Source organism: Pinus tabuliformis, chromosome 8 (assembly GCF_031772625.1).
Source record: "Pinus tabuliformis cultivar Carrire ecotype Pingquan chromosome 8, CPIR1, whole genome shotgun sequence".
In the NCBI taxonomy this organism is placed as follows: domain Eukaryota; kingdom Viridiplantae; phylum Streptophyta; class Pinopsida; order Pinales; family Pinaceae; genus Pinus; species Pinus tabuliformis.
In genome coordinates, this window is record NC_142294.1 from 1,558,751,610 (window position 1) to 1,558,823,698 (window position 72,089).

The 72,089-nt window shown below is 37.1% G+C and overlaps 1 pseudogene; it reads right to left on the reverse strand.

The window, feature by feature from the left end:
• Positions 1-3,139: 3,139 nt before the first annotated feature.
• LOC149241911 (uncharacterized) lies at positions 3,140-33,139 on the reverse strand (annotated as a pseudogene).
• Between the last annotated feature and the right edge of the window lie 38,950 nt (positions 33,140-72,089).

The following is a 72,089-nucleotide window of genomic DNA, read 5'->3' on the forward strand; positions in this document are numbered from 1 at the left end:
ATATAGTTAAATTAATATATTTTTGTTCTAATTTAATTAGTTAAATATATCATGTCTCTTAAATAAGTTATATGATTATACAATAAGTCATATGAATGCATTTGAAATATTTTATAGGATAACATTTATAAAGAATTTTAGGGAAACAAACATCCATACAAATTAACAACATCATTATACTTATTAAATCTCCATCAAAATAGAATCTACAACATCGAGTATATATAAAATAACAATATAATTATTGTAATATGATCATCATTTATAATTAAAAAAAAGTGAGTCAAATATCTACAGTTTAAGTGAATTTGAAAACATCTATCATGAGCAGTAATTCAAAACCTTCATATGTAATACATATGCATCCAAATCATCAACCACTTCCACTATATAAAAATTGACGAGTCAACACTGATAAGGTCAGCATCATATATAACTAAAACAAGTGAAATTCACATATACTAGTAGATCAATAACATGTGAAAATGATACATTTCCAACAGTCAACATAAGTCAAAATGATACATCATGTGCAAATGATAAATTATGTATGACAAAATGATACAAGTCAATATGATACATCATGTATAAATGATATAAGTCAAAATGATACATGTAAAAAAGATACAACTCAATAATATGATACTGGAAGTAGTGAAAATGATACATATGATAGTCATGGAAAATTTTAAGAACCTCCCTAAATTTATATGTATAATAAATGGGCGAATCCCCATGATACATAGTAAAAATGGAAGGCGATTTTATTAATAATATAATATGTATATAATTGTTTTGGCGAATCTAATACAAAATTATTTTATCTTGTAAAACCATGGCAAATCACTATTACAAAATGGTAAATCATTAAGAAATCCAAGGGTTGTTGTAGTTGCTTGGAACCAAGAGGGTATTCAAGAAGAAACTGTAAAAGAACTTGACTACATTACTGCCAAATCAGAAGAGCTTGACTAGTTACCATAAAGCGCACCACTCTAGTGACTAAATCATACAAATTTGGAACCAGCGGCTGCTGCCTAACAATTGCTTTCAAAATTGATGGTGTAATGATAGTTGAGATACTCTCTAAATTGATAAAGAGTGGACATTGGCAAAGCATCTTTAGTGGATCATTTGAGATGGTTGTATTTGCATGTCTCAAAAGCGTAACAAATAAATTAACAGAAGACTGCATTAAGGAACTATCACTCTTTCCCGATGTTAGGACCATATTAAAAACTAAGAAGGTAATATTGCTATTGTGAATATCAATAGATGGAAGGGGAAGTCTCAATAGACAAGCTAGACATTTCACAGAATGTGATATAACTCCTTCATACTTAGATTTCAGACAATTCCCTAGTAGTTCTATAAAAGGGTCTAACATTGTTATTAAATATTAATCACTCTTATCTACTTTGAGTTTTTTCATATGGTTCTCAAGAAGTCTCAGTGAAAACACTGAAATTAGATTCCTATTGGGTGTATCTACCTTATCATCTGTAGGTCCCTCCATTGAATTTTTATGAGTCCAATGATCTTGAAGATGCTAGGACATGTTTAATAAACAAAGTAGTCTTCCTACCCATCTTTTCCTCCTCCCTACTATCCTCAATCAATCCATATACAAAAACAAACAAATTTGTTTGAATTAATGATGCATTAGCCCGAAGACTGGTTGCTAAATATCGTAGCATGAATTCGATATTAAAATTTCTATTTTAGTGTAAGTGTTCTATGAAGATTGCATCTACTAGGTATCAACAATGTACTAGCATGCATAGATAAAGTAATACTCTGAGCAATTAATTGCAAAAATTCAAAAGATTTGGTACTCCTTGTCTCCTTTGTTTTGAAGGCAATTTTTTCGACTTTTTTTTCTTTAGTAACTTCTCTCATGATATCATTTTATGCAAATTCTAGAAGTTGTTGCACACAATAATCAATATCTCCAATGTCCAGGGCAGATGAAACTTTCGATAGGATGAAATTAATAGTATAGCCTAAAGTATGCAATTCATAACCCCTTGTTAATATTGTATATAACGTTTTTACAATGAACTGCAAATAATGCGCTCCTAATTCCTTTGCACATGCAACTAAGAGAGCCCTAGCCTCATCCATTACAAAATGAGGGGGACTCTTCAACATATTTGAAATATGTTGTATAATATGAGGAAGCTCTAATTCCATTGTTTCCAAAGGCATAAGTTTCAATAACTTCAGTGCAGAATGACTAACTAAAATATTAACCAAATTTGAGTGAGATATCATCAACTTATTTATCTTAGTTAGAACATGCTTTTGCAGACGTTCTTCTATTTTAGGAGAGATGATATTTTTGTTACCAATATTCCTCCTTAATTCCATATTGGTTGTATCAAATGTTATTTCACCAATCTCAATTTGATGATCATGTTTTTCTGGTTCTACAGTTGAGGACATTCCATCAATAAAATGAAACTTATCTAGTATAGAACAAATCAACCGTATAAGTATATTGCTATTATCTTCCTCAGGGAAGCCATCATTTGAAATGCTCTCATTAATAAACTGAATTAGTATTCCCATCTGATATGACTAACAATACAAGCAAGGGTTTCTAACCAAGAATTCACAATATTTCCCTCCCTGTCACCTTTGGCCTCAAACAACAAACTGAAAAAGAGTCGACAATTGCATGATATTGTTTTGTTTTGATGGGTTCATGAAAAATAACATCAGTGGAGCAATCCAAATACTCTAAGAAAATTAAAAATATGTGAATTGATAGTTTTTTCTCAACAAATAAGTTGGATATAACATCTTTTTAGCATGGAAAAGCTCAGTGGTCATGTGTAATTCTGTGCTTATTAGGCACACATATTTTCACAAGAAGAAGCTTGTGAGCTTTGCAATGCCCTTATTTTTCCCCAACTAGTTCCGGGATGATTTTTTTTTATAGAATCCCATCCACAATAATAGAAAACAGTCATAATTTTAGCAAAATAAATGGAATATACCTAAATCTAATATAACTTTGATATTTATTTCCAGATGCTTCAATTAAATGCAGCTAAAGAATGAGTTATTTCCGAGTTAAATTCATACATAGTAAAAGAAAAGTTAATGTACATAGAAATAATTGTTTTATTTAACATCAATATTGAAATTTCAGAGGAACAAAATTGTGTCTCAATATAAGATACTCGCTAATTGAGTTACTTCTGAACTCATGTTGCAGGGGGCACTCTGAAAGAACCTGCAAGGTTAGAAATAGTGAAAAAAACAATTGCGATGAGAAACAGTTTGACCAATAGTTCCTTGTTCCAAAAGCAATTTTTCCTTCTTCAAGCATGATCCTGACACAATGACAAGTAGTTGGAATGTGCCATGCTATCCGACCTGCTCATTTTTTTCATATGGAGTGCATCACTAGTCAGGTCATGTTGTGGTGATGAGCATCCATCAAAAGATGACATAGAGCTGAATGATTTCTCTTGTTGGAGAGAAGAATCAAAAGATGACATAGAAATGAATGAATTCTCTTAAGGGGTGTATCAATAAGACATGTAAAATAGACTAATAAAACTCGATATTAATATTATAGAGCTTATTAATACCTTCAATTGCGCTTTTCCATAAATATTTCCAAGGATTCTTTATGTGCTAGTGGTATCGCTGACATAAAAAAAATATCAAATAAGATAGCAATAAATGAATGCAATTCTATTAACCTCTATTCATACATATTATCATTCATTTCCCACTTAATGCCCAATGCCAAGAGGCAGGCCCTCACATTCTTATATCTACATTAGTCCACATATACTATAACCCCCCATCAGGGTTATAACAAATTCTGATACCTTGAGCTAAGTCTGATATCCTAGGAATATAGAGCTAAGTAATTAGCCTTCTGTATCATTGTTACCTCTTGGTACGACAACATTGGGTGTTGATGTCAGGACAATTTATTTTGCACATTCTTGTTGGTTGCTACCAGCCCCATTGTTTTGATTTGATTCTAATTCCCCATTACTTGAGGATACTCCAATAGACTGGTCGGGCTTGGAACATAATTGGGTCTTTTGGGGATGAACTTGTGGAATAGGCATAAGGGGCTTCTGAGGTGGACCATGTGGAGTCATTGAAGTCAGTGCATTTTTCCGGCTAGAGCAAATATTAGGTGTGGTTGGTCTACTGTGACTATTTGTTGGCACTGGTGTTGACATTACAAAATTTTGTAGACATTGAACTTCCATTTTTAGTCGCTAGCATGATTGCATGTGCCTGCAATGAAAACCAAGAATTTTATATTAAATTCAGTAGAGGCTTTTATAGAGAGTCCAAGTGACCAGATGGCAGAAACTACCTAAATAGTAAATAGCCAGAAAGATGAACAAACATCTCAAATATCCACAAATAGAGTTCTAGGTCCCTACTCTTTATTATTAGCATATAATACAACCAAAGAGTAGAAAGTCCAAGTGACTAGAAGGAAGAAACTATCTAAATAGAAAATACTCATAAAGATGAACAAACATCTCAAAGACACATAGATAGAGTTCCAGGTCCCTACTTTATTATTAGCATATAACAAAGCCAAAGAGTTGGGTATGCCAACAGGATGTGATTTCTGGCAATAGAAATGTTTTAAAACACCAAGTGTTTTAATTCATGCTAACTGTATTTTAGTGCACTTAGGCCATACTGTGATGGATACCCCTTGTTCATTGCAGGATCAACCAGTGGGAATTCAACAAAGGCCTCTGCACCTCCTCCAAGATCAAATATTTTATAGGACTTTTATAGAATGTTATGCTTTTCCATCGTTCTCCCAAATGGTACACTACAACGAACAATGGAAACGAAACTTGCTGAAAATGATTCACTTATCTTTATATTCATAGTAAGCTCCAACAATCACCACCTTTTTATCAGATTCCATGAAATATATCACTGAACAAACTTGATATTTTCCTTGTTTATTTTTTGATTCAAATGTTATATCCATCTTAATTAAAAAACCTATATTTTGTGTAAGAGATTATGAGTAAATGAATATTAGGGACTTGAGAATGTTATCACTAATTGCCAATCACCCCACACAAAGCACTAGACCAAATCTACTTTAATAATCAAATTTGAACGAGTTTAATTTGATTAACTTTCCTAATCTTGTTATAGCTTCTAGGCCCCAAAGAATGCATACCTTGTCTGGAGGAATGTTATCATACACATTTACTGTGCCAACATAGAATATAGTTAGTTGAGCATTAGCCAATTTTCTAGGTAAATTAGAATCGACCCTGCAAGTACAAGTTAAGAAGAATGTCTCATATTTTAGAATAAAGGAAAACCTAGAAAAGAGAAATAAGAAACAAAGCCAAACCAGCCTGAAGTCTGTTTATTTATGATAATGATTTTGCAAACCCACTCAAGCATAACATTACATTGAACCTGCCTTTGCATGGATAAGTTGTATTACCTCATCGGTGTGGTACCAACTGAAGAGGAAACAACACCACACAAGACAAAAGGTTGTCTCGTAAAGGGAATGCTTGAAATAAGTTTTCCACCCAAAGCAATTGTTGGATCTTGTCCCTTAAAAGAAGCAGGAGAGCTGAAATGCTCCCTAAAATTAGTTGGAGAGAGGGAGGCCTTTTCTCTAGGAAAAGCACCAGCTTGTTCAATAGAAGGATTAGAAAATCTTTGATCATTAAAGAATTTTACTGAAAAGGATGAAGGAGGCACTTCAAAATGTTGATTTGGAACACAATTTTCTCTAGAATAACTGTTTTTGAACTCTGTATTATCCTTCGATATGTGACTGAAATTGTAGGATTTCTGTCATAATAAATGAAAAACAATCAAGATGCCAATTCTCACAGGGGGAAATCAAAAGCTAATTGTCCTTGAATATTGAATTTTATTTTGCTATGGATTTGCATGTAAATTTGAAATGCATACCGACCAACTTGAGTTTTAGTTAAAAGAACTAATTCACAAAATGATAATGATTTCAGGGGAATACAACTATAAATCTCAACATGCATTGACTCTGACATCCAATTCCAATAGAAAACTATAGTGATCCACATCTTCTGAAAATTACAGTGTAAAATCTTTGTGTCCTTCTAACAATAATATTAAAGATGTTGGAGTAACTTCTTAGTAACAATAGAATTGGGAAAGAATTTTCTAAAGACAATAAATCGAATGGTGGAAATTTCGTTCTGGAAAAATTGTAAATTGCCAACATTAAATAGACTAACAAAGTATAAGTCAAACTTCTCATGATCTAGATATCTTGAAGTAAAGAAACCTACTGAAAACAGGTTGATCCCCCACATTTTCTCTTTGGAGACAAGCATGGCATTAAATTCCCAAAATGGAGGGACCCTACCCATCTTTACTTGTCATAAGGTTAACCTTGGATTGAAAATCATGTAGGAAACACTTAAACACAATGCTAGAAGGAGCACCATGATGACATGGAAATGACAGATCTAAAGATGGAAATGCAAATTCAGAGTAAATGTATAGGTTAGTTCCAAGCAAACATGTTCCATATGCCATGGTATTATTGTACATATCTTTTAAAGCTTGAAATGCAAATTCAGAGTATATGCATAGGTTAATTCCAAGCAAACATGTTCCATATGACATGGTACTATTATTAATAGTGAACAGTAAGGATCAACATAGCTGTAGTTAACTTGAGTCAAAAAAATTACCTGAGACACAAATGTACTTCTATGATTTGATTTGAAAGTATCTATAGTTGCCACTGGCTGAAGACCTGAGGTAACAAGATGGTTGAACTTCCTTTTCTCATATCTCTCATCCTGCGAATTTTTTAAAGACATGAACTGCTACAACGCAACAAGTTTGGTCCAATTAGTCCATTACATATTTATATTTGGCACGGATTTTGCAAGAGGAAGATCACATTTATCATTTATGTCATTTTTTAGAGTATAAACATCAATTCAAATTAACTTGGTTTGATGAATTATCCATTATAAATATAAATTGATATTCATTAGATATTCATTAGTAGATTGAAAACATAAGCATTCTTGAAAACTATCTGATTCTACTTTGTTTTTTAAGGAAAAACATTATTTATATTAACTTAACTTTTATGTTTTTTTTTAAAACATTGTTTATATTAACGTATGCTAATATGTTGGTTAAATTGTTGCAGCATGAAAGGTGTTTATCTACAATCAAAGACTTGCACATGGCTAATTTGCATGAGGGTTTTGAACCCGTAATTCAAACCTCTCAATTTCAGTTTGCTTGCAATTTTAATATATGGGCAAGGCTATAGCTTCCCCACTTTTAGAATTGATTGTTATGTAACACAACAAAAATTAAAATGGTGTTTTCCTTCCCATGTAATTGTGAATTTTACCTCTAGGAAAATTAAAATATTGTTTTCCTCCCTATGTAATTGTGAATATTTCCCTCTAGGAGTGCTTTGCGAGTGATTGCAATGTAAAGTGACAATATTGTTTTCTTCCTACTTAATGGTGAAACTCTTCTTGATTTTCGATTGATTGTTAAATGCACTATATGATCATTCTCATCTGGATATGATAAAAGTCATTTTGTTATTGCTTCACAAGGGATTTTTTCAGAGGCTAAAATTCTCAATTATAGATTTCAAGCACATGCTTTGTCACTTTTTGTCAATGGCCTCTAATCTTGAATTTTTGATACATGGTTGTTGCCTGGAATAAAGGTATGCTAACTTGCAGGATACTATCACCAAGATTGTGCAAAGCTTAATCAAGCCTATACACTTCTTGAAACTTTTTTATTCCTTAGGGGGATTTCACCCTCAACCCCTTCCTATAAAATTTTAACCAGTGATGGGGACTAAATGCCACATAAACCAACTCTAGTCCTCACAAGTCTTCTCACATTTATGCACTTATTGCAGCCTTTAGAATTCAAAATTAATTTTCTTTTGCTTTGTAGAGCTAAATCCACTTAGAAGTGGAATTATAGATAATAATCCATAAAGCATCTCAAGATCTTTATGAAAATGCTTTCTGATTTTTTAATTTTTAATTTTATTTTTTACATTTACTGTGTACTTCCAAACGAATTTCATGTAAGCCTCGTGATACAAGTTGTCACCAACATTCTGTATCAATATTATTGGAAAGGATTTATCTTCATGCTTTATGGTAAAGTGCCCTTATTTTCAAAACATCGTATTCAACTCAATTTGTTTTTCTCTCTACTGTAATGGTCCATTTTTAAAACATCAACAACTTTGATTTAATTCGACGTTAAATGACCTTTAGTAATTTAAAGACAATATCTGAATTAGTGAGGTGATTTATACCTTCAAAAGTGACTTTAATATCGACTCGTCAAGGAAACTTTGGAAGGACCCTCCATCAACATTGAATTGTTTTCAAGAGGGCTTGGGTAAAAAAAAGTATAGGAAAAGCTTTCAAAAGGAACATATATCAAAGGTACAATGCAACTAGATTTACCTTGATAATGGAGGAATGACCTGTTATAGAGTTTTATGAACCCAACGTTTTGGACTACCAAGTGAGTCCATCAGCAGGAGATATCATCTTGTTCAATTATCATAGTAAATTGAGTTATTACATAGCAAAAATTTCAGCCACTCTATGGTCGTATTCATCCCTTAGCATGGCAACTTCTTCGACATGTTTTCACTTGAAACACTAGTAAGGTTAAGAAATATTTTGTTATGGTGGTGAATGAAAGCAAGATGGCCAGTAAAAATTTGGATAACAAACTTGATATTACAAAGGAGAGCAATATTCATACTATCAGATTGGTAACATCTCTTTAATCAAGTGTTGAACATGTTGTCTATAATGTTTGAATTGATTCTCCTTGACTCTCAGTTCTATGATAACTCATTATAATGCACTTTATTAACAATATTTCATGGATCACACTACTTCCTACATGATTTAAGGTTGATAACTTCCAGTATAATAGTAACACTATAAATCAAGTTTACATACAGTTTCAAAGTTGGCTCACTATTAGAATCAAAATATGATTTCATTGGTTTTCCTCGGGTGGTAAGCCAAAAGTGAGGGAAAGAATATAAGATTCTGAATCAAAAAATCATCTTAGCACTTAAAGACAAACCACATTAAACTAAGTTTCCATAGGGAAAAATAAATGCAAATCAATTAACTTAAATCAAACTGAGAAATGCATATTGTGCATCCTTTATTGAGAAAAAAGAATGTAAAAAATATCAGCTCATTCATAGCTATTGTTAACAAATTTAGAGGCATTTTGCCGTCACTCATAATCTATCTGGCAAATAATGTTTTTCCATACCATACATTTCATTAAAAGTACATCAATACAACTTCCCTTTAGGAAATCACCTGCATTCTCTTCCAATTTCATTAAAGCATGTTATGACTTGCCATCGACCCTGACAGTGTTGCTTTATACCTTCATCTCCAAGAACTTTCCACACCAAAAATAGATATATTGACACTAGAAGTCCTACAAAAAGAAGAAAAATGACAGTAACTACCTCAAAACAAAATGAATTTTGTGGAAAAAAAATAGGAAGTAAAGGAAACAACTCTACTAAGAGGGGTAGCGGTATTCTCTCTTGGAACATTTATGAGATACCATGGTAGTAGTTTCCAAGGCTATTTCCTGAAATATTGAGATATGTTGGAGAATAACAAACATTTTGTCTAAACAACCAACCTATTATAGGGCCTCAAACATACGCTGAAAATACATGATTATGGAGTGTACCTGGCATGCACCAACAACATGATTTGAAGTGTGATTTATTTCTTGTCCGCTCAATACAAGAAAATGGTTAGCCACGTTGCATTTTGGTCACTTAGGTTGAGAATTTTTATAATTATTCCACATTTCATGGCTATAAATTTTGTGAGATTATAAAACCAAGACAACCAACACCATTATCATTCAACACAACATCCGACATACTCCAACTCTCATCTAACTATAAAAAACTTTTAAAGCCATGCAACACTAGAACAATGAAAAATACCAACTTCAGTTGTCAATATGCACATATATTATCATGAATCAAGCAAATTCTACCATCCAAATCTCTACAAAGCACTTCTATGTTTCATGCTAACACATAGACCCATTTCTATTAAAAACTCCAACTATTATAACAAAAAAATAAAATCATCCCATTCCATAAACATTATCTAGAAAAGTGGTTGCATGCATGCATGCATGCATGCATACATGATAACTGCAATATTGTTGCTATGTTAAGAGTGCATATTATTCCTTATATCATCTACATCATTTCTAAGTGTATCTGTTTCAGGTTGAAGTTGTGTGCTAAAGGATGCTAACATGGAATCCCAAGCACAATGCAAGGCCATACAACGAGATCAATTAGTTCTTTTTCACATCAATGAATATTTTGTGGTCTTCACAACATATTATAAATCATTTTGATCAAAATATTGTTCAATGCAATCCTAGGGAAAAGCTAGTTATACCAACATTTTAAAGAAGATCCAAGCACTAATTTCTGTGGCCAATGATATTGTGGTCAAGAAGTTGTCCTATAGTGAAATGATGGGCAAGAATTTATGGCCCTCGAGGATTTAAATTGATAGATAAATTGAAAAATATGTGACCTATGACAAGCAAAACAACCGAGTGACCACTAAACCACTAGGAACTCGAGATGACATTTGAATTCTATTTTGCAAAATGATGAGTTGCAGTGCAAGTAGCCCTTCACCCAAAAGAATGGCGATGCCTGTCAGATTCTACCCACATTCCTTCCTAAAATGTTAAAATAGATAAGAAACTCCCCAAACATAATTCTATCTTTTCCACAAAGAAATCATTTTCCAAACAAGAAATCACTATTTTTAACTCCATAGTCTTTGATAGTCCTAAGAAGCAACAATTGAATCTGATGGACATACTATTGCAAGGAAAAACCAAAAAGATGGCAACCTAAAATATTACAAAAGGAAAATGGGGCCTCAGTGCACTGGTGTAGCCTTGGAGTGTTAAGCCATCCACCGAGGTTCTATTCTTGGTGTGCTATACCCCACCAAATGACATGTCCCGATAAAGAGATGAGGTCAGGTCCAACTCCAACAATTTTGACAGAAAATTTACCCCTCACACCTGATTCCTAAGACAAACGATAATTTCCCCTCACACCTAGCTCCTAAGACAAAGGACAGTTTCCCCTCACACCTGGCTCCTAAGCCAAAGGAACTTTGTATTGTACAGTGCAACTCTCCACCTTCTTAAAGTAGATTCCAAAAAAGAAAAACTCCAAAAAGTTGAGACAACCTCTTCTATAAATTCCCAACTCGATTCAATGCATCCTCCCATCTCCGCCCAAGCAAACTATATCTCAACACCTTACTGTTATGTATTATTATCTATAATTATTCCCACAAATAATGGTTATTCATAAGAGCTTCGATATTATCTTCATACCAAAAATATATCTGTAATAATAGCTAATAAGGAAACCTTAACACAACTCATAAAAAAAGCAATCTCCCTTCAAAAATTGAATATGGCTACCATTCATTTGAAAAGTGAAAATTCATAGTCTCTTTTGACTCAGAAAAAATCTTCATATGGGTAAACTTCTCTATCCAGGTATTCTGAGTTGATCCATTCCACAGACCTTGATGAACAAAGTCCTTTGTCTAAACCAATTATATGAATAAAATAAAAACCAATGAAATAACTCTAGGAAGCATCTGAATCAATACTTACCCTTAACAGATCCCCAAAATGATATATTGAATTCAATTATCTTTGATACTCAAAATCCTAGGGTGTCCTAAATAGGGTATTGTGCTTCTCTGAATTAAAATCAATTCTTGCAGCTAAGGCCCTCTTCATTGCCCATTAAAACCATGTGGGTATTTCACACAGATTCTGCAGAGCACCACAACTAGAGAACAAGTCACAAGAGGACCAATCTCGAAACAAAATCAATGCATAAACCATAGTCTTCGAAGCAATACGAGGACAACTTCCAAAACTAGCACTCGACATAGGGAGAAAAACAACGAGGCTGAAAAAACTGTAACTGTAATAGATGGATCATCTCGTCCTTCTAAAACCCTCTTCGAGCACAGTTTTTCATTGATTGTCAAGACCCCTATTTATTGGCAGCTCAATAATGAGGAAGAATGTATACAAATTTATACAACCAAATCAAACCGCAAACCTCTAAAATCTAGAGCGAATTCAACCCTAGCCTTGATTTCCAGGAATTGTAGAGGGCCAAAGAGCCCCTAACCAGTGCCATTCCTAGAAATCGAGGGTGATTTGAAGCTAATATGACATGCGAACCAGGCCAATGGGACCTTGGAATGTTTATGAGGCTTATATTTTTTATGGATTTATTTTTAAATAATTTTTGGGTAACTATAGAAAATGGGTGTATTATAAAAAATTCACTCCTCCAAAATATAAAACCCCTTAAATTTTCCCCATGTGCTAAAATTCGCCCCTAAAATTTTCTATGATGATAATAACCATGAAAATCGACATTATAACAATATATAAAAAATGATCCATGATGAAGTGTATATGATCATGAATGTCACTGGCTGCTACCAACAACTGCCTCATCATCATCGTCATTTATATTGGGATCGACCTCATTGTCATCTGTATCTGTGTCATCATGAGCATGATCTACCATCTCATCATCATACCCAACATAATCTGGATCTACGTGATAGGGATCATTCGAATCTTCTGGAAGATATTTGTTTTGCAAAAAAAAACATTTAGAATGAAAAGTTATTATTTATTTCATGCAATAATTAATTTCTCTATTATATATCTAATATTACAACATATGAAATGAAACGATAATCATATTACATCATATCAAAGTGCACATACGATAATAAAATTTCAAATAAGTTACAACTAAGATGTCATTCCAATGATGTAAAACATTCAACAATTCTAATAAACGTTAGTAAAAATTCCAACTTAGTGAGTTGGATAGAACAACACTAGAATCCATTGCTAGGATATACACTACATTTCCACACTCAAGTGAAGGGATGGTCAATGTTTCATTTTAATGTTGAGTAGCTAGATGTAGTAAAGGTGTTGAAGATGAAATGGTTATGGGGCTTGTTGCCACACAAAATGTGGTGAAAAAGAAGGGACGATGCTGAGCAACACTAGTCGTTATCTGTCTATAAATGGTTGTTATTAAACTATAACCTGATGCATGCACACTCAATCATTTTTAAGATACCTTATCTTTCCCTTTTTATTTTCGTTGTATCAATTTTGAGGTCGTAAAGGAATGTGTAGTTTATGCAGTGATTTGAGCGCGTGAAGTTAAGACAAAATCCTTGGTTTTAGAATACGATGTATCACCGTCGCTAGAGGTGTGGCTTTGCAACACCATTAAACCAAGGCACGACAAAGTACCCTGCTCTTTGAATACAATTGATACCCTTTCTTCCGATTTGTGTATTTGGGTTGCAAATTCTAGTAAACGAGGGAAGAAGGAAATCAAAATTCGTATGAGGAGAGAAGAATAGAGTTCAAATCGAATGTAGAGACCAAGATAGAGTGGTTTACGATTGGTGAAATCCAAGATTGTATGGTAGGTAATCATTCATAAATTTATGGTGTAGTTTGAATGGTTGGGTAAGTTTTTTCATGCCTATATTTTAGCTTAAAGGGCCAAGTTTAGAACCTAAGGTGGTACCGATTTTAAGGGTAGATTCATATTACACAAAATTTCATAAAAGACAGTGAAAAATTGTGAAGCAAATTTTTGAGCGGTCCTGTGGATTCAAGCAGAACAAAATTAGATTCCACGCAGAGGATTCACACAAAAGAATTAGGAGCAGAGCCAAGAAGGTTGACAGAGAAGGCATTGCAGGTTTGATTTGATCAAGGGTGTAAAAGGGTCTTGTTGTGAGAGCGTAAGAATTGTAGCCCTATGGAGGGAATTGAATTTCATGAATATGACTAGATTGTTGAGCATTGAAGGTTCTTTTAAATAACAGTGTAAACTTTGAAACGAGAACTGATACTATTCCCTGTTTCATAGGGATAGTAAAAAAGTGACCTGATTTTGAAAAGGGGTGATGTAGAACACACATGTTTTTTTTAAAGCATAGTTTTTGGCACTTTAATTTTTTTTATGTACATTACGTTTTAGAATGGTAGTGATTTTCATGCTGATTTAAAAAAGTGAGTATTCTGCATCACACCCTTTTTTTAAAAGACCTATTTTTTGACTTTAAATTTTCTAATGTATGAAATGTAAATAATTATTTTCTAAATTTGATAGTTTTTGAAGTGGCCGTTTTTTTCATATTTTCATATTTTTTGTTTTAATTTTAATTTTTTTTCTAGTGAGGTTTTTATTGTTTTGCATTTTTAAATTAGAAAGTCGATATTTTGAATTTTCGATAATCTACATATTTATACATCCTTAATTAATTTTTCAATCCACATGAAATAATTGTTTTTAAAAAACAATATTTTTTAACAATGGACATAAAAATAACAATTTTTAACATAAATATAATAAAAAAATACACGCCTTGATAATTTTTTGCTAGAATTGACACATCAAAATCACAATTTTTATACGAAAATTTTAACTAAAAATGGTTAAATAATAGTTTTTTTTTTTTTTTTTTTTTTTTTTTTTTTTTTTTTTATGAATTTCATGTCAAAAAAATAATAATAATCACTTTTTTTTTCAAAAAATAATGATTAACTTAAAAATCAATGTGAAAATCACATATTACAAATATTGAACGCATAACAACCTTAATTGATTGATTATTCTTCTCATAAAATGTCAAAGTCAAAACATTGCAAAGCTTGATTTCCAAGCATAACTTAAATTTAATCAACAATGTCACGTAATCCAAACTCTTTGTCCTCTAGAGTTTCATCATTGTCTTCTTCCACAATATTTTCAGCTTCCTTTTGCTCATTTTCCTCTTCTAATGGATCTTTGATGTTTGCGAATCTGCCAACGTATGTCTTTCCAAACATTCCATGTAATGGTGGTTGGGGTTCCTTTGCCTTTTTTGCCACACGTGATTCACTAAAGTCCCTTTTCTTCAACCCAATTTCTTGCATTGCATCAGGAAAAAATTGAAGAGCATTAATTATTTGCTGAATGAAATTGCACTATAATGGATCTTTCTCAATTGTAATGCAATTCCTTCCTTTTTGAAGGCAACATGCTAGTGTTGTACCTAATTATCAAGCACAAAAGAAATAATTAAGTAAATTAGTACAGTGACATATTAATTAAAAAATAACATATTGAAATTCAATTCCATATAATAAAACTTACCTGAGCCAAAAAATAAATCCAGAACCCAATCTCCTTCATTTGGACATATGTCTATAAGATAGTTAATCAATAATTGTGGTTTTTGATAAATGTTAACTATCTCTCCTTTTGTTTCTGTCTTCATATGTCAATTTTCTCACAACAGCATCATAAGTCAATATTTAGCTATGACTCTTTCCGTCCACCCAATTAACAATCATAGACATATGGCTATCATCTTTTGCCCAACTATCAATATGAATGAACTCACAGTCATTTATAAATTGTTGATCTTCATTGTTAAGAAGATTTGACTTTTGCCTATAACATGAAATAGTAAAAGTTCAATTAACTTGTACATAAATGAAGTTTTCAACATTAATCAAATATACATTTTAAACGTCTTACCATGTAAGCTGCATCCTTGAATTTGTTTTCCCCTTGAAGCTTGACAATATCATTGCCAATTGTGTGTCTGAATGGAATGTCACAAATCTCCATAATGGTGATGATGTCACTTCTACAAATCCCGCAACCACTTTATTAAAAGCTTGATAAGTATAAGGGTCACTATCATAGTAAATGTTTGGAATATTGAAACCATGGGGAATATTTGTAATAACTAGGGCATAATCCCTTTTTGGTACGAGTTTAGCAATGTCTTCACAGTCGCCTTGTATTACTTGATATTGAATAGTGTCTAGCCCATTCCAAATGAAATGATTAAGAGTTGGATCAAGTTCAACATTCTTAATATGTTGCTTCTTTAGTCTTTCGATCTTTATTTTTTCAATAAAAGTCTTGAAACTGTCTGGTGCTCCATTATCTTCCTTTCTCATCTTTTATAAAATAAACAAATATATGTGTAAGTTATAAATTAAAAATAGTACACAGATGAATAAAAATGAATGTATAAATCAAGATACATTTTTTAAATGCAAGATAAAAAGCTTTTAATGTTGATGTAGAACTTGAATCTAGATAGTTGCGTACAACATCATCCCAACTATCTTCATTCGTTCTTGAATTTTAATGTAAACTTTCTGACTACATAGATAAAGTAAGAAAAAGTTAATATAATGATATGTATAACAAATACTACCAAGAACAACATGTTTTATTAAAAGATAACTATAATCTAGAAATAAATAAAAATAATTCAGCAAACTTACTTTTGAAATTCGCCAGACATTTCCTCCAATGATAATTCCCCTGACCTCACACGAGATAATATTGTTTTGACAATTTTTTCATCTTTCACTCCTTGCGTCGCCCTCCAAGGCGTGATAGTCATATCATCTGGAAGTTGTTTCAGTTCAGGAGTTGATTTACTGTTGCTACATATCAATGGCTTAGACTCTTTGACCCTCTGGTTTTTAATGCCATTGTCTTCCCACATGCTAAAAATCTCATCAATCAACTTCCAAACATCTCCAGTTATAAATGCCAATTGGAAAATGTTATCAACACCTCTGAATAAATCACTATTTTTGTTGCCTTTTCCACCTTTTGAATTGGTTTTTTCTTCAATTTGATAGCCTATTTCCATACAACATTCCTTTTGGAAATGTGCAGTAACATTTATCCCATCCCCACCACATTTTTCTTGAAATTCACTATGAATAAATCTAACCCTTTGGATGAAAGTCATATACATCCTATATTCATTATCTGAATTATGATCCCATGCCACTAACTTTGCTTCTGTTTCATTTAAACCAACATAAATGATACATTTCATTGTTTCAAAACGTGGGTTATTAGGATATTCCTCCATAAATTGTCTTTGAGCTTCTACAGAATGGTTCCCCCCAAGCACATAATAATTGTATTCAAAACATTTTGACTTATCAAATGCTTTTTTGTTGGGAACTTGAAGTGGATCAACAAGAAGCACATAACTAACCACATGAGCATATGGATTGTACCTCATCAATGTCTTCAAGTTGTGAACATGCAGATGATGTGGCTTTCTGACTTGATATTGAAATTGTCCTTCACTTGCCTTATAGGTTTGTCTGCCATTAAGCTGAAATGTACGACCACCATCAATTAAGTTTCTCTTTGTCAAATTCTATTGAATGGCATTTTGTTTTGTTTTGATAATTCCATCATCTAAATCAGCTCCCGATGTAATGATTTCTTTGCTTTCTTTTGAAATTTCACTAGGTTCTTGACTGCTGGAAATGACTACTTCAAAATCTTCAACTTTACTTTTCTTCGTCATAACATTCTCAACAGATTTATTCTTGGGCATTGTTACTTTAGTTCCAATGTCATCTTCAGTAATGGCAACATATGCTTCACTGTCAGTTTCAACTTCATCGTCCTCAAAAGTAACTTGTTTACCCTTGCTAGATTTATCCACCAAAGGCCTTTTTTTCTGATTCTTTGGATGTAGTTTTGTAGCATCATCAATTACTACATTTTGCTTGTTTTCCATATCTTCTTCTGACACTGAGTAAAAACTGCTGACAACTTTCATGATATCATGCTCTATGAAATGAATGCCTCCCAACCTAATTGAACAACTTTCAACAAAATTCTGCCAAACAAAATATCATATGTCAATAAAAACAAAGTTAAAAAAATATAGCAAGACACTTTCAAGAACGCAAAATACAAATATAAATAACAATACTTACGATGTTTTGTGTCATCTCATTTACGATTTGTTTACACAACTTTGTAGATACCTCTCTCGTGTCATACAATGAATATGATAGTCAGTATTTAATCCTTTCATGTGACTTGGGAGCTTTTGTAAGTACGTAAACAACTTCAGTGTTCGGTACCAAACACATATCTATGACTCTTCCCATCACCTCAAAATTTCCATTATCATTCGGTATATCAATATATAGATATATATTCATATTTGTGCTTTCTTTTTCTTTCACATACTAGACTCTTGATGGAAATTTCACCTCTTTTGAATTCTTCCAGTCTGAAATTATCTTCTTATCACTTGAGGCACTTGAAAGATTTGTAGCCATGAGCTCAGGTGGAGTTCATTCACCAATGTTTTTTGAAGATGCACCTTTAAGAGTCTTTGGTCCAGAAAGATTCACAGAAATTTTCTTTGATGCCATTTTCCTGAAAAATAGAAACACATAAATCAGTGAATAACAAAAACATATTAACTTAAATTAACAATGAAGATATATCATAATTTTTTTATTTGTATAATCAGAGTCACCCAGCCACCCCTAACGGGCGGGCGGGTGGGTGGGAGGTCGGGCGAGGGATAGCGGGGCAGGGTGGACAGCCAAGCGGGGTCGACGGGCAGGCCAGGTGGGTGTGGGCGAGAGGGGTGCGCGGGTGTGGGAAGGGCTGAGCGTGTGGGGGTGCCGCACCCAGCCCCCTTCCACCCCTACGCACCCACGTCGATCCTCTTCCCTCACACCCACCCACGTCTCCCCCATCCCTCTTGCGCCCCCTCACCTGCACATGCCCCTCGCCACCCTCTCCACCCACGTGCCCCCACCTCCCCCCAAATGCGCGCTCCCCTCACCCACCCCCTCGCACCCTACCCCTCCCTCTCACCGCCCCCTCACCCACACCCACCATCACCCCCACCCCCGCGCCCTCCTCCCCCTCTCCACCGACAGCCTGCCTCTACCCCCCCAAACACTCCCCCTTCCCACCACCAAAAAAACACTCCCGCCACCACCCCCCCCCCCCCCCCGCCCACGACCCTTCCCCCCTCCCCCCACACCCCCCTCACACTCCCCACCCACACCCTACCCCTGCCCACGACCCCTCCTCACCCCTTACCCCCCCCCCCCCCCCCTCACACTCCCGACCCTGACCCTGACCCCCCCTCGCCCACGACCCTTCTCCTCCCCGTACTCCCCCCACCCCCCCCAAAACACTCCCCCGTACCCTACCTCCCCAAAAAAACACTCCCACCCCCCGCAACGACCCTTCCCCACTCCCCCCATCACACTCCCCACCCCAACCGCCCCCGCCCACGACCCTTCCCCTCCCCCCACGACCCCCCTCACACTCCCCACCCACATCCTACCCCCGCCCACGACGCCTCCCCACCCCGACTCCCCGCCTCACACTCCCCACCTCGACCCCCCCCTCGCCCACGACCCTTCCCCCCCCCCCCCCCCCTCACACTTCCCCCACGCCCCCCCCACACTCTCCACCCCCCTCCACCCACACCCTCCCCCTGCCCACGACCCCTCCCCACTCGCTGCCCCCTTGTCACACTCCCCCCCGCCTCGCCCCACTCCCGACCCCCTCTCCCCCCTCTCCTCTCTACCCTCCCACGACCTCCCCCGCCCCTCCCTCACACTCCTCACCCCTACCCCCCCTCACTCCCCACCCCGACCCCCCCCTCGCCCACGACCCTTCCCTTCCCCCCCACTCACACTCCCCACGCCCTCTCCCCCCTCCACCCACACCCTCCCCCCACCCACGACCCCTTCCCCCCCTGCCCCCCCCTCACACTCCCCCCTTGTCCCCCCTCATGCTCCCCCTCCCTTGCCTCGCCCCACTCCCCACCCCCTCTCCCCCCTCTGCTCCGCTCCGCTCCCCTCCCTCCCCTCCCACGACCTCCCCCGCCCCTCCCTCCCCCCGCCGCCCACGGTCCCTCCCCACCCCCTCTCCCGCCTCCCCTCTCGCCCTCGGCCCCTCCGCACCCCCTCTCCCCCCTCCCCCACCGCCCACGGCCCCTCCCCTCCCCCTCTCCACAACCCCCCTCCGCCACGGCCTCCCCCGCCCTCGCCGGCGACCGGGGGTTGGCGGGAATCGCTCGGCCGCCGGCGAGGGTGGGGGAGGCCGTGGGAGGGGGGGGCGAAGAGGGGGTGGGGAGGGGAGGGGGCGTGGGTGGGGGGGGAGGGAGGGGAGAGTGGGGTGCGGGGAGGGGAGCAAAGGGGGGAGAGGGGGTAGGGAGGGAGGTGAGGGAGGGGGAGTGTTAGTGGGGGGTGGGGGAGTGTGAGGGGGGGAGGGGTGGTGAGTGAGGGGTCGTGGGTGAGCGGGGGGGGGGGGGGAGTGTGAGGGGGGGCGTGGGGGGTAGGGGGAGGGGAGGGAGTGTGCGGGGGGTAGGGGCAGCGGGGGGGGGGTGGGGGGGTCGTGGATGTGGGGGGGTGGAGGGGCGAGAGGGGGTGGGTAGTGTGAGGGGGGGTGGTGGGGGAGGAGTGTGGGGGGTCGTAGGCGGGGGTGGTAAGGGGAGAGTATGGGTGGAGAGGGGGAGGGCAGGGGTCATGGGCGGGCGGGGGGAGGTGGTAGGGGGAGGGTGTGGGTGGAGAGGGGGAGGGAGGCGGGCCCTGCGGAGAGGGGTGTGGGGAGGCCATGGGAGGGGGTAAGGAGTGGGCTGGGAGTGGTGGAGGGTTGGCGCGGGGGGAAGGGGTGGGGTGAGGAGAGCGGGGGCGGGGGGGGGGGGGGGGGAGTGGGAGGGTGGGTGAGGTGGGCGGGAGGGCGAGTGTGAGGGGGTGGGGAGGGTGGCCGCGTGGGGAGGGCGCGTGAGGTGAGGGGGTGGATGACGGGGAGGGCGTGCGGGTGAGGGGGCAGGTGCGGGTAGGGATGGGAGTGTTGACGAGTCATGTGGGGATGTGGAGGGGGGGTAAGGAGGCAGGGGCACGGGGTGTGGTTGAAGGGGGTCAGAGTGTCGAGAGTGGGGGGTTGGTGATAGGGGGCGAGTCGGGCTGTGGCGTCCACCCCGGCAGCTCGCCCGCCCACTGCAGGGGTTGGGCGATTCTGAGAATCACCCAACCCCCGTGACAGGCGGGCGAGCCGCTGGGGTGGGCGCCGCAGCCCTCACACCCCACCCCCCCGCGCCCTCACACCCTGCCTGACCTCCCCGCCCACCGCGCGACACCATGGCGGCCCACCCACGGCTATTGGGTGATTGAGTTTGATCAGGCCCACCATGCTCACGATGGACGTAATTGTTATTTTGGCTTAGAAAAATTATTAATTTAAAAAAAAAATCTTCTTCATTAAATTAATTTAATATGAAAATTTTCAAGGAAAAAAATTTAACTTACCTTTCAATTGTGAGAATTCTTCGTTGAATATGTTGTTGATAGCAATATAGCTGCTCCACAAATTCACGAGTCTTTCAACGAACTTCAGAAAACCTAGATGTGATGTGAGTAATAGTGATAATGAAATTTAATATATAAGTGAAATTACGGAGATGTTTTACCGTACGGTTAATGTGGGATAATTTGTTTTAAAATATTATAAAGCGAATATTGTAGAATTGTTTTACAATGGGTTGAATGTGGGATTAATTTGTTTTAGAATATATTATAAAAAAAATCAATTGTTTAGTAAATATTATATACTTTAACTATTAAAAATAATTAATGTAGAAGTTGTAAATTTTAATTTTGGTGATTTATTTCATAAAAAAAATTTAGTTTACATTTTTCAATAAATTGTAGAATAAAATAATGAAGGTAAATAAATCTAACAAACTTTTTGGATGGAAATATTTTCGCAAAATTTTTTGGAGGGAAATATTTTCGCGAAACTTTTTGGAGGGAAAATTTCATTCTTTAAGCTATATAATATCCTTAGGAGACTCTCCATTTGTATCATTCAACATATTCTATTTGAAAGGGATGGATTGTTCTGATAGTGAAGTTTTGATTTATACACCATCAACATCTTCATCGCGTAACAACTCTATTCATATTGATGAATATAGCGGGAATTCTTCCACTATGAATAGAAAGTCAATTCTTCCACTTAGTCCTGATTCTAAGGACTATGAGAGAAGCACTGATGAAAGAGGGGATGGAGAATTTCAAATAAATAAAGAGTCACAGATTCCACTTAGTCCTAATTCTAAGGACTATGAAAGCAGCGGTGATGAAGAGCATGATGGTGAAGTTCAAAAGAATGGAGTGTCACGATGTCCACTTAGTCTTAATTCCGAGGACTATGAGAGTAGCAGTTTTGAAGAGCATGATGGTGAAGTTAAAATGAATGGAGTGTCATGGTGTCCACTTAGTCCGAATTCTGAGGACTATGAGAGCAGTAGTTTTGAAGAGCATGATGGCGAATTTCAAAAGAATGGAGTGTCACGGTGTCCACTTAGTCCTAATTCTAAGGACTATGAGAGCAACAATGATGAAGAGTGTGATAAAGAATTTCAAAAGAATGGAGTGTCAAAGTGTCCACTTAGTCCTAATTCTAAGGACTATGAGAGCAGCAGTGATGAAGAGCACGATGATGAATTTCAAAAGTATGGAGTGTCATGGTGTCCAGTTAGTCCTAATTCTAAGGACTATGAGAGCAGCAGTGATGAAGAGCGGGATGATGAATTTCAAAAGATTGGAGTGTCACCGTGTCCAATTAGTCCTAATTCTAAGGACTATGAGAGAAACAATTATGAAGAGGGTGATGATGAATTTCAAAAGAATGGAGTGTCACAGTGTCCTCTTAGTCCTAATTCTAAGGACTATGAGAGCAGCAGTGATGAAGGACATGATGATGCACTTAGTTTTAATTCTAATGAGTATAAAGGTAGCAGTGACAAAGGACAGGATGTAGCATCTTCAATAAGTAAACAGTCACATTTTTGACGTAGTCCTAATTCTATGGACTATGAGAGTAGCACTGACAATGCACATGAGGAAGAACATCCATTAAACATTGAGTCAAATTTTCCATTCAGTCCGAATTCTAAGGACTATGACAGTAGCACTGAAGAATATCCTCCAAGTCAATATTTGAAAAGCAGAGCTGATCATAGTGTGGATAACATTCCTCTTAATGATGATGAAAATCATTATACAAATGATGATCCAATGACGAAGCTGTTGCCAAGAAATATTGTATCGAGGAGTAGGGGCAGACCTTTTCGTATCAATGCAAGTTGTTCTAGTTATACAAGGGGTAGAGCAGAATATCTGACGAGAAGAAGTTCTATCAGCGCTCTCATTTCAAGTGAATGTTGCCAAAAAAATTGCTTGAAACATATGGATTTCACATTTGCATTAGAAAGCAGGAAGAGATATTTGTCAATGAATAAAAGCATGCAAAATTCATATTTAGTTGGGTGCATGCAATCTACATTGTCAGGTTATGATTATCATATTAGGAATTTATTTATGTGTAGAAAAGCTTTCAAAATGTTTCATTCGATTGGGAATTTTCATCTCTCAAGAATTCAAGAAAATTTGGAAAAGGATCCCACATTTTATTCAGAAGTACGTCATAAAAGATAGTTTGGGCCATTATCAAATATTGCAATGTCATGGATGAAAGATTTCTTTTCAAAGCATGGAGAGTGTATGCCAAATAGAGAGACAATACATATTCCAGATAATTTTTCAAGACGAGAAATCTACAACTTATACAAAGAATATGCAGAAGGTGCTGAGGGACATGGCCGGTTTATTACATATCAATATTTTGTGAAGGTATGGAAGAAAGAATTCAACAATGTCCGTATTCCTAAGAAGACAAGGATGGGGATTTGTAGTACATGTGCTTCTCTTAAATAAAAAAGGGACAAATGTGAAGGCTCAGAAAGAGGTAAGCATTCATAACTTTAACTTTTAAAATTATATAGTCATCAACTATGAAAACATATTTCTTAATGAATTTATTTTATGTTGTGTAGATTTAATTGTCAAAGAACTTCAGGAGCATCGCGAACAACAAACAAATGAAAGGAATAAGTTGTAAAAGCTTCGAAAGAAGTGTTATGATAATCCGAATAAATATTTGGGTTTGATAATTGATGGTATGGACCAGAAGAAAACACTTACCACATTTTGTTCGCACACCCAAAAATTTACAGGAGGAAAATTTTATTCAGTTTCACTTGGTCAGTTGTATGGTCTTCAATGGGAAAATGTTGCCAAGGGTGTACTTCACAGCTCCAAATATTCATAATGATGAAAATCTGACCATAACCATAATTCATGATGTGATTTCTCATTGGTCTCATAATCTTCCTGAAGTTTTTTATCTACAATTGGACAACACTTGCCGTGAAAACAAAAATCAGGTTGTTTTTGGATATCTAAACATGCTTGTTGAATTGAGAATTTCAAAAGGTAAAGGTTGGTTTCCTTCTTGTTGGGCACACTCATGACCATATTGGTCAGATGTTCAGTCGTTTTTCAGTCACATTGAGGAGGAAGGAAGTTGGGAGCTTGCCATCACTAATTGAATGTATTAAGAAATCATACATGTCAGAGCCTACTTTTGATGTGTTGGAAGAAACTGTTGACATGCGAAGGTTTATTCTGGGATCATATGGTGAGGGGAAATGCATTGAACAACTTAATGACATTAGCTTCCAACATCAATTTCGTATCAAAAAAATTGAAGGGCAAAACACTAATATGGGGCAAGAAGTATTCAATTACTACAGAATGGGCACCGTAATCAGGTTTGCAATTTTTGAAGTTCATTCCAGATCATGCAATATTTGCATCAAAAATATTGTTATTACAATCAGTTGGTGAAGTTCAGAATGCACGCAGACAGAATAGAGATATAAATTATTCTGATTCCCTGGAAGAAATTAAAAAATGTACTAGATATACATATGAGTACTTTGACATTGCTGATTCAGTTTGGTGGGAGTCATTTTTCAATAATCAAAGTGATATCATTTCAACAACAACAAATGAAGATATACCTTTGAAAAATCCATTTATTTGGCCACAAAATGTGTCGAATGAACATGAGGAAGTAAACATTGTTGAACAACAACAATCTCAAGGTATTATTAATTCTTCACAGATAGCGGAAAGAGAGATGTATATTGGTTCCAGAAGATCTCGTGCATAATGTGAAGCCATGGAAGACCTTTATAGGGGTTCAGTATAGGATATTAAGGAGGGTTGCATGATTGCAGTGTTAGCAGATGGAGATCCCAATGGTTATCCATTTTGGGTTGCTAAAGTTATAAAGGTCTTTACAGAAAATGAGGATGTTACAAGTGTTAAAGTACATTGGTATGCCACAAATACACACCCATTCAATGCTGTGTATAAGCCATAGATGGTAGTTAACAAAAAAAATGGCGGAAAGAGAAAAAGAAAGGGTACAAATATAAATCGCCGCCGCACAGACATATTAAAATTGGAGGATGTTGACATACTTGTTTATGACTTCAATTTAACAAAGAGAGGAACTCTTCGCTTCAAGACGATAGAGATTTTGAAAAGGTTGTTACCAGAAGGAACAGTGTTGACATGGGAGTCTGCTGAAACCAATCATAGATATAGAATAATTTTGAAACCTAAAATGTTGGGCATGCATCTGGACTCAGATGGGGCACTAGTTGATGAAAGAGAAGAATATGGAACATCTTAGTTAGCATCCAGTCACTCATCTGAAGATGTGAATTTTGATGGTGTGCAAGAAAATATGAGTGATTATGAATAATTGTTTAAGACAATTTATATAACTGATGTATGCATCGTATCTTCAAATAAAATTAATGTTTTCCATATGGTGTTAAATGAGAAGTTTAGGCATTTTTATGTTGTTGGATTATATGTCTTAATTATGATAAATTTTATTGTTTAAAATATCTACAATGCAATATTAAATTAGAGATATAATGTATGTTTTCTTCAATATACAAATAATGACTTTTGAATTCATTTAGTGATGTAATTTGTTCATAATTTCATGGTTTTTTAAATTTATAGTTGAAAAAATTTCAATTTCTTTTGCATCTAGCATGTTATGGTTGAAAACATGTTGAATTTATACTTAGGAAAGAAAAATGATATTCTATCAAAAACATAAGTGTGTTTTTTTCCTCATAAACAAATTTGTTTGACACATAAAAATTTGCTTTTACTAGCATTTTTTTAAAATTTTGAAAATTGACCCTAAAAAAAAATTCATTGTTCCAGTATCATCACTTTCGTTTTGAAGCTATATTTTGCACGAAAATTTCATAGTAAATTTCGTAGTCACTGCCATTTTTAAAACATGTTCAAAATTGACGCCTAAAAAATAAAAACATCATTCCAGTATATACACTTTTCGTTTTTAGCACTGTTTTTGATGTTTTTTTGGGGTTTTTTGGCCAGAGTTCCCGTTTTGAGTTTATAGTTCCCGTTTCAAAGTTTACATTGTTAAATCCATTTGATGTAGACAAAGACCATATCGAGAAGGTGCTGCCAAATCTTTTGACAGTGTAATAGAAGCAATGGTTTGAGAAAGCGTTGCCAAATCAATTGGAAACATATGAGTGCATAGATTTTGAGAAGCGTTGCCAAATAAATTGGCAGCATAGAAGACAAAAAAAGTTTATAGAACACTGCCAAATTATTTGACAGAGATGAGAGAGGTACATTGCAGGTGAGTCTTCGTGATTCACCCTACATCATTTTTGGTATTAGAGATTCGTAACATATTCAATAAATCTCTTCTTTTTCCTTTTCAACTCTCACTATATCGCTCTTCAGAATTTGAAGGATTGTGTCTTGGAGTAGTCGCATGTGTGGATTGAAATGAATTTGAATGTGTGTTCCTGTAATGATTCAAGTGTCGTTACAAAGTGCAATGGATTGAAGAAACAATGTATTTGCAAATTCACCCTTTTTTGGTTGATGCTAACTAAGACGGAGACAAAACACCCCATTTCCTTGAATCTATTCGACTCTTGTTGTATCGCTCTGCAGAACCATGAAGGAATGTGTCAGCATGGTCTGATTGAAGTTTCCATAGTTAAATTGTGGTTCGACTTATGCATTGTCGATCCTTTTAAAACTTGGTACACCTCATATTTGCCTTCGATTTTCATTGTATCGATTCAAAGCCATGAGTGGATGTATCATTGAGTTCTACATAAAGCTATCTATGTGAGTTTGTAGTGACTACGCATTTTGGTGTTTTGCATATGTGGGGTTTTTCCCTTTTTATACTTTGAATATACCTTTCAATTTTCGCTAGATTGTTGGTCAAAGTATGAAGGAATGCGACCATGTCTTGGAGTAGTCAAAGTTGAGGTTTTGTGTGGTTTTAGAATGACATTCAAGCCGAGATGTACCCCCTATTCTAGAATGCGATCAACACCTTTCGAATGGACACATTTGAAGTGGGTTTGGAAATTCCATTGAATGAACAATGAGAATCAGTTTTAGAAGGGAAAATATTTTAAGAGAGTGCTGCCAAATTTTTTGGAAGCGCAAGAGCTCAAAAGTTTGTAAAAGGCACTGTCAATTCCTTGGGTAGTGTAAGAGCATAGTGATCCTAAAAGAAGTGCTACCAAATATTTTGACAACGTAATAGAAGTAGTGGTTTCAGAAAGCGCTGCCAAATCAATTGGCAACATAGGAGTGCTAAATTTTTGAGAAGCACTGCCAAATCAATTGACATCGCAGAAGATAGAGAAAGGATATCAAAGCTTCAGATCAATTCCAGGAAGACCTATTACGGATCTATGATATCCTTGCCATTATTTGTCCAATAATTTATAATGTCCTACCCAACATTTCAGTTAAGTTCCATTCCAGACCCTTGACAATATATTCTCTGAAACAATATTTAACTATGGGTAAAAACATAGTTTCCTTGACTGCAAGTCTCTATTTTAGTTGCACATTTTATTTTCAGCAACATATAGGTTCATTTTTTGTGCTCTAATGGCTAGTTTGTCTAACATAGCATAAAAGGATAACCAAAAGTTTACCATTTTTTAGCACAGGCATTTGGATCAGCTTGTGTTGGGTAAAGAAACACGACCAACAACTGTCTAAAATAATCAAACCAAGTTTGATGGGAAGAATAAAAAAGTGAAATGCTCGCCAAAGTGCAGGCCAAAGGTGATACTGCAAATATTTGGAAGCAATTGAAGGATTTACATGAAACTTCAAAGAAAGGTAGAGCCCTCTCCCTTAAAAATTTATTGTTTTCAAGAAGAATGGATGAAAGTGCATCTTTACAACATCATTTGTTGAAGACAAAAGTCCTTGGAGAATAGTGGAATGTCATGGGACATAAAATGGAAGAATATATGGAAGTAATCACTCTCAAGAGTTTAACAACCTCATTTGAGTATTTTATTGAAACCCTTAATAATACTTTTACAAATGTTGAGCTGAAGTTTGATGATTTGAACACTAAACTCTAGCAACAAGACAAATGGAAAAATAAGTTTTGAAATAGTTGTGGGAATGAAGGTTTAGAAATGGATTTCACAGGGAACTTCAAGTCCAAGGAAATATTGTTAAGCATAATAACATAAGCAAGACCGGTGGCTTAATTGATCACTAAGACTTGTAAGTGTCCTTATTGTGGAAAAGTGGGCCATAAGAAAAATTTGAAAAAAATATTATATGATGAGAAGAATATGCAAGCACAAGTCAAGAAGGACAATGTTCCAAAACATAAGAGGAAGACCTCATTGTTTCTATAGAATGGGATAGTACATGTTATCACATTCAAAGTTTTGAGGTCAGCTCAATTGGGGTCCTAAAGTCTAGGTTCTACCAAATTTTTATGAACATTACCTTTTAATTTGGTAGCGCTAATTCTAACACTATAAGATGAAGGCGCTGCCAAAATAGAAGGCAATGAATGATATGTAAGATGATAAGGGAGGAACTACCAAATCAGCAGACAACATGTGAGACATGTCATTCAACAGGTGGCGCTACCAAAATAAAAGCCATAAGTTATAATGATTTCAATAGATCAAATTAAAACTGCCAACAAAGAGTATTGAAAACTGAATTTGAAGTGGGGCATGAAGAATGCGTGAGGGAATATATTCATTTTGTGCTTCTAATTTTCACATAAAAAATTGATATTATTACGACCAAGGAGTGGTCGGTGATTGTGAATTGAAATAGAAAAATGCTGCCAGAATTTTTCTATAGCACCCTATTTTTTCCCTGTTTTAGTTATTGTCTTCAAGTGGAGTTTCCAAACAACTAGAAATGAATTTTTGAAAATAAAAAGATTTTTTTTTTTTGGGAATGAGATAATTTAAAGAAAAACTCTCTCAGGTTTTACACAACTATCACAGTTTGGGAGATACAAAGGAATCTTTGCAGCCTATTTTTCCAGATTTAAATATTAAATGATTTCGTGTTTTAATCATTAACTTCGAGTGCGGTTTTTGAGAAGATGAAAATTATTTTTTCAAATATGAAAGAGAATTTTTTCAGGAACGAGCTGATTTACAAAAACCTCTTTCATATTTTCAACATGTGTCATGGTTTGGAATATTCAAATGTCTCTTTAAATCATATTTTTCAAGAATTCGCCATATTTTTTTCTAGTTTTACAATCTTTCCCATATTTTAATGCAACACTTGAAGGGTAGTTGACATATTCTTCGCCACCAAATTATCTCCATATCCACAATAAATTAGATCCAAAATTCAAGGATTGTTTTATTATTGTGATAATTAAATTTCGCATCCAACGAGGACTTGTGCTCGAAATTTGAGTCAAACCTTAGGGAGAAAAGTTGAAAATACGTGTTGAAAAAATAGTTTTTATTTTATTTTAATCTTTTTACTTTTTTACTCCAAAAATGGTGAATCATCCCACATGGTTGACATCATCATCTTGAATCCTATTGGTTTCTTTGTTATTGTGATAGGATTCAAGACGACGATGTCAACCATGGGGGGGTGATTCACCATTTTTGGAGTAAAAAAATTAAAAAATAATAAAATAATAAAACTACTTTTTTCAACTTATCTCCCTAATGTTTTACTCAAACTTCGAGCGGGAGTACTTGTTGGATGCAAAATGTAATTACTCATCTAAGGAGTACCCATGTTGCATACTTTCGATGGACCCTGCTACACGAAAAATGATAAATCAATGAAAAGCGTGATTGCCATTTTTTCATGTATTTCTCATTTTTCATGTAGCAGGTTCCATAAAAAGTATGAAACATGGGTACTACTTGGATGAGGAATCAATTTTTTCATCCAATGAGTGTTGCCACTCGAAATTTGAGTAAACCCATAGGGAGATAAGTTGAAAATATGAGTTGAAAAAATAGTTTTTAATTTTTCCCTCTAAAATTTGATGATGTAATCTAATCTTATTTTATTATTTCCACTATTATTTGATCATTTCCTTAGGAGGCCCATTTTAGACCTCAAAATTCCCCTAATGATAGGTGATGTTACAGGCTTATGAATTCAAAACATGATCATTGAGTTTTAACTGAGCTTCACAAAGAAACCATGTTGCACATGGATGTTCACCCACTACCTTGTTGCTATTTGCTACCATATCTCTTTATTTATATTATGACCATGGAACCTTTATGGCCAACCCTCAACTCAGACTTGAGGAACTTTGGCTCCAAAGTCAGCTCTCTGCAAACAGTTGCAAAGTGTAGATTATATTAAGCGTTGGAGTAATAGACCACTATCATATCTAGTTGATGTTTTGAGTAATAGTTGGTGGCCACTTCCATTCATGTTCCCAGTACCAAGTGCACTTGATGGTTCAATGTTTTCTTTGGGATCAGTGCCCTATCTATTTGAATTCTTTCTCTTTCCTAAAACTGAAAAAACAAAATAAATCAAAATAGAATAACAACTCAAAAATTCAAGTGATATAAAACAGGAACTGAGCTAAACTGCAGTTTTCTAAGTTTGAAACAATAGAAATTTGAAGGTGGAAAAACTAGAAACAAACTAAGATTGGTGCATGCATGCCTTCACCATGCATGTGCCCTTTACTCCTCTTAATTATGCCTCGTTGAAACTTTATTGCACTATGGAACATGAGTCACATATATGTTGTTGTGTTGATTTGATAATGGTCTCCCATGTATCACATAAATCTATGCAACAAAATTCCACGCCCATGCATCTGTGATGCAACAAGCAATCATCCACGACCATGGATTTGTTATGCCAGAATCAAGAATGACAAGAATAATTTTCCCACTAATAAGAGTGCAAATTGAATATGGATATGAGGGTAGATTTTCTCATATGTATACCCACATAATTGTAAGAATCCATGCATGATTCACAAGCATATATTTGAAACATGGTTTGCAGTGCCAGGTCTGCAACATGATTGACTTTGAGGCCATTTCATTGTTGGAATGACAATGGTGTCCTATTGGAATATGCATCCATAATGGAGAGTGATGAGGGTGAGATTACTTTGGTGATGAAAATCCAAGGCCATAGGTCTATCAAAGCCACCAAGAGCGTGTTCCAATCTGCAAGGAAGAGCCTATGCACCATGGTCTATCACAAACAAATTTAACCAACTATGTAGTAGAGGCAACGATACAAGCCACAGCCCAATTTTTTTTTGGTATCCACAGGTCAGGAAGAGTCCATAGTTGAAAGTGAATTATGCCACTGTCATAAAGCTAAGGTAAGTATCTGTTAAAGCATTCTTCAAACAATATTCTCATGGGAAGAAAAGTATGTCTTTAATAGAAATCAAAAGGTTCATTTTTACTTCAAAAATTATAAATGAGAGATGGGTGCAAAGTAGAGATTCCAAGTCAAAGTTTTTTTTTTCTAAATAAGACTGAGCTAAAATATATTACAGCGAGAGCCAAATTACATTATCAGTATTACACCAGGGCCGCGGCCCTGTAAAACTGGTCCTGGGACCGACTGTAAACACGAGAATGTTCATATCAGGATTACAAAAGCTGGAACCAGAGTGACGCTTTTGTAGCCGGCACATGGACTGAGACAACATAGACACATAACCGACACGTAGACACCATAGACACGATAGACACATAGACACCATTACAGAAGTAACAGATAACCGACACCATAACAGAGATGAACAGAAGTACAAAAAGACTGAGTGAAGATACATATGTGGTCGCAAAGAGAGCTGACAGAGAGAAAAATCATGCAGAGAAACCTGGAGCGCGAACTAGCCTTCATCCGTAGTCTGTGGCTCATCCTCCATCTTGCAGCAGGGAGGCTGGAGAATAGCCTTACCCTTACCGACATTGCGCTGCACAGGCTCGCTTGGACCAACTCCAGGATCATGAACAGGCCTCAGCATATCAACGGCCGGAAATTCCATGTCCACAGTCGGGACAACCCCAAGATTCCGCGGAGGGTCAGCGCGAGGAGCATCATCATCTCCCCACTGATTTTGGCAATGTTCAACTGAAACAGTGACGAAGAAGGTAGAATTGGACAGAGTGCAGGGAAGGCGATATCTAACCATTGGATGCTCAGTATGCCCGCACTCCATTCGCTCCGGAGGTTCCGCAACTCTTCCTCTGCCCGGAGGCCTTCCTCTTGGTCTTCTATGCTCAGAGGAATCTTCAATGGAGGAGGAGGGAGAAGGGGCTCTTCCACTGAAACTGCCCCGTCGACTGGTACCCCGAAGCCGTTCACGCTGCATTCTGAAGGTGTGCGGATGGCGGGCGTGTACACACAGATTATTCCCCTGAACCAGACTCCCAATTCCCCAGCAAGACTGCGGATGGAAGGTATGCAGCACCTCCAAACGACCAGGTTCACGACTGAACTGCCGGGAAGCTTTCCAATTGCTCCGGTCTATAGCACCTGAACCGTCGCAATCGCTCTCAGAGCCTGACAGAGAGCCGAAGCATTGAGCCTCCGCCACTTCCTTCAAGATCAGAATCGGTGCAGGCGAGAAATGCGGGAGAATGTCCGAGAGCTTCCGGCTATGAAGAGCCATGGTTAGCGTTTCAATGCTCGCAGTGAATGCCGAGGGGACGGCTCTGCAACCAGAATTAACTACCCTCCTTGAATGCTGCATGCCTGTGTGTTTAAGGCTTGTCCTTTGGGTGTACGTGGCTTGTCCGGGTGGACACCTGCCCTGCTGACAAGCCATGGGCCCTGTATTGCTAACAACCACCCGCATTCGGGGGATTCCAAGTCAAAGTTGGGCTTATATAATCCATCAATTAAAAACAAATAATGAAACTAAATTGTCAAGGTTGAATTAGAACATTATATATACCATTATTATTATTGAGGATTGATAAGAGCAAAGTGCAAAGCTCTATCAATACCTTTTTCAATGCACCTATAAGTGGGTCAAGGCCAAGCCCCTGTGGTTCTTTTTAAAGTGGAGAGTGAAGTGCTTAACATGGTGTTTGTAGTATCTCTCACGTGGTGCATCTAATGGTTAGCTCATCAATGTAATTGGTGTAAAAAATCATCTTTAATTTGGTAAGCAAGCAAACACACAAATTCAAATGGTCATGTCCTCAATATTTGAATAAATGACAATGACGCATGCAACAATTACTTTTTTTTGAAGTTATCTCAAATTTGTAATATTTGTAAGTCTGGAAACAACTTCATACCCAAATGCCCAAATTCTAATAAATAACATTTTATGCAGACCAAACTATGAGTATGTATGCCAAGTGCGAAAATTTATACTTTTGCAAGCCAATTGTTTGACAAGGCACTAGAACGAGACATATTTCAATGGAATACAATTATTAGAGCGGGTACCGTGAGTGGATATAGGATGAACTCCTATCACTCCATAACCAAATGAAATTGGCATGTAGGCAACTTGACAATTGTACATTTCCTTGCACCTTGAGGGCATGCAGTCAACCACCACCTCTACAGGATGGAAAGAGAATCCATTGTCACATAATAAGGTTATGCTCATAATGGATGTGTTAGTAAGGCATTGGAACCATTTTCTCCAATGGAATTTTTTGGTAAAAAGTTAAATGTGGTAACAGTTACAAGTGTCCTTCCAGCATGTGCTCACCTAGAAGCCTTGCAGCAAGGAAAAGATATCCATGCCACATAAAAAGAAAAGGGGTTTGAATCTGATGTATTTGTGAATAATTCTTTTATAGGGATGCATTCAAAGTGTTCTTAAATGTCAAATGCACATATAATTCTAGAACAATTGTTGAAGGAGATATATTTCATGGACAACTAACATTTTAGGATTTGCATAGAATGTAAATGGTAAGGAATCCCTAATGTTGTTTTTACAAATGAAATTTGTAGTCACGAGCCTAGATACATTCATTTTTTCTAGTGTTCTTAAAGCATGTCTCAACCTAACAATTGAAATATAGGTCCTTTGTTTTGTTATCCAAAGTGAGCTTGATTCATATAACCTTATTGGAAATGCAATTGTTGACATGTATGTAAAGTCTGGAAGTTTGGGAAATGCATGAGAAGTATTTGATGGAAAATATGAATGTGATGTTTCCTTATAGAATTCCATGGTGGGTATGCTCAAAATGAAGCATCTCTAAACTCTAGAACATGAATACTACATCTAGACAAGTGGAGGTGATATAAAGGGTACTACTCCTAGCTGCGAACTTCCAGAAGCAATAGTGACCAGATTCAAGCATAAAATACAAAGTAAATTTCACACATGGACATCATACACCTACATGCAAGGTGATGTTAAGCGAGTTTTCTAATGGATTTCAACACTTGGTATGATAGTGGCTCAATATGAGTTGCATAGATTTGGGTAAGAAAAGTTGTGTGATGAAATTTGAATATATAAATCACTTGGTATAGGAGGGATACCAAAAGAACTTGAAGAGTAAAGAGTTCCTTTCAATCCATATAATTTTCATCATTTCTTATAAGACCTTTTTAGGAAAGATGATGCAAGCAATGATCTATATTTTGTTGACAATCATATTTTCTATAACACTCTGTTTTTTCCCTGTTTTAGTTACTGTCTTCAAGTAGAGTTTCCAAACAACTGGAAATGAATTTTTGAAAACCAAAAGAGGGTTTTTTTGGAAATGGACTCATTTAAAAAACCCTCTCTAAGTTTTTACGCAACTATCACATATTGGGAGATACAAAGGAATCTTTGCAGCCCATTTTTCCATATTTAAATATTAAATGATTTCCTGTTTTAGTCATTAACTTTGAGTGCGATTTTAGAGAAGATGAAAATTATTTTTTCAAATTTGAAAGAGGCTTTTGTCAGGAAAAAGATCATTTACAAAAAAAAATTTCATTTTTTCAATGAGTGTCATGGTTTGGAAGATTCAAATGGATCTTTAAAGCTTATTTTTCAGGAATTTGCCAGATTTAATTTTTTCTATTTTTACAATCTTTCCTAGATTTTAAGGCAACACTTGAAGGGAAGTTGACATATTATTTGGCACCAAATAAGCTCCATATCAGCAATAGATCAGATCCAAAATTCAAGGGTAGAAAAATTAGAAAAATAGGAAGCAGAGAAGAAAATACAATCTTGTTAATGATAGTGATAATTGAAACTTGATACTGTTGTTGGTTTCCAAAATGTGAAAATCCACATATGGTGTTATTGAAGGCTTTAATGCAAGAGCTTCTAACATTACAACACATAGATTAGAACAAATGTAAACAAAATCATCCTGCACATCATTCATATGATGTAAGTATCATATTAAAAGGATAAAGTATCCTATTAATGTCACACCTAGTTTGGTTGGTAGGAGATGATATGTCCTTTTGATGATGGAGGAAAACCAAGTTCCTAAACTCAAAAACCTTCCCTCTCTCATAAACACATGCTCTACACCTGCCAGGTTTGAAACAAATACATGTATGCAATGTGAAGCCTTGATCATAGACATATATATCATCCAACTAACTTTGGTACATATAGAAAAGGTAAGATAATAAATGAGAGTAGCATGATGGAAATATTGATTCCATTAGAATGGGGCTCATTATCTCAAAAATACATCAGACAAAATCCTTTTGAATAATACCACAAGAAATAAAAATTGGGAAAAAGGTGGAAAAATTCCCCATTCCTGCTACAATAAATCATCAAACGCACAAATACTTCTATCTCAGACCTTCATATATGGAAAACATCATCTTACCCAATTTCATATAAAACCCAACTTCACTCCAAAAAAAGAGAGGGGGCGATCATAATTTACATGCAATATTCTAAGAGAAGATACGATAGAAGAGACTGGGGAGCATATTTTCCTTTACTCTCAGTTGGGAATGCAGGTATAACATCTCTCCTGCTCGCCATGACTAGAAACCCCAACTAGAACAAAGAGGAAAAATCTAGCTCAGAAGGTCAACCAGTATGGTAGAAATGGCGACTGGATAACGAATTTGGCCTAGGGGTTGGCTTAAATATGTTGATTTCAGGTTTCAATTGAATTCGCTGAGTCTCCAGATGATGAGACGTTTTTTTTTGGCTCTCAGCCCACTGATTGAAGCTCTCACATTCAAAGCAAGTGGGTATGCTCCAACCACTCTTGCCTCCAATTATGAAATCAATCCTCGCTACCATTTCAAACCCCAGCAGAAAACACAAATCCAAGGTGCACAAAGCCTCTCCACTACTAAATCTTCTGCTAAAGAAACCCATTTCTGCTACTGTTGCATCAAGGGGTCCATTGGATCGCTAGGAACACCAGAAACAAAGGCGGATTCCAAGCACAAAACCAAAAAAAAAATATGAAGGCAGTGAAGACATTTAGGACATCGTCCATTGGAATGATGAATAGGAAAAAATTCCAATGCACAAATTCAACTTTTATTTAAATGTAATTTGAATTTAACTAGATTGTTGACAAATACTCAAGCTCTTCCTCCCTAGAAATGCACTTTCTTGAGCTTCTACATTGGCTAGGGATGAATATTTGGGAAAGTGACATATCATTTTTTTTTAAACAATGCAAAACCTATCACATATAATTATGTGTTCTTTCAAAATTGCACTATTTCATATTTTTTAAAAATTTTACATTTTTTTTACACGTGATTTATTAATTTGTAATATTAACTTGTAAATAAGGTGGTTTGTGTGGAGTTTACTTTTTATCAATTCTTTAATTCAAATCTCATGGGAAGGTTGATGTGGGAGCCAATTACGGGAGTTATAGTCTCAAGGGGTGTCAAGGCTTGATTAGATTTTACACAATATTAGTGACACCATTCCACGTTTGGGTAGATTGTTTTTCCATCCAATATTTGAGTGCCCCGCCCTAAGCACAACCTAGTAGTGGGGAAAAAATGTCATTTTTGTGCTTTTATCATGACAAGACTTGGTTGTGCATCTTGTGGAGTCATGTTCAAGTTTAATATGAGGTTTATGAAGATGGAAACTTCCTATTGTCTATGCATTGAGGTTTTCAATGACGAGACTCTACTACCTAGGCTAGAAAATTTGGAGTTGAGGAGGCACAATTGAAGAAATGTCAATTTGTTAAAGGTGCCAAATTGAATATATATTCATCAAGATTCATTAATTTGGTGAATATTTAACTTATATTGTTATTGTATTAAATTTGGTGACAAATGGATACTTCTCACATATCAGATCACTACAATATAAGTTGAGAAGTGCTTAATGCACACTATAATCACGATAAGACACATATCGAAATCCCCTCCCCAAGTAGAAAATAGTATATGTTATGGAATGTTGTTTGTTGATTTTTCAACTAAGTAATGTCGATAAGTTGAATAAATCAAGTTGGATTTGGTTAAAATCCCAATGTAAAAGGAATAATAATCCCCCCTCTTTATGAATAATGGTCTCATTCCTACTTCTTGCCACAATCAAGGACATCGTACCCTCTTCTAGTACGTGTTGTTTTTCTCAACATAACGTGAGCACTATATGGTCTTCATGATTCTAAACATTTCATTACTAATGTTCCAATTGTGTTTCACTCATCGATTAATGATGATATAAATCAAAGTTAGAGTGATGTACCCTAGATCAAGATACATTGACATTAGAAATAAGATGCATTCCTAAATATAATGATAAGTATGAAAGGTTTTTTTCTTACTACAGAGATGGTCAAGAAAGATCTTGTTATCGAGTTTTAGTATAGCTATGGACATTATATGTTTGTATGCCACATACCCAAAGGTGATCTAACCTTCATGATTTTGGACACATGAATCTTAACCCCTATAATCACTAACCACTATATACCTACTAATTAACCCCTCAACTTTACTAACCCTTAATTTAATATAATATTTAACCAATAACTTGTTTATGCATAAACCCCCTTGCCATTAACTTATGTAACCCATAAAATCTATAACTACTCACCCCCACTTTGTAACACTTAATCCCTAAAATTCTCAATCACTTGTATGTGTCATCTTTAATTCTTATTATATATAATCATCACCCTTTAAAACACCTATCACCCTTAATCCCTATCCAATTATTATAAGACCCAATAACCCATAATTTTAGACACTAAATCCATATAACTATGGTGCTTATCTTCCAACAAGTATAACCTATGACCCTTATAACCCTTAAACCCCAATCCCCAATGATCCTAGTTAAAAAATACCTTAACTTCTAAAAACCTTAACCCATAACCATTTTATTCCCGCACTTCTAAAATATCTAACCTTTAACCCTTAATCATTATAATCTCTTATCCATATATATCATACCTAATTAACCCTTATTTCCCTTAATCCCTAATAGGAAGCCAAACTAGAATCTAAAAAGCTAAACTGGATGCTAAACATGATGGAAATGAAAACCATGATGATGGCGACGATGATGAGAATGATGTCCTTGAGTCTTAAAACCCTCTCATACCATCAATGCATGCGCCTAGTCTAACCATATCAAATTTCAACCCATACATGAACAATTTGAAGAAATTTCACTGCTCGCCGAGTGACGTTAGTGGATGACATTGGTGATGGGCATGTTGGAAGATGTTCCATGACATTTCAAGAGAGTTTCGACAAATATTCCATAGATGGGAATGAGGAATGATGAAAATGAGACTACATGATGAACGTTAATGCAAATGTTGACGATCTCAAAGATTATGCGGGAATGATAGGAATCCTTGAGTCTTAAAACCCTCTCATACTGTCAATACATGCACCTAGTCTAACCATGTCAAATTTCGACACATACAGGAACAATTTGAATAAATTTCAATGTTGGCCCCATTCATTGCTCACCGAGCAACCTTAGTGAATGACATTGGTGATGGGCATGTTGGAAGATGTTCCATGAAATTTCAAGAGAGTTTCGATAAATATTCCATAGATGTGAATGAGGAATGATGATAATGAGTGCATGATGAAAATTGATGCAAACATTGATGATCTCAAGGATTATGCAGGGATGTTAGGCATCCTCGAGTCTTGAAATCTTCACACACTGTCAAGGAATCTGTCTAGTCTAACCATTTCAAATTTCGATGAATACAAGAATAGTTTGAAGAAATTTAAATGTTGGCCCCATTCACTTCTCACTGAGAAATGTCGGTGGATGCCATTGGTGATGGGTGTATTGGAAGACGCTCCATGACATTTCAAGATAGTTTTGAGAAAGATTCCGTAGATGGGAATGAGGAATGATGACAATGAGACTTCATGATGAATGTTGATGCAAATGTTGATGATATCAAAGATTATGCAGAGATGTCAGGAATCCTTGAGTCTTGAAACCTCACATACCATAAAGGCATGTTCCTAGTCTAACCATGTCAAATTTCGACGCATATATAGAAGAACAATTTGAATAAATTTCTATGTTGGCCCCATTCACTACTCACCGTGCAACGTCAGGATGACATTGGTGATGGGCATGTTGGAAGACATTCCATGAAATTTCAATAGAGTTTCAACAAAGATTCCATAGATGGAAATAAGGAATGATGACAATGAGACTACATGATGAATTTTGATGCAAACGTGGATGATATCAAAGATTATGCGAGGACGTCACACATCCTTGAGTCTTGAAACCCTCGCATATTGTCAAGGCATGTGTATGCTCTAACCATGTCAAATTTCAACGCATACAAGAACAATTTGAAGAAATTTCAACGTTGGCCCCATTCACTACTCACTGTGTGGCATCGATGGATGACATTGGTGATGGGCATGTTAGAAGACGTTCCATGACATTTCAAGATAGTTTTGACAAAGATTCCATATATGGGAATGAAAAATGATGAAAGTGCGACTGCATGATGAACGTTGATGAAAATGTGGACGTTCTCAAATATTATGCGGGGACATCAAGCATCCTTGAGTCTTGAAATTCTCGCATACTATCAAGGCATGTGTCTAGTCTAACCATGTCAAATTTCAACGCATACAAGAATAGTTTAAAGAAATTTCAACATTGGCCCCATTCACTTCTCACTGTGTTGCATCAGTGGATGACATTGGTGATGGTCATGTTGGAAGATGTTCCATGACGTTTCAAAAGGATTCCTATAAATCCCTAAATACCCTAACCCCTGAGCCAACATTAACCTTTGAATCCTTAAGCCCTAATCCCTAAAGTACCCTTAATCCCTCAAACCTAGTTAATCACTAATCCCTTAACACAAAATCCCTAAATCCATTAACCCCTAAGTCATCAACCCTTAAACACTTAAGCCCTAATATCTAATCCATAATCCATAAACCCATATGCACTAAGCACTTAGACATTAATCCCTTAACCCATAATCCCTAAGCCATTAACCATTAAACTACCTAACCCATAAGTGCTAAATCCATTATCTCTTGACCCTTAATCCCTTAAACCCTAACCCTTAATCCTTGTACACCAAATCCCATAATCCTCAAAACCCCTATCCACTTAACCCCCAACACCTCAATTAATTAACTATTTAGGCATATTTGACACTATTTTTGGCGCTAAAAAGGGAGCTAAATTTGATACTAAATATTGCGATAAATCTGACACTATTGGTGCCTAAATTTTTTGGCTGGCACAAACAACACTAAAAGTAGCACCATCCCAATAAACAACGCTGATTGTTTCAAAAAATTAGAGAAAAATACACTAAAATAGTCCTTGCATGTAACACCCCCTCCTCCCAGGTACATGCAAGTGACCATCTAGCCAAGAAAACATGTGATGAGAGGGGTTATTAAGGGATTAAATCTCCTATGTGACCTTACGGAAATGGAATCTACGGAACATCACACACAATCATCCAACATCATCAACAAAACCCTCAGAAGATAAGGCAGCCACTCAGACAACCTGTCCCTGGGTCCCATTGTTATTATGGATCTCTTAGGCCATAGTTGCTCTCATGCTATGGGCAAGGGAGAAAAAACAACCTAAAGTCGCTCTCACAGGCCTGCCTGCCAGCAACTGTGGACCAAAATTTCTAGTTCTGTGCCAGTGACCCCGAGATTTAAGCCACTTTTCTAGCCCAGAATCCCGACCTCTGCCCAAAACTTGCTACAACCTTCAGAATTCATTAAGGACATGATAACAATGCTGATAAATCAAAATCAACCTTAGGACTATGCCTTAGCATCCCCAATTGAGGCTGACATTCTGTCCAACACTTGGCATCAATGCAACCTACAAGTCTAGGATATAAGGCATAGCATAAATGACTAAAACAACTTATGAAACATAACCAAAAGGATCATATCCTTCTCCATTGAACTACTACATAATCAATTAGGTCTTACAACCATCCATTTAACAGTTACAAGTAAATACATGAAATAACCATGACATGAACCGGTCATTTAACCATGCTTATAACCATCATAAAACCATGTAAATATCAGAGATAAGATATCCATTAAATCCACATCTAAATTAGTGAAAAAGTAAGATAACTTAGCTTCTATTAATCATAGGAAAATACGGCCAGGTTTGGGACTTCCATATACCACCTGACCATAGACATGGCTGAACCAAATCTCTCTTTCAACTAATCACCCCCATGCCATATTCCAAGCATGAATGTGGGAACTCATAGAACAACCAATCCAAGAAAAACCAAGGGAATCCAGAGGTTAAACCACCTCCACCCTCATCAAAACGTGATCACACCAAAATGGTGCTCTGATAAAAACTGAACAAAACTTGGAATGCCATCCGGAATCCATCACTATCCTTGAGGAATTTTTCGTGTTCTTGTTTCTCAGGCTCTACCGCAATCCAAAATCGGATCACTATGCCCTAAAATGAGACATCTCCCTTAGGATTTACCGTGTATTCCACCAAAATCGGTCAAGGGATTCCTAGGCCTTTGGGAATGGAAATTAAGACCACCTCCACCCTGGATTCTGAAATCCATCTGACAAACCAAAGCTCAAAACCGAAATAAACATCCCAACATACCATGGCATCAGGAAAAAGGCAAGGTTAGGCTGAAAACCACTGTTATAACCCGACAAAACCATGCCACCAACAACAAGAGAACCATACACCAAGATGGAAAGCCATGCATGTCCAAACCAGCTAGGAAATCACACATGCAAAAGGTTACCTGCAAGTATCCATGTTGAAGCTACTTGATCCTGCTTTCCTTCCTTGATCCTTGCTTGCTTTCCTTTTCCTTTTCTTTGTTTTCCTTTCTTTGATCCAAATTTAGAGTGCTCTAAGAAAACTCTAAAGTACTCTAAGAAAACTCTAAGTGATAAAGAGTGAGAGAAAGAGAGAATAATGAGAGAGCTCCAAACTTGAACTAATAAAATCCATGAACTGATCCTAAGAAGCCTTTTTATGCATGAGGCCTCTAAGTTTTTCATTTTCCATTATTTTCCTTCAATTTCCTCCTCACATGCAACCTGTGACCTTTCGCCTCACTTTTCTCCTAATTTCCTTTATTTTCATAAATAAATGTGCCAAAATGCCTTTTTGCCTTTTCAAAGCCTTAGCCATTTCCTTTTCCTTTTTCCTTATCCATAATAAACCGAAACGAATACCCACACCAGTATGTCTTTCCCAACATTCAGCTTGGAATACGTGTCCCTTACCCTTGGTCTTATTTTTCCTTTATTTACATTAATACATGAATTTTTCACCAAGGCTGTTATAGAACCCTCCCCCTTGGGGAACACCGTCCTCGATGTTAAACCACACCAAGACCTCAACAAAACTACTGAAAAGAAAACATACTGCCTATGGAACTTTATACTTAGCTTGTTGTAATATCTATAATGAAAGACCTACTCCAAAGCAAAACATCATAACAACATGACAAGATAACAACCATAATAATATGACACCCATACCGCTTATTGGAGCTTTATAACTTAGCTCATGATAGTATTTACATCCATATACATATATATACACAAATATCAAAACATCAAAAAAACATATGCCAGCCATATACCAAACATCAAACCAAAACTGCTTTGCCTCAACCAGAAAACAATGAAGGAAACAAGGTCCACGTCTAATCCTCCATCTCCCATGTAGCTTCTTTAGGCCCAAAGTGCTTCCACTGCACTTTAACTTGCTCTATGGATCTGTTCCTGAGCATGAGATGTTTCCGTTGCAATATGCACTGAGGCTTCGACTGGAACTCTCCTTCTTGCTCCACTTGCAATACAGACCAATCAATAACATGATCAACATCCTTTATATACTTCTTAAGCAATGAAATATGGAAAACATCATGGAATTTCACTGTTGGAGGTAGTGCAAGTTGATATGCCACTGGTCCAATCCTCTCAAGTATCTCAAAAAGCTCGCAATATTGTGGTTCCAACTTAGCACATGAACCAATCGTCAAAGAGATTTTCTTATGCTTGATGCGCAAATACACATGCCCCCCAACATGAAACTTCTTGAATACCCTATGCTGATCTGCATAACTCTTCTGCCTGTCCTATGCTACCTTTATATTCCTCTTTATAATCAACATTTCCTACTCTATGTTTGCTAGCATATTTGGTCCAATAAGCACCCTGTTCACTGGATCACTCAAGCTGATGGGAGTATTACAACTCCGCCCATACAACACCTTGAAAGGACTCATCCTCAATGACTCCTGATAACCATTGTTTTATGCGAACTCAACCAAAGGAAGATACTCCTCCCATTTCCTCTGTTGGTGCATCACGCACATCCTCAACATATCCTCTAAAATCCCATTGACCCTCTCTATATGATCATCTATCTGTGGATGATAAGCTATAATGAAGGCCAACTCTGTACCCAAGCCTGCAAATAACTCCTTCAAAAACTTGGAAGTGAACTTTGCATCCTTGTCTGAAACAATCTTCTTTGGAACACCATGTAGTCTCACTATCTCTCTGATTAACACTTGTGCTAGCTCACTGGCTGAATATGTAGCCTTCACTAGAATGAAGTGAACTACCTTGCTCAACCTATCAACCATGACCATAATAGAATCATTCTTCTTTATTTTCCTCAGAAGACCCATGATGAAATCCATAGAAATGACCTCCCATTTCCATTTCGGAATCGCAATATGTTGTACTAGACCACCTGGATGCTTGCATTTCGCCTTTACCTACTGATAATCTAAACATCTAGCCATGAACTCTGCCACTTCCTTCTTCAAATTCAGCCAATAAAAAAACTTCTTTACCATTGTCAACGTCTTCTGATATCCTAGATGACCCGAGTATGGATTGACGTGAAACTCTCTTAAGATAAGCTTCTTGAGCTCACTGCAGTTCAACACATAGATCCTGTCTCGAAACCTCACCACGCCATTTGCTGTGAGACAATAGTATGCATCTTGATCACCCTTACCGGCACCTACACCTGTACGTTACTTTGTTGTAACCTGTGCATGATCTCCATGTATTTTTCATCCAGTTGTCTTGCTTGCAAGATCCTATCTTGTAACTCTGTCCCATAAGAGCTCATAACTGCTATATGATTTACCTGTACCTTCCTGTTAAGAACATCTACAACTCGGTTCTCCTTCCCTTTGATATATCTGATCTCGAAAGTCAAACTCACTAAGGCTAGCCAACCATCTAGATTGCCTGGCATTTATATTTGGTTGGTCAAACAGATACCTCAACCCACTGTGATTTCTCATCAACACAAACTGTTTGCCCAGAAGATAGTGTCTCCACATCTTCAATGCATGTATGATCACTGCTAGCTTAAGATCATGTGTTGGATAGTTTTTCTCATGCTCATTTAGTTTCCGTGACTCATAGCACACTACATGTCCTTCTTGCATGATAACTCCACCAAGTCCTCTCTTGCAAGTGTCTGTACACACTACAAACTCCTTGTCTGGATCCACAATCTTCAGCATTGGTGCATGTGTCAAAAAATGCTTTAGATGCTCAAAACTAGCCTCACATTCCTCTATCCATTCAAACTTTGTACCTTTCCTCTGCAATGTCGTGATAGGATATGCAATGCGTGAGAAGTTACCGATGAACCTCCTGTAGTAACTTGCCAATCCCATAAATGATTTCACCTCATCTACATTCTTAGGATCTGCCCACTCCACGATGGCCCTTATCTTTTCTGGATCTACTCCAATGCGTTCCTTGGAGACAACATGTCCCAAGTAGTGTACCTTAGTCTGAAAGAAGTTGCACTTGATAAGATTAGCATACAAATGATGCTCTCTTAGCAATATCAACACTGTTGCTAAATGCTTGACATGTTCTTCCTCATTTTTAGAATATACCAGTATGTCATCAATGAATATAATAACAAACTTGTCCAGATAAGCATGTAACACACTATTCATCAAACACATAAATGTAGATGGAGAATTAGTCAAACCAAATGGAACAACAACAACTCAAAATGCCCATACTTGGTCCTGAATGTGGTCTTGAAGATATCCTCTTCCTTGATGCGTACCTGATTGTATCCCGATCTCATGCCGATCTTAGAGAACACTACTGCTCCCTTTAGCTGATAAAACAAATAATCAATCCTTGGAAAAGGGTATCTGTTCTTGATCGTTACTCTGTCTAAGCTGCTTGTAATCAATGCACAATCTAAGAGTACCATATTTATTCTTTAGGAATAACACTAGTGTGCCCTAATGTGGTACACTGGGTTTGATGTATCATTTTTCCAACATATATTTTAGCTGCAACTTAAAATCTACCAACTCAGGTGTGCTCATCCCATAAGGTGATTTTGATGCTGGAGCCGCCCTTGACACTAACTCAATAAAAAATTCTACCTCCCTGTGAGGTGGTAACTCTGAAATGTCCTTAGGGAATACATCCTGAAACTACTGCAAAACTAGGTACCTTCTCAACACATCCACATCCTCAACCTCCTTACCCTTGTCGCTGGAAATGTGCACTGCAAACATCACATAACCTTTTCTGCGACTTCCCTGCAGATTCCTCTTTTCCCCACTATCATCCACACTCAATGGCCTTGTCGAAGCAATCCACTTTGGTTCTGTGAAGGTATAGCCAATCCATACCCAAAACCATGCTATACGATCCCAATGAAAACACATTCAAGTGTGCTACTGTAGGCATACAATTTAAGTCAAATGCACAAGCTCTTACCCAATGGTGAACTCGCTTCTTTGTACTTGTAACCAACTGTACCAACCAAGATTCTGCATGCACTTCTTTCCTTAAACCACATTTATCCACCAGGTTAGGATTAATATAACTATATTTAGATCCAGGATCAATCAAAATAGAAAAAACTTAATCACAAAGCTATCCCTCCATCTCAATGATCAATGCCCGATGATCCACATGTCTGTTGTCCACATCTGCATAGATTTGAGGAATGCTATGACCAACATCACCAACTGTATGCGCCTCCTAAGCACTATAGATCTAGGGTCTACCACCACTCTGATACTTCGGAAAATCCATCTTATGATGATCCTTACGACATATCCAACACTGCAATGGTTCCCTACCATCGCCTCTAGCCTGCTGCTCTCCATGTCCTTTCTCAGCTGTATTGAACCTCTTGTAAGGAACTACACTTTCTTTCTTACTTGCACCTTGAGGTCTTCTTCTCTTTGGTGTCCATTTTCCTATAGTTTTCTCATTTCTTTTCAAGTCATGCTTAGGCTCAACTCTGTGCTTCAACTGCTCATAAAAATGCTTCAACTTTTAGATGATCTCCTCCAATGATCTAGGCTCATTGAAATCAATCCAATCTTTGTATGCTACTGACAGTCCACTGATGAATCTATGAACCTTGGCCTTCTCCTCCTAAGGTAAGGCACATATTTCAACAACTCTAAAAACTTGCTAGTATACTCATCATCTATCATGGAACCCATCCGCAACTCATAAAACTCCTTAGCTCTATCATCATAGTACCTCTCCAACAAGTACTTCTTCTTGAAGAGCCTTTCAAATGCATGCCAAGTCAAATAATCTTCATCAATACCTTTAAAATTCTTCACATTGTCCCACCAAATATCTACTTTACCTCTGAGACTAAAAGGGCTATCCTTGCTTTTATGTTTTCTGAATAATCATGCAACCTAAAGAATTTCGTCATACCAAGCAACTATGCCTTTGTATCTTGCGATTTATTCATCTCTCCATCAAAAGTAGGTGGCTTCTCTTTCTTGAACTCCTCAGGAAAGTATCCCCTATCACTCCTCCTGTAAGGGTGATAATGATGATGATCATGACGCTTGTCAGAACTAGAACCAGAATAATACATGTGTCCAGTACCTCTCCTATCTTGAGTGTCCAACAACCTGCCATCTCTGATCATGTCATATCTATCTGACTTGTGCCCACCATAAGACCTGTGTCTACTAGGAGATCTACTACCATATGCCCCATTAGTTTTGTCCTCCTATCCATGACTGATCCAAAGTGGTCCTTGCCGTTGCAATTCTGACAAACTTTGAAGTAGTATTGCATTCACCTTTGCTTGTTTCTCTTGTGTCTGCACGATTTTGTCATTGTATGCTTTTCAACTCCTTATTTATTCCCACAATATTCTCAATGTGTCTGCCAAATCAGAAGAGTGCCCCACACCACGTTGCTCATCTGATGCATAGGGAGATTCTATATAGTCTACCACCTTGCTAGCCATTTGGTCTCTTTCCTGCAAGGCATACTATGTCGACTCAACCAATTGCAATAAACCAACGTACCTTAGCATAATTGATGGAGGATACCTTGTCTAAAATATCATCAAATCTATGTGATACATGTATAACATAATCATAATAACATATAAACATATATCAAATAAGTGCATCAACACATAAACATCCTTCTAGATAAGGTCCAGTCATCAATGCAAGGCCATATCAACAATGCATGCTGCGACCTCATTCATGAAAACAACCGTTATTCCATCGTACACATTTCCACATGCAACCATCAACATGCATATGCAATGCCTATTCAACTACACATATGCATAACCGCATGTAGTTGAGCATAAGAAATCAATTCTTGTAGCCAACCTACAAGACTGATACATGTAATCAAACAATCAAGAGTGCAACTTGTTAGTGTCTATGAGTCACCAATGATAAAATGTACTCTTTCCATGTGGTTGATTGGGTCATTAGGTCAAATTGTTTTATTTTCAAATAAAATTTGATCATTGGTTAGTTCTAGGTCATTACTACTCCCCTCCATGTTCATGGTCATAAAACGCTGTCATGGTCTTGTCATCACTCCTTATGATAGGTCACCAAAAGAGTGTCTTGGTCATCATTAAAGGTCATCATATCATTGTCATGCATATTGCAATGTTTCAAAGTTCTTTAATCATGGTCTTAGATATCCATTTGGTGTCATCATTAGGTCATATCATTAATGAGTCATATAGGAGCCATGTCATCACCATAGTCATCATCATGGGAGTAGTAATTAGGGAAAAAGTGTTCAAAGAGTTTTCTAAGGTACATTTCTCACCTCATGAAGATGTAACCTTGCATGATAATGTTAAGGCTGTAATATATGTGGAGTATATTGAGGATAAAGAGTTTCAGATCAAGCCAAAGAGGCCAAAGACAATAGGACTAAACAAGCAAAAAGGACAAGGGAGTGAGTCATATCCTTCACTAGGTTAACACGACATTGAGGATACCATTGCAACTTAGATTTAAAAGGACAAAGAGTATTGGCTTGGTAGGGTCAATGACACCAAGCTTCAGAGACACATGGCAAGGCACTACTTCACTAGGAACTAGATTTGCAAAATTAGGGTTAGGAGTATGAAAAAGAAGCTAAAGAAAACCCTAATCAAGATAAAGAAGAGAGACAAACTTGATTTGATTGCTGATGCATCATTTTTTGTATAACCCATAATTGACAAAGCAAAAGAAAGAAGTTTGAAATTTTTTTGAGAAATTTTGGAAATTTTTGAGTTTTTGGGCAATTTTGGAATTTTTGGCAATTTCATGATGCACAGAAGTGCAACGAGCTCACGTTGCGCTTCTTCTAAGAGCCACCAAATGATGAAATTTTTGCATGGATGGATATATATTGAGTATTACATCTCAGATATGGACTTGGTTTTGCATGTCACTTCACAAGTTGCAAGGAAAATCTCAAAAACCACCTAAAATACATGTTTCTGCCACCTTTTTGGACCCCTCGCTGCGCTTTTGGAGTAGCCTTGGGAAAATTGATTTTTAGGTGCCTTGGAGAAGGATTTTTGCAGGTTTGAAGGTTCAGAGGGAAATTAGACATCCTAATCTATCTTCATCAACCCTCAATTCAGAAAAAAAGATTAAGGAAAACCCCTCAAAAGTGCCCTCAAATCCTCACGTTGCGCTTTTGACTCTGTTTTTAGTCATCATTTTCAAAAGAGATTTCTGACCAAATGAAGATGAATTTTGAAAAAAAAAAGGAGTTTTTTGTTAAGAATATAACCAATCATAATAACCTCCTTCAATTTCTACGTAGGTTTAATGTATTGGGAGATATTTAAACTTTCCAGAAATTCAAATTCTCCAATTTAATTGCCTGTTTTAGTCGTTCATTTGTGGCATGGATTACAAGAATATGGGAATGAATTTCACAAAAATGATATATTTTTTTATTCAAAACAACCTTATCTACAAAAACCTCTCCCAGTTTTGTAAAAATTATTATGGCTAAGAAGATATCAGTTCATATTTGACACCTATTTTTTCTTTACGCTTCCGTAATGCACGTTGCGCTTCTGTGGAAGGAAGTCTAATTTTCGAGTTTTATCAGTCTAGGTCAACTTTTCATGATGTATTTTGTCTTATTGGGTTTTCACATGATGTAATTAATTGTAATGGAGATGGTAAATGTCAAATTTATGTAGATTCATGATCATTAATGCTTTTAAAGTCAAACTGAATCAACTAAGTCTAAACATGGAATTAGTTTCTAACTTCCCTAGCTTTAGGTTTGGTTAGAGAGATTGATGTAATTAGTTCCTAGGTTGATGGATTCGAGCCCCGAGAGGGGGAATGTGGTTTTTTGTCTATATTTAGCTAGATCTAAGTGAAATCAAAGGTTGGATGCTTGTGAGTCAAAGGCTTTGAAGCTAGTGTACACCATCACTTTTGTAGGAGTAATATAGGCAGTTTGCAGCTATTATCTTGGGATTCCTGTGGTATGATTTTGTGACAATGTTTCTTCTTTGTTTTATCATCAGCATGAATTTTATGTCTCCTTACTTACATATTAATGATTTCATGTGATCATCTCAATAGTCTTCAAGCATAATTCATATGTTTATGCCCTGTTTTGATGAGATTTTCATGTTTATGTTTAATTTCCTATGATAAATGAATTCATAACTCATATGATAATTTTGATCCTTCACTTTTTCAACCCTACACTACCATTAAAACTCAAAAATGTCACTAAACATACCTACCTCACCCAATTATATCTCTGCAGCTGATATTTTGAAACCCTGACCTAGTTTCCTAGACCTATTGACCTTGCTCCAACAAACCCTAAATTCAGACCTACTGAGCTTTTAATATCTAGCCTAAGATATATCTTCCTCTCTAGTCACTTATTGGATTTGAGATTCTTGAGAGAGCCCTCTCTGATTTGGTTGGGCTAGCTACCAAATCTAAAGATTGGTTTGAGGTTACCTCCATTGGTCTGCTTTCTCAGCCTTAGGACACTGAGGAGTGATAACACAACCCAACATAGAAGGATGTAATCAATCTACATATAATCAAGTTGTGTATAAGCTGCATATAATCAAGTAACCATTCATATACTCGTGACGTTACATTCCACAAAATCACATCAAGTTACTCATGATAACCTTACTACAACCATGATCAACATGATGCAATGTAACAAGCACATGGAACACAAGTGTAAGAGAGACACATGCAACTAACGTGCATGCATGACCAACACACACCACCCATCCAGTCCGAGGGGTGAACCATGTTATGATACCAATCTGTAACATCCCCTCCTCCCAGGTACACCCAAGCAACCAACAAGTTGGGAAAACATGTGATGAGAGGGGTTACTAAGGGATTCAATCTCCTATGTGACCTTAAGTAAATGGAATCGACGAAATATCACACACAATCATCCAACATCATCAACAAAACCCTCAGGAGACAAGTTAGCCACTTAGACAGCCTATCCCTGGGTTCCACTGCTATTCTGGATCTCTTAGGCCATAGTCCTTCTCATGCTATGGTCAAGGGAGCGACCAACAACCTAAATTCGCTCTCACATGCCTGCCTGCCAGTGACTATGGACAAAAATTGCCAGTTATGTGTCAGTGACCCCGGGATTTAAGCCACCTTTCTAGCCCAGAATCCAAACCTCTGCCCAAAACTTGCTACAACCTTTTGAATTCATTAAGGACATGATAACAATGATGATAAAAAAATCAACCTCAGGACTAGGCCTGGGAATCCCCAACTGGGATTGACATTCTGTCAAACACTAGGCATCAATGCAACCTATAGGTCTAGGATACAAGACAAAGCATAAATGATTGAAACAACTTATGAAACATAACCAAAAGGATCACCTCCTTCTCCATTGAACTACTACATCATCAATTAGGTCTTGGATCCATCTATGTAATACTTACAAGTAAATAGATGAAATAAACATGACATGAACCAGTCATTTAACCATGCTTATAACCAACATAAAACCATGTAAATATCAAAGATAAGATAGCCATTAAATCCACATATAAATCAATGCAAAAGTAAGAAAACTTAACTTCTATTAATCATAGGAAAATTCGACCAGGTTTGGGACTTCCACGTACCACTCGACCATAGACATGGCTAAACCAAAGCTCTCTTTCAGCCAGTCACCCCCATGCCATATTCCAAGAATGTGTGGGATCTCATAGAACAAACAATCCAAGAGCATCCAAGGGAATCCATAGGTTAAACCACCTCGACCCTGATCAAACCGTGATCACACCAAAACCGGTGCTCCGATCACATCCGAACAGAACTTGGAATTCCATCTGGAATCCATCACTATCCTTGACGAATTTTCTATCGCCTTGTCTCTCAGGCTTTATCGTAATCCAAACCTGGATCACTAGGCCCTAAACTGAGACATCTCCCTTAGGCTTTACCATTTATTGTGCCAAAACCGGTCTAGGGGTTCTTAGGTCTTTGGGAATGGAACTTGAGACCACCTCCACCCCGAATTCCAAAATTCATCTGGAAAACCAAAGCTCAAAACCAAAATAAACATCCCAACATACCATGGCATCCAGAAAAAAGCAAGGCTAGGCTGAAAACCACTGTCATAACCTAAAAAAACCATGTCATCGACAAAAAGAGAACCATACACCAACATGCAAAGCCATGGATGTCCAAACCAGCCAGGAAATCACCTTGAATATGCTTTCATTCCTTGATCCTTGCTTGCTTTCCCTTTCCTTTTCTTGGTTTTCCTTTCCTTGATCCAAAGTTAGAGTGCTCCAAGAAAACTTTAAGTGATCAAGAGTGAGAGAAAGAGAGAATAATGAGAGGGCTCCAAATTTGAACTAACAAAAACCATGAACTTATCCTCAGAAGCCTTTTTATGCTTGAGGCCTCTAATTTCTTCATTTTCCATTATTTTCCTTCAATTTCCTCCTCACATGCAACCTTTGACCTTTGACCTTACTTTTCTCCTAATTTCCTTTATTTTCATAAATAAATGTGCCAAAATGCCTTTTTTCCTTTCCAAAGCCTTAACCATTTCCTTTTCCTTTTTCCTTAGCCATAATAAAATGAAATGAACACCCACATCAAGACGTCCTGCCCAACATTCATATTGGAATATGTATCCCTTACCCGTGGTCTTATTTTGCCTTTATTTACATTATTACATGGATTTTCACCAGGGCTGTTACATTGGAAGCAAAAAAGGGAGCTAATCATAGGGATTTGTTGTAGTGCAAGTGTGAGTGATGATGTTTACAATTGATGAATGTAACCAAAAACAGATAGAGTTATTTATGAAGATCGAAAAGAACCTTATAAAATAGATGGAGGACTAGCACAGTTATCGAAGGAGAATGGTGAGCAGTTGAATGCAAAAGCCAAAAGAGAAAAGAGTGCTTAGATGAAGATTCTAGAGGAAGGAGTTAGCAAAAATACCAGGAGAAGACTAGGCATGGAAGAACTTAGTATGGTATTTACAAATAGGTTGATGGAGTCAACTTGTTGCAGTGGCTTGTGTGCAACTCACAATGAGCAAGGATAAGCTCATAGAAGAAGGATATTTGTGACTACTGAGAGTCATAGTAAAGGTTCAAAGAGAAGCCATAGTAGATCAAGTTAGGACAAACTTGATAGAGAAGTAGCTGAAATTAAATTACAGCTAGAGATGATGAGAGGACTACTACATAAAGATGAGGAAGACCAAGGTTATAGATAGAATCTCCAGAAGAAATTAAATGGAATTTATTGTAGGTGAAGTTGAGACAGAGATCAAATGCTCAGTTGATGGAGAAACTCAAGGAGTTTGAACAAAAGATAAATTCTTAGTTGGAGGAAAATCTCAAAGGAGTTGAGCTGCAACAAAGGACAATTGTTGAAGAAGAAGTTATTTTTGAACTTAAATAAGGAGTAAACCTTGAAGAAAGAGAGAATTATAATGATGAAAGGAGACTAGCTGAAATTATCATGAGCCATTTGGAAACTAAAGACCAACATGAAGAAAATGTTGATGAGAGACTAGTTGAGAGTCTCACAAGCAGTGTGGACAATCAACATATGATGGTCGAGGTGTTAATGGAGGATACAAGCCATGATGATTTTGATTTTAACAATTGGTGTATGAATGCAAGAGTTGTTCCAGATGAAGGACAAAGCATTGATTTTGTTCTATGCAGAGAGGAGGAACATTCACTAATTATTGTTATATAGGTTGGAGGGAAGATAGAGGATAGTCAAGATGAAGACTATGTGCCATGGAAAAATGAAACCATGGAAGAACAACCTAAAGTTGATGAACACATGTATGCATATATTAATAATGAAGTTGTTATAGTGGATGAAGCAGATGAAGATTTGATGGGAGGTTTGAAAGTTTTAGTGTTGCATGAGGAAAGGATGCCAGAAGCAAGAAAGGAGACTTCAAAGCCTTGTATTTTTAAAACAGATAATTGGTTTGTGTATGAAGATGTGAAGGGAACAATGAAATGGCTTGGAAATACTTCAATTAATGAAGTAAAAGACCATTGGGATAGGACCTGTAACATTTCAAAATAGGAACGGAAAACATTGCAGCTGAACTGAAGTTGTTAGAAAATTGGTTGAACAATCCAAGGATAGAGAGTATAGTGGATTGCAACAGAACAAGATATGATAAGGACGATTTTTCCATGGAGAAAATGTAGAAAAAATGAGACAACAATAATGATGAGTTCCAACAGAAATACAGAGAGTAGTGAAAGCAACTCTAGGCAATTGTTATCTCGATGTGTTAATGGAGGACAACAATAAATTTCAGCCATGAAATAATGGTTTGTGCCGACTAGAGGATAGATTGGATGTGGAAATGATCCAGACTTATGCAGGAACGCAAGAAAATACAAATATACACATAAACACAGAGGTGCAACAAAAATAAAACTTCATTTCATTAATATCAAAGAACTGAAATATGCTTACATACAGAAATGGAAACAAACTAGCTTGGGAAATGGTAACTTATCTCTGAGAAGAGATGTGGCAGATACATGCCTTTGAACTATGTTACAATGAGGCTCGAAGGCCTATTTATTATGTAGAAACAATGGAAAACCATAAACATCCAAAAACCTAATCCTAGGAGATGAAGTGCCAAAACTATGGGCCCCGTTGAGGTAAATTGGTACATCAACTTCTCGGGGTCATAACTTTGGAATACAATATTTGTTTGAAGTGCATGATACCTCGTTAGAAATATCTATCTGAGGAATATAACTTTAACCAAAAAATGTTAGTTAGAGACCATGTTTTCCAGTTTTCAAAAAAATGTCGTTTAGGGTCTCAAAATGGATTCGGAAGTCCAGGACACGAAAAACTGCCAAAAATAGTAAATTGTGCTACAATTAAGGAAATTGGAAATCTGAAAGAAAAAATGATGGGGTTCCAAGTGGAATAAGTGGGTGGCCACCAATATCCACCTGGATTAGGAAATAAAGAGAATAAGGAAGCTGATGTTGAAGAAGCCTCTGCAAAAGAGGTATGCAAGGCAGAGAAGAATAAATGACAACATATTGTATATGGTAGAGCAAGTTTTCATCAGCCAAGGAGGAAGAATATGACATAAAATATTGAAATCTATAAAGATGAAGAAGAAAATAATGGAGCAATGACATGACAAGGAGAAGGAACAAATACTATATAAAGTTTGGGACCAAGGAAGATCCACTTCATCAACACATGGTTAGGAGACCATGAATCTTATTCACCTTGGGAGTCTTATGTAGGTGCATAGGCCGAGCAAAAAAATTGACGAAGTATGGACAAGAGCTTACCAATGTGATGGAATGGCCACATGGTAATGCTAGGAGGAAATTTAAATGTTTTGTAAGAAATTGTAAATATTTACATTTAGGAGTGAGTTTTGATTTTCTAGAAATAAGTTGGAGAAGGTATTTTCTAATGTAAATTTTAGTTTTCAGTTTCCCTTATTTTGTGTAGAAGGGGAAACAATTCACATTTTTGTGACTCTTGGTTGTCATGGTCGGTTTCTTTTGGGAAACAATAAAAAAAGAATTGTTTGGGAAGAAGAGGTAAGAGGAGAAGCTCCTGAGTGGGGAGAAGAGTGAGGGAGAGAAGAGAGGAACTTGTTTCTTCGTGTAACTGCAGTCCTGAGTTACAAACCTACCCGTACTTTCCAATCTATGTGAATAGGAAGGTACTTCTATGTGAATGGAGTAATTGAATGGAAGATGGAACCATAAATTGGCGTGGTTTTAGATTGAATCGAAACCCCAATGTTGAAGAAAATCAATTTCTGCTTATGAATTGTTACTAATCACAGTTTTATTCCTATGCATTTGGTTATTTTTAAAAGTCTGTACTTGTTCAATCGATTTACATTAAGAATTTGAGCATTGAAGCTTCAATCGTTATGTGATTTGTTCATGTATCTTGTGTATTCTTGTTGAAATGGTCTCAAAACCCGCAAAGGAATGTACCACGGTGTCCAAGAGGAGGAATGTGTGGTATTTACAGTAAAATGGGCGTTGTAATAGAGTACCATGTTTTGAATTGTTGTCCCGTCCTTTAGTTGATTTTATGAGCATGTAATGTGAGCTAGTGTTCAAACCTTAATGAAGAAAGGCAAGTGAAATCATTTACTATGTTAAGGATCAAGTTAATGATGTTGAGAGTTGACATGGGAAAGGAGTCAAGTCGTTTCATCTTCCCTGAAACCATATCATAGAATTTTAACCAGTGCTACGAAATAATTTTGTAGTGACTGATAAAAAATAAATAAATTTTGAAAGATTGTGTTTTGGCTGGAGTCCCCTCTTGACCTATTTCTATATTTCCCAGTTGTGTGGGTATTTTTATTGTTGGGCATTGAATGTGACAAAGGGATGAATCCATTGTTATATGGGTTTAAACATGAAGGATTAAAACACTAGGACAAGCACTTAAATGAGTGTGTCAAAGAATTATTATATTGCATACATTATTTGTTAAGTTGAAGCATATGTAATTGGATTTCTGAAATGAGGTGAGATTCCTAAGGGAGGGTGAGAGAAAAAAATTCTCATGGAATTTATCATAATAAATTCATATTCTTATATTGAATTCACAGGTTAAACTTTTCCAAAAGTATAGTTGAATTTTATGTAAATACAGAGCTATGTGTGGAGTAGATTGGGTATAATGGCACCGAGGTGACTTGGGTGCCATCACAATGCTTAAAATTTCCAGTCGGCAGAGGGATCGACTTGACGACCTCATCGAAATGAGCCGATCACATTACCAACACACCACTAAGGGTATGTTAGTATTCAACGAACAACTCCTATATTTGAAGTTTATTATGATGAGTGGCCAAAAAATCCCAACGTTTTACAAGATTCAACTGCAAGGCCTCTCCTATGTAACACCAAGCACGCTTACCAGTACACTGTGTGGTTGTGGCTTGGAAAAATGGTGGCACAAAATCATTTTTTTGTAGATCTTAGCATGAACGAGGGGAGAATCTAAGACAAAGGGTGGAGACGGCAAGGCTCGACCCCACGACCTATTGTTGCACAACCAAGCGGCTTACCAATTTTCCAAAGTTTGTTGCACTACCAAGCGCCTTACCAATTTTCCAAAGTGATCAATGTTGAAACACATTTCATGGGGACTCATTTTATTGCAAAGTTAAAGGCTAAATCCCATGTAGTTTAACAACCGAGGATGGAGAGGTCAAGGCTCAACCTTGTAACTTGCTATTAAACAATTGGGAGTCTTACAACTATGCCAAGGGAATTTTTGTCAGCAAAATGATCAACAACAAGCCCTTTTGAGGCATTAACTCCATGTGTAATTTTGGAGAGCATGGTCTCTAAATCCATTTATGAAGCAACTTGAGGATAGGGAAGGACTAGATCTATCCATTGTAATTTCTTCTAGATACCAATGTGCGAGGGAGTTGTTTGTGGATAAAGTGTGCAAGGCACATAGTTTATGTTTTGAGACACAACAGGTGTAAAACAAAAAATTAAGGAAGTTGTGGACATTTTTCAAGAATATCGAGAGTAGGAGCTAGACATCAGTGCCAAAAGTTTCCTAGAGTTGGTGATAACATTGTGTTGCGGTTCCATGATGATGTAACAAAGCGTATGAGACATATATGTTGCTCAGTTGAGTGGGCCCAGAGACGTAACCCAAATCGGGTGAACTTCGTTATCATTTTGTGTTTTTTTCATTTTCTTCTTACCACTTATTTATTCAATTATTTCTTACAATTTCTCATTAAATTTCATATCATAAGCTAAGTCAATTTACGCATTAATTTTTTGTAACAAGTCAGTAGATTTTTTGATAAAGTTTGGTATTAGAGCATGTTTGATAGGATTTGCAACTATGTAAGACAACCATGGGCAAAGTGTTGAAATGAGAAATATTTCAGGGGATTGAAGAGATTAATCATATTATTGAGGAAGATAATTCTAATTAAGAAGTTCACTACAAGTCTTAGAAGACAAGAAGCAAGAACCACAAGACATATTGTTGCTTCATGGTGAATTTCTCCTTGGAATCATCCAAGAGATGCAGATTAAGTTGTAAGTTGTAGAAGAAACTTTGGCAAAGTTCCAAATTGTTGAAGGATTGAAAGGAAAAGGGTAGTATACCATTCTAAAGAAATTGTATTCTATGCTTGATACAAAAACAATGATTGAGGTATGTAGTGTAAGTGATTCTTCTTGTTCTCTTTCCTCTCATCAAGATGTAGATGATTCTTTCGGTGCATTTGAGAAGTGTTGGTTTTAAATTACTAACCAAGGTGTGATTTGAAGGAAAAGGGCTTTGGAATCAATGGTCAAGGTATAATGAATCCCACAGAGGTTATTGAAAGTCCTCGTTATGTAAGTTTGCAATATGGAAAAGGAGAAGTTGAAGAATGCTCTAAGGTCATTGAAACAAGAGATGCTTTAGGAGAAGAGCCTAAGCCATTACACGAATCCCTTATTCAAATTGATTTCACATCACTTCACTATAGTAATAAAGAATGCAAGGCATTTCCAAAGAGATATGAACATTCCAAAGGAGTGAAGACAATTTTCCTCGCCAAACTTGCATGAAGCACACCCATGAAAGGTGTGAAAAGCATGATTATTTAAATGTTTTCTTTGATTATAAGAAAAATGGAAATTTGATATATAATTTATGGTATGCATATCCATGCACTTTTTGTAGATTACATAACTATTGTGTAGCCAAGTGTTGGAAGTAAAAGTCCTCATACAGGAATGTCATGTCAATTGGGAAGGAAACAACAAATAAAGACCATAATCCAAATAGAAATATGGAGAATGGCAAGAAGTACTTGCGGTCAAAGAAATATTGCACTCACTACAATATGAGTGGTCACTAGATTGAGAAATGTGGAAACTCCACCCACAACTTCATCCAAAGTAGGGCAAGAAAGTTGTACAAGAACCCACAAACAAGGAGGTACTATATGAACAAGTGGAGCACACAATAACAATCTAAGAAGCAATTCATGAAGAATCTCAATTAGGAAAGGAGAATCCATGAACATGGTTGGGTAAGAAATAGGTATCCTATTTTCAGAGTTAGTTGCTTCAAACTTTTAAACCTCACAAGTTTGTGTATGAGACCCCTAGAAGGGAAAGTTTTTGCAAGTGATGAATTGTTACAGCATCACTTATTTTATACATAGTATTTTTATGATTTTTGAGTGTGTAAAAATTAGAGAGACAAGACAACTCATGTATCTAGACTTTTGGTGGACCAAAAGTCATTTATTGGGAGGTTTGGTCAAGGAGGGTCTCTAAAACCAAGAAAAATTAATGTTCTCAAACTCTAACTAAATTGTGTCCAAGCTCGTCGAGAAATTTCCAATGATGCTTTAACAAAGTCAAATGAATTTCATATGATAAAGTTATGGGCATTTGAATTTTTGGTTCAATAGGAAAAAAGTTGGCAGGGTGTGCCATGTAGCAACACCACACGAGGACACATGGCTATATGGATAATATAGATGCTAACATGGTAGTACAACTGCTGTCAAGTGGACCAAACATAGTGTGACACGTGGCTATGTGAAATTTTAAAATTTGACATGGTAATACAATTGCTGACAGGTGGACCAATCACAATGTGACACATGGTAGGGCTTCTTGACATGGATGAAAAGTGGCTACACTAGAACACGACGTGTCACACTACTAACATGGCATAATACTAATGTGGTAGTTATGTGACATATTTGACGTAGCAAGTTGCCATATGTGGCTTGTTGACAGAGAATGTTATGTGGTTTCCAAGTGGACCAATTAGAGGCTGCAACATGGAAGCCCAATTTTGTTGAAAAGGGCCTTATTGGCTATAGAATGATTGAGTGGGTGGATCAAACCTTCCTCTTCCCCGCTACAATTCCAACAACTTACTGATATGCCAAAGGTGGTACTTTTTAACCATTGCAACGAACATGCTCTTTAGTTTTTATTCATTGAGAAATGCTTAGAATTGGTGGTCGACAACAACCTTCACACAATGAGTTGATCACATTACCATCACACCCACCACAGGTCCATTGGTATTCAACCAACAACACCTATATTTGAATTTTTTGTAACGAGTGACTGAAAAAACCTAACGGTCCGTAGGATTTGACTGTGATACCTCTCCTATGTAACACCAAGTTCTTTTACCATTACACCATGTGGTTATGGCTTAGAAAAAAAATGGCACAAAGTCCTTTTGTTGCAGAGTGTAGCCCAAACAAGAGGAGAAGCCAAAGATGAAGGGTGGAAAGGGCAAGGCTCGACCCCAAGACCTATTGTTGCACCACCAAGCACCTTACCAATGTGCCAAAGGGCTCGATGTTGAAACATAATGTGCCAAATGTTGAAAATAGCAACAAGAAATGCTAAAAATAGCATTGCTATAAATAGCATTTTAGGATATACTCCAACTCTGTTGGAAATAGCAAAAAATAGAAATGCTAAAAATAGCATTACTATAAATAGCATTGCTATAAATAGCATTTCAGGATATAATCCAATTTTAATTAGTCCTTGAATTAAAATTCGAATTTAGTCTCAACAGTTGTTTGAAAATAATTAATTAATTCATCTTGAGTTAATTAGTTGGAGAAAATCAAACATGAAGTCTATGTGAAGACATGCAACAATTATCCCTTTGATTGAGGAAGTTATCCCTTAATTAAGGAGATAAGGATGAGTTGTAATTAGTTAGCTCAGTTAACTGAGTTAAGTCCAGTTAAATTAGTTCCAAACAGTTGGAGGAACTAATTGTGAGTTCAATCAGTTAATGCATGCATGCATGCAACTAGTGTTCTCCAGATAACTGAATATTCTCTCATAAATAACTCATGCATGTCAGTTCAGATAGAGACCCAGTTGTCATTAAAGGAAGGGACAATGTACTATTAGTTGGAGGAATTATCCTACAAAGGAAACTCATCCACGTAGAAGGAATTATCTCCTTCAGGATTGCGCAGTTATTTCAGAGGTCAGTGTTGTGTGTGAGATGAGAATCACACAGGTTGCAGCTAGAGGACCCAGGAGAAAATGTGCAAGGAAATAGGAGGCTTGGAGGACAGAGGAGAAGACATATGTGTTGTTTATTCTGTCTATGAGAAACAGTGAGGGATTGTACTGAGAGCTAGATAGCTTGTGAGCTAAAGCTTTGTGTAATCCTGAGATATTTCCACTTGTATGGTAATACGGATAGAGGGGTTTTTAGCTGAGGCTTTCCCCAGAGTATTCTTCTATGTTTCATGTGTGATTGAATCTTCTTCTATGTTATATGTGTTCTAATTGATCTTGCTCAAAATCGATTAAGCTTCTGCAAGTTTTATTGTAGAAGTAGATTAAGTATCTTGCTTTAGTACATTGCATAATCAGTTTAATCTATGGTGAAATTTCTACATGGTATCAGAGCTAGCTGATCTATAGAGAAATTTATACATGGTACCAGAGCTAACTAATTTGTAGAAAAATTCTACATGGTATCGAAGCAAAGGTGATCGAAGCAATGAAAAATATACGAAGAAGAAAATTCGAAGTAAAAAAAAAATTTGGGCCGTGATTTTTCAGAGTAGATATGAAAATTTTTCTGCAAATTTTTTAGAAAAAAATAGAAGATTTGGATTCCTTGCGGAAAAATACCCAAATTCAAAAACAAAATTGGCTGAATTAGAGTTCGGATGAGGGAGATATCGCTGATTTAAAATCAACTCTTTTTCCTGAAAATTTCGTGACGGCAGGAGAAATGAAACAGATTGGTGTGCTAGCTAAGAACCTGTATGCTCTTGAGGTTCAAGATGCATGCAAAGCCTTGAGGAGCAAGGAAAAGGTTAGAGACTTGGTGGTTGAGAGGGAGAGTAAATTACCTCTCAACATGCAGTTTGAGAAGAAGTTTCAGACAATTGTGGAGGAGCCACAATTGGAGATACCGAGAGGAGATTGAGTGGAGGCATCCACTCATGCAGAGACCTCTAGTAGGGGGAAATTTCAAGCCAAGTGGGTAGAGGGATCACATGTAGCCATACCTCCAGGTGTGAGGTGGGGCGATGTGAAGTGATAATCCCAAGAAGGCTGAAATAGGGGCAGGATCCTTGAGGTACCCAACCTCTTTGATTAGACCTTGCTACGGGAGCCCCGATGAGGAGTAGCAGGACTGGCTGAGTGGGTAGAGACAAATGCGGATGGAGCTACAGAGAGCTATAGTGCAAGAGTCCCAAGACAACGTAGAGCTAGCAGGCTGTAGCAATGCAAGAGGCACAAGAGTGTTGCACCAGTGCAGGATGGTACAGAGAGGTGTGCAATGGTGCGAGATGCAGCGAGTTTTTGCAGCAGCTCAAAGGTCAGAGAGGGAGCACTTGTCAGTGGTAGAGGGAGCTTCAACATCAGAGGGTGTTTCTAACCCAACAGGGAGGTCAGTTGGGAGATCAATTACTTACTTCTCAGTAACTGAGTTGCAGTGCAACAGTGGGCAGCATGATGCAACATGATGAGAGGAGGTGTAGTGCAGATGCAATGCTGGGAGATAGGACCAGCAACAACACGGATGCAGCAGGAGGAATCAGTGTGATTGATGTAGTCAGAGATCAAAGTGACAGAGGCTAGAGCAGTCAGATACTGAAGAGCACAAAGGTACAGAGTTTTCAGTTGACAGAGGCAATAACAGTCAGATACTTTGATGACAGAGGCATCATTCTGATTCAGGTTGGATATTTTTTGTTTCTAGAGTTGCTGGACCAACAACACTTGATAGAAGTGTTGCATGCAGAACATTCCAAAGGTTCAAGATCGGGTCCGAGTTGAATGGATTTCTTGTTGAGAGGGAGTGTTGAAAATAGCAACAATAAATGCTAAAAATATCATTGCTATAAATAGCATTTCAGGATATACTCCAACTCTGTTGGAAATAGCAAAAAATAGAAATGCTAAAAATAACATTGCTATAAATAACAATTTAGGATATATTCCACTTTTAATTAGTCCCTAAATTAAAATTGAGAATTAAAATTGAATTTAGTCTCAGCAGCTGTTTGAAAAACAATTAATTAATTCATCTTCAGTTAATTAGTTGGAGAAAATCAAACATGAAGTCTATGTGAAGACATGCAACAATTATCCCTTTGATTGAGGAAGTTATCCCTTAATTAAGGAGATAAGGATGAGTTGTAATTAGTTAGCTCAGTTAACTAAGTTAAGTCCAGTTAAATTAGTTCCAAGCAGTTGGAGGAACTAATTGTGAGTTCAGTCAGTTAATGCATGCATGCATGCAACTAGTGTTCTCCAGATAATGAATATTCTCTCATAAATAACTCATGCATGTCAGTTCAGACAGAGACCTAGTTGTGATTAAGGGAAGGGACAATGTACTATTAGTTGGAGGAATTTTCCTATAAAGGAAACTCATACATACAGAAGGAATTATCTCCTTCAGGTTTGTGCAGTTATTTCAGAGGTCAAAGCAGTGTGTGAGGGATTATTACACATAGGTGGCAGCTTGAGGACCCAGGAGAAATTGCGCAAGGAAATAGGAGGCTTGGAGGATTGGAGGAAGGCATGTGTTGTGTCTATTCAGTCTATGAGCAACATTGAGGGATTGCACTAAGAGCTGGATAGCTTGTGAGCTAAAGCTTTGTGTAATTCGAACATATTTCCACTTGTATGATAATACAGAGATAGGGGTTTTTAGCTGAGGCTTTCCCCAGAGTATTCTTCTGTGTTCATGTGTGATTGATTTCTCATTCTCTGTTATATGTGTTCTATTTGATCTTACTCAAAATCGATTAAGCTTACGCAAGTTTGTTTGTAGAAGTAGATCAAGTATTTTGCTTTAGTATATTGCATTATTAGGTGATCTACAGTGGGAAATTCTACAACAAAGGGCTCGATGTTGAAACAAAGTTAAAGTCCGAAGCCCAAGCAATTGAAAAATTGAGGATGGAGATGTTGGAGCTTGACCTCATAACCTATAATAAATAACTAGGAGTATTATCACTGTGTTAGGGGACCTTTTGTTAATAGAATGATCAATAGCAAGCCATTTTGAGGCACAAGGTTTTTAAATCCATTTCTGAAGTAGCTCGAGGATGGAGAAGGACAAGATTTGTCCATTGTGATTTCCATAGGATACCAATGTTCCATGGAGCTATTTGAGGACAAAGTGTGTAAGCCATATAGTTTTCGTTTTGAAACATAAGAGGTGTAAAGAAGAAAACTAAGGAAATTGCAAACATTTTTCAAGTAGATCGAGAGTAGGAGGAGCTTGAAATCAGTGCCACGATCTTCCTAGAGCTAGTGATGAAATTGTGTTGTATATTTTAGTTCCATGTTGATGTAACAATGCATATGAGATACTTCTTTTTATAATAATGGAACACTTTCTTAGTTTAATGTGTTTGGAGATGTAGCCCAAATCAAGCGAAATCTCTTATCAATTTGTGTGTGTGTGGGGGTGTTTTTTTGCAAGAATTACTTGCGGCCAAAGAACTATTGCACTCACTACAATATGAGAATCCATGAACCTGGAGAATCCATGAACCTGGTTGGGTAATAAATGGGTAGCCAATTTTCAGAGTTAGTTGCTTCAAACTTTTAAACCTCACAAGTTGTGTATGAGACCCCTAGAAGGGAAAGTTTTACAAGTGATGACTTGTTACAATATCACTTATTTTCTACATAGTCTTTTTATGATTTTCTGTTGGAAATAATACCGAGAGGGGGGGTGAATCAATATTTACAAATCATTAACTTTTTCATTTCCATAATCAGGTTTATATACTCTATTTCAGAGAAGGGAACTCGCCTGTGCACGCAACTGTTCTTAAGGCAACCAATGTATATCCAATGAACTTATGATTCAGTTAATTCATTATATGCTGATCTTTAATCAGTGCAGTAGTACTTTATTAAACATTAAACAATAACCATGGTGTAGTAATAACATAATAAACCATCACACACAAGCAACACACATGAACACCAAGATTTAAGGTGGAAACCCAATGTGGGTGAAAACCACCTACTGCTGTCATCTCTACCTTCTTTTAATAATAAGAAAATCTGTTTACAATCTTTTACTGGTGCAGACTCATACCAGTACGTAGGCACCCACCTGCAGAAGGCTACAACCTTCTCTCTTTCTCCAGCTTCTTCTGGAAGGGAGCTACAACCCCCTAGTTCTTGTACTAGCCGATATATTTACTAGTACGTAGGCTCTGACCTACAAAAGGCTACAACCTTCACTCGTTCTCCAGCTGCTATTGGAAGGGAGCTCCAACCCCCTGATCAAATCACCAACCACTACTGGTAGGAAGCTTTGACTTCCTCACTGAAGGGTCCAACCCTCAGTATCCTCCAGAGATCACGTTTCATAAATTTTCACACTGGATACTCCTAGTACATATCAAGACATATGAAGACCTTGACTCAAAAATAACCCATCATCAATTTAGAAACTCAAACTTCATCAACCAACATGCAGTTAATCTGAAACAATCAGATCACTGTCATCAGAACACTGTGCTGAACCCAGAAACCTGTATCAACATTTAGAACCAACTGAAACCTCAAAAATTCATGTGTCAGACTGTATACGCTACTTCAATGAAGAAAACCTGCGTGTATACGCTACTTCCTTCAACCCAACCTGCGTATACCTCTAAAGATTCTGAATCATAAAATCTCTGAATCACAAACTGTACCAATGAGTAGTGTACTGAACATCTACTATCAACTTACATAACTTTACACAGGCAGGCAACAGAAAACACTTCTTCTCACTTATATAATCAATCAAATATCAACCTCCTTATGCATTCCGATTTACATTTAGATCCAAGAAGACTTCATTGACAAACAATAGTAAAATAGCAGCAGCAATAAATCAACAATACTAATCTGATACATCTGTCATCTCTGAACATCAAGCCTTTCTTTTGTATACGCTACTTGAAAGAACAGAGCCTGCGTGTATATGCTGTTTTGCCGAGATGAACCTGCGTACAAATATGCAAATATCGACTCAAAAATTTGCTGTAATTCCAGACTTCAGACAAACCCAGATCATGATAGATAACGAATAAAATAGATGCAAAACATCAGATCTAGCCTCAACCAATATCAGATCATTCAAGAATAAGTCATTTCAGGTCTCACGATCCCGATCCAATATTGAACTCAAGGTGCACATAAATATTTCAGATCTAGTCCCAAACATAACCCTGCAACATAAAATATACTTCAGATAGAAGTATTCCTTAGAATCTTATTCACTTGCACATCTGGCCTTGTGATCCTCTCTTCTTTATATAGTTTTTTTTGCCTTTCTCAATACCATGGACCAAATCCACTTAGGACCAATACCTTGGATCAAATACCACAGACCGAATACCTCAGACTAAATACCTAGGGTCAATATCATGGTCCAAAGATACCTTGGACCAAATGCCTTGGACCAATACCTTGGACCCAAAATACCTTGGACCAAATACCTCAGACCAAAACCTTGGTTTTCCAACATGTACGCTCTTTTCCTCCTGTGGGAGTGCGTGTATATGTATATGCTCTTTTTGTTCTGTGGACCAGTGTGTATACATTGTTTTGACTAAGAGGACCTACGTATACTTCTTAAACTGCTTTACATCAACCTTTTCCTTTACTTTATTTATTCTGATCAATAGACCTAAGTTCCATCTTCCTGTTCTTTTGTACCAATGTCCTGTTACTTCTGAATAGACCTGTTACACTGTAATTTGCCATATTACTTCTGAAATGATTCCTTTGAACTGCCATGCATTCTGTCAGATCTGATATTTCTCCTGTAGATTCATCTAGTTACCATATACAAGTGAGTTGTTCTACTACAAGTGGGTTGCCATCAAGTACAACACATGTATCATAATGCCAACAATCTCCCCCTTTGGACTTGATGGCAACCATGTTGGTGTTGATTACTACAAGCTTTAGAAATTGTTAGAGATAACAAGCAACACCAAAATACTCTCCCCCTTTGACATCAAGGGCAAAGGGTGGACCAAGATACTCTCCCCCTTTGATATCAATGGTAAAGGGCTGACCAAAATGAAGACTTTCATATCTGAATAGCTGAATATGAACATTGATCATGCTCCCCCTAGGCACATGCTGAATTCTCTGATTAAACTCCCCCTTTGTACATGCTGAGATGCACTATACCATCCATGCTCCCCTGAGCACATGCAGAGTCTGCAAATATATTTTCTAAAAGAATAACATGACTCTATAACTCAACTATGTGAGTATAACCTTCCTATCACCAATAACTCATACATACATCAATCTCCCAACCAAGTGGGGATATACCAAATTTGACTCATCTACCCAACCAAGTGGGGATATACCAAATGTTTATACATGACTGAAATATAGCAATTATTACATCATCCTTCCCATGCATAGTGGGGGTATAAATTACATCATATGACCAAAAGGACTCATTAAAATACTATGATAGACAGAGACATATTATTACATCATGGGCCTTTATATGACCTTTTCATCGAGTGATATACATGACATTTATAACAAAGACCAAAGATCTAAACAAGACCATGATAGTCATCAACAACTATCATACACCATATATGATCTGCACCATAAGCATTTGTCAACAACATCCAGACCCGCAACCTATATATGTCCATCATCAGATCCAAAGATATGACAAAGTAAATATCATCAACTTGTGACAAAGTATGCCGCATATAGATATCAACTCATCCTCTTGATCTCATCAAGATCAACTTGCTTCGTTTCCTTAGTAGAAAGAGCCTTATCATAACCTTCCATGAATCAACTAAGCATATGTCATATCTCCAAGCAAAAAAAAAATTCACATAATATCATACGTATGTGAAAACAACATAGTCATCGTCTATGATCATAACATCATCATCAAGATCTGCATGATCTTTCCACAAGAACCCTCAATATATCAACCATGTATCATCACTAGGAAACCTCTCACGTTTGATAAGCATCAACCATGATAATCAACATATGTGAGTATCAACCTATCATCATAAGGTAAGAAGTCATCATCATTATGTGACTAAGTAAGACATGTATCTGAATATCCATGTCTTCAAATAGCTATGTCTTCATGAGACCTGCAATAACACCATTCTCTTGGCCAACCAATGATATTTGTCAATATGCAACTTAAGTAATCATCCATGTATCCAACATAATGTGTATCCATCAACTATGTATCTAGAAAACCATGAGCTCATGGTCATTTGTTAAGCTTTCTTGATACCATCAACAACAACAATCCTCAACCATGTGAGAGCCAAGAACTATAGGAATCCTACATCATAACTGCACCATATGAACTTTATGCATCTTTGAAGGCATGATGACACCAGCATCAAATAATGAAGTTGTGTACTCAAGCTTTGTCCTTCTCCTTGTCCTTATGAAGATCACCATGTAAGCAACATATATGTACTGTATGTATCATCAAAAAGTCATCCATAATCATCCATAAATCTAATATGAATAATAACTATGTAACCCCAAGCAATACAAATATCATCTGAGATTTCATCATGGGAAACTCATACCTGTAACTTAGCATGATATATCATTTAAACACTTTAGCCACATAATCATCATCACCATTGATAAGAATCATTAGGTAACAAATATTTCTAAACATAATGCCAACAATGCATTATTAGAAGCATAGCATATTCTCCCCTTGAACTTGTGCCACCTGTTCATTGTTAGATCTGATCATTGCATATATCAGTAAGAAATATCAAGGCATCATCATGAATAGGATATACATCAAGCCATCAACAACTTATGAGGATCAAAAGCACTTCTAAATAACATCCACATACTATAGTCATCAATCATCAAGACAAAAAAGATAATTGATAATTGTTTGAATCATTTTTCTGAGTCTGCCCCACTACTTCTTCATCAAACCAACATATACGTGACTGTGCAGCTTCTAACTCGCATATATACGCGTCTTGTCTTCATGATAACTGCGTATGAGAATTAGGACACTGAAATTTCATACTTTTAGTTCCTTCTGAGTCTGTTTTGTCTGTATACTGAGCTATGCCACATATTTTTGTCTATAATTCCTTCTTCTTCCATACCTTGGAGTGTGATGATGTTTGTTCCTTTTGGTATGTTGGGCGAAATTTTCTCCTGCATTCTTTTGCTATATGCCCAAACTTGTTACAAGCATAACATCTTATATGTTTCATATTCCTTCTAAAGCAGTCAGTGGCTTTGTGACCAAACATATTGCAAGAAAAACAATATCCCTTAAAGTACCTGGAAGCTGATGATCTTTCTGTGTGATGGTTATTAGCTTGAACCATTCTACTTCTGCATCTTGCTGCAACATGTCCAAAATTATGACACACAAAACATTCAACATTATTCATCAGAGGAAAGAGTTGATTATCACTTCCATAGTTAGGAGTAAATGATTTTCTTTGAAGTCTTTCTTTCCTTGGTTGTTGATGGGGTTGACCTCTTATCTCCATGTTGAACATTTCAGATTTTGCATTAGAGTTCCCTGCCTCATCTTGTGAACTAGATTCACCTTCAACAGTTTCATGAAAACCAAGACCAGATTTTATGATAGGAGACCTTTGACTACTAAGAATATTATCCAAAATATTAGTGCTATCTTGAAATCGTAAAAGTTTATCCTTTTCTTCTAATTTACCTTTTAGGATATTTACCTCAACCTGATATTGCTCTTCCTTTTCAAGATACTGCTTCTTCATGATTTCTTCAGCTTTTCTTCCTTCTTCCACTTGTTGCCTTAATTCAAGAACTTCATTTTCTTGTTCTTCAAATGCTTGGAGTAGATCTTCATTCTGCTTATTTGAATTTTTGAGATCTTCTTTTAGAGAAATGACCACAACTTCAAGACCTTCACAATAGCTGGTTCTTTCTATAAGTTCCTTGGTTGTTGTGTCCTTTTCATTCACTTCATTTCTCAATGATGTCACTTCATCCTACAACCTTTGACATTGATCTTCCTTTTCCTTGTACTGCTTCCTTACTATGTTTCCTTCCTCTAACTGAGACTTTAACTTTGTAATATCTTCTTTGTAGGTACACTCCCTTTTGTCCAATAGATCTTGTTGATCTCTAATTATGTCTGTGAGATTTTTAAATTTTGCCTCTATTTGATTTCTTTCTCTTTCACCCATAAGAGAAAATTCATTTGTTTTGCTGTCACATTCATTATCTTCAAATGAACAAAGAAATGTATCACTAGAGGACACCAAATTCATACCTGATAATTCTTTTGCTTGTTCATCTTCATTCTGAGGTGATTCTAAATCTGAGGAGTTGCTTCCACATAATGGCCAATTGTCTCTCCCACTGTCACAGTTCCCTTGAGATGTCTTCTTCTTTTGTGGTGCTTTCTTCTTTAGCTTCTTTCCCATTGTTTCTACGGATCTCCTTCAAGCGATCAAGCTTCTGTCAAAGGACCTGCTTTGATACCAATTGTTGGAAATAATACTAAGAGGGGGGGTGAATCAATATTTACAAATCAATAACTTTTTCATTTCCATAATCAGGTTTATATATGCTATTTTAGAGAAGGGAACTCGCGTGTGCAAAAACTTGTTCTTAAGGCAACCAGCGTATATCCAGTGAACTTATGATTCAGTTAATTCATCATATGTTGATATTTAATCAGTGCATCAGTACTTTATTAAACATTAAATAGTAACCATGTGCAGTAATAATAGAATAAACCATCACACATAAGCAACACACATGAACACCAAGATTTAAGGTGGAAACAAAATGTGGGTGAAAACCACCTGCTGCCATCATCTCTGTCTTCTTTTAATAATAATAAAATCTGTTTACAATCTTGTACTGGTGCAGACTCATACCAGTACGTAGGCACCCACCTGTAGAAGGCTACAACCTTATCTCGTTCTCTAGCTTCTTCTGGAAGGGAGCTACAACCCCCTAGTTCTTGTACTAGCCGATATATTTACTAGTACGTAGGCTCTGACCTACAAAAGGCTACAACCTTCACTTGTTCTCCAGCTGCTACTGGAAGGGAGCTCCAACCCCTTGATCAAATCACTAGCCACTACTGGTAGGAAGATTCGACTTCCTCATTGAAGGCTCCAACCCTCAGTATCCTCCAGGGACCACGTTTCATAAATTTTCACACTGGATACTCCTGGTACATATCAAGACTTATGAAGGCCTTGGCTCATCAATAACCCATAAGAAATTTAGAAACTCAAACTTCATCAACCAATATGCAGTTAATCTGAAACAATCAGATCACTGTCATCAGAATACTATGTTGAACCCAGAAACCTGTATCAACATTCAGAACCAACTGAAACCTCAAAAATTCATGTGTCAGACTGTATACGCTACTTCAATTAAGAAGACCTGCGTGTATACGCTACTTCCTTCAACCCAACCTGCGTATACCTCTAAA